This window comes from Microcebus murinus, chromosome 2, assembly GCF_040939455.1.
Source record: "Microcebus murinus isolate Inina chromosome 2, M.murinus_Inina_mat1.0, whole genome shotgun sequence".
Lineage (NCBI taxonomy): Eukaryota > Metazoa > Chordata > Mammalia > Primates > Cheirogaleidae > Microcebus > Microcebus murinus.
Window position 1 is genome coordinate 62,841,630 of NC_134105.1, and position 72,089 is coordinate 62,913,718.

Genomic DNA, 72,089 nt, shown 5'->3' on the forward strand with positions numbered 1-72,089 from the left:
GTTTGTCTATCTCACTTGGTCTCTTTGCTGTTTACTTCTTTGCTTGCTGCTGAATTCTTCACAATACCTTTATCAAATAGTCTTGTCATATATTATGACTCTTGAAGCAGAAATGGAGCACGTGATCACACCTGATCTTTACATGTGAATCACTGTTAGAAAAACAAAGCTAAGGCACAAACATGATGATTGTACCTGAAACACTTCTGCCATGTAGTATTGAAACAGAACTTGTGACCTAGTTATTGATTAAATTCATCTTTTTTTAAAACCAGTTAACTGAGTTTATTTTTGGGGGGACTAATAATAAAAACAATTTATCTTTATACTAAAAACATATCAGATCTCGACATATCCTCAATCAATTCACTGGCTAATGGGTCTATCCTACTTATGCCTGCTTCTAGTTAGTTATAGACACAGTGAAAATTATTTGGGACATTAAATAATTGTTGCAATCCTTGGATAAAAGTATGAGTGTAGTTTGTCAACCAACTACTGTGATAAATATTATCTGAGAGGCCTAAGAAGGTTAAATTATCAACATAAAAAGGCATAATTTATCACTCATATTATTTTATAATCCTCTGGGTTCTGGCAAGGTTGAGTGGTCAGTGGATCTGGCTGGTGGATATCAATGACCCAATTGGAAATTGTTAAATGATGAACACCTAGGTAAGACTTATGTCTTCTCCTGGATGTGATAATTGAACTGAGGTGAATCCCTTGTGTAAAAAGATTAGATAGGTTAGAACTAATAGTGAAGAAAACTCCATCTTCCAGTTTATTCCAACTTAACTCTAGGGACATAAAACTTCGATTTACTGGTTGAGCAAAGGTCATAAGGTGATGTGCAAGCAATGTTACAGTCAGATTTCAAGGTGCCTGGGGTGGATATCATTTATACTACAAAGCTTAGGGTCAGAGTGCAATAATTTAAAGTATCAACAGTAAATTTATACCTGTGCTCCAAATTCAGCATGGAAAAAAAATAATTTTTTTGGTAAGAGGTCTGCCAGTAAGATACATGCATTGGAGACTGACAGAATATCATAACTATGATAACTGAAGCTGATGTCTTCCTTTTTCTTACCCAGGCTAATTGTTATTTTTAAAAACTTATCTGAAATTAAGCACAGTTATTCACAGAGACTTAATTACAAAATTTTCACATTTGTTCATCATTTATTCATTCACTCTTTCATTGAAAATATGTTTATAGTGTTTCAATTATGTAAACCAGAGCTGGAGATACATAAACACAGTAGACACATTCCCAGATCTCTTGATGCTTATACTCAAGAATAGCACATAGACAAAACAATTAATTATATAAATAGTTACTAAATTAAGAATTTGATAGGACGTACCAAGGAGCAATAAAGGGAACTAGGATAGTAACAGGAATCTGATAGAATCTGGGATTAAGAAAGGTTTCCTTGAGATATTGAATTCAATTGATCCCTAACAGATGAAGAAGCATCAGTAAAAGAGGGAGTAGACTTTAATGAAAAGAATGCTGGGGGTCTAGAAAGCAACATGTGCAAATGCCCTGAAGCAGAGGTCTGGAAGAAGGCCAGAGTCTTGGGCGGTGGGGTTAATGGAGATAATAGAACATGATGGGCTGATGAGGAAGTTCTTGCTGTGCTGTGTTTTCTATCAAGATGATAAAATCATGGTCTTTGTTTTAAGAACAATGAGAAGACAGAAAAAGGTTTTAAGCAAGGATTGATATCACTTTATTTTCATTTCAGAAAGATTATTCTAGATGCAATTTGAAGATTATTCTGGATTGAAGAAGGGGAAGAGGGCATAAGAAAGACTAAACATAAAACTATTTCTGTAATTCTAAAAAGATTAGGCCAAGGTAGTGGCAGTAAAGTTGGAGAAATAAACAGAGATGAGAGATATTTTACACATTGACTGCCATACTAGAGAAAAAAAATTTTTTACTTGAGGCCACAGTGTTTTATTATAAAATAGAGTAAAAACTTTGAAGATAAAATGATCCTTTCTAATTTAATGAAAAATTCATTATTTTTTATTGTTTTCTATGCATGAGTTATATGCAATTAAATTGTTAATATTAATTGTAACAATAAGAACATCAACAAGTAAGAATTTCATGAACCAATTGCAGTGGCCAGGGGCCACTCATCACGTAACATGTATGCTGCAGTATGGCAGAGCAAGTTGCCTGCGTACCACACAGCTCCTAAGTTAAAGAGACGTGTGAGTCAGATGTGCTTCATGAGCCCTAGTCTCAGAACTACCATGAGTTAAATATAACTCACATGGCAGTTAATGTGTTAAGAGGTAAAATGGACGAGATCTCATGAGTAATTGAATATGGGGATGGAAGAGGATGGTTTCAAAGACTCCCATATTTGGGGTCTGTGTATTTAGGCACAGTGGTGCCATTTATTGCTAAAAGAAACACTAGACAAGGAGCAATTTACATTCTAACAAAGTAGATGTAGCAAAATAATCCTGTTTTGATAGACTTTTTCTGTCACTCAGACAATGACCACCATGTTTAACATAAATGTTTCTCATTTATGGATAATATAATTGAATACAGCAAATTCTATGAAGAAACAATGGCTTTATTTTTTCTGAAGAAGTCTACTCTACTCATCATTCATTCATTAATTCATTTCCCAATAATTCATCAGGCACATATTGGACAATTTTATACATTACTGGCTTTATCCTGGATGCTGGCAGCATGGCATTAATTGAGGCAGATTCAGATCTTGGCCATATTGGCCTCTCAAACTTTCTAATTTGAAGGAATTTAGAATGTATCAGAAAAAGAAATAGTATAACCCTTCTTTAGGCAATTTAGTAATACGTCATAAACATTTTTAAATGTTAATATTCTGATATAATAATTTCCTTTCTAGAAATGTATTTTAAAAATACCTGGGCTAAGTAAAAAAAAACAAAACTCTATGTTTAAGAATGTTTTTCAGTGCATTTCATAATAGCAAGAAATCAGAAACATTTTAATGACCAATAGTAGTTATTTTCTCAAAATATGATACATTCATCTAATATTCTATCATTAATATTATATTATGAAAAAAATATTTGCAAATATGGAAAAATGTTTCTTCTGTATTGTTTAGTTCAAAAATTATATGTGATTCTTGTTTTTTTAAAAAAAGTAAACTAAAGATAAGGATATACATATGCCTAAGACTAGAAATACATACTTCAAAATACTTTGGAGTAAGGCTATTTTGGTGATTCCTCTTTATGCTATTATTTGTTCTCCGAATTTTCTACAATAACTATGTATTCTTCTATAAACAAAAGGAAATATCAAATCAGAATAAATATTACCCATCACTTTTTTTGTTGTTCTTGCAAACTATTTATAGTACATGTAATTATTGCAGAGTTAAAACCAAAGTATAGGTGTGCGTGAATGGGTGTGTGTTTTTAGAAAGGGAGGCTATAAAATCATCTTGATAAGTTTGAGGCTTATTTCAATTGGGAGGAAATAAAAGTTTATTATAAGTATTTATGTTTTTCCATTCCTTATGGAAATGGTCATTGAGTATATCCATGAAAGCATTCCTACCTCAGAAAATACTCAGAGGAATTAACTGATGAGAATTGATTCTTTTAGTGATGTTTTCATTTGTAAGTTCGATGGTATATTAGCCACAATTAGTGAATGTTGCAAAAAAAAAAAGATGAAAGCCTTATTTCATAATAGACCTATTGTTAAGTCCCTCTACCAGCATGTTTCAACAGATGATTTTGTTTGGAACTCTACAACACTGGTTGTAAAACTCTTAGTTCTAGAAAATCTAGGAGGTTCCTTGCAAGACCCCATTCAGTATTAGGAATCATGGCAACCAGACAACTCTGTAAAGCAAGGAAAGAATCCACAATCTAATGTGAAAAGAGCTGGGTTTGAGTGCTGCCATTGACTTGCTCTGAGACCTTGAAAAAATTTCCAAGTCTGTTTTTTTCCTTATACATTAGAGATTTTTTTTCATTTGACAAATATTTATGGAGCACCAGCTATGTATCAGGCATTAAGGAAGTGGAGCAGAACAATGAATAAATTATGTGTGGTTGGGCAGCAATATGGGCAAAGGGAACAATGTGTTAAGGCTCTGAACTGGTGAATAGTTCGTGGGAGAAAGTGGATGTGCAGGTCCAAGCAGTGAAAGAAATATGTCAAATCACAATATAATTGAGACAACATGATATATATGTTTTTATTCTTATGAAAATATTTGTCTTTTATTGTTACATCTAATGTTTAATAATTACAGTGTCTATTTTAAATTCATCAGTTTTTAGTTTTGTTTTAATAACTTATGAGAAGATTCAATAGAGTATTTAATCGATACAGTTCAAAAATTTTATTGTTGTAATCATCTGGATGTTTTGTTGTTTTTTTTTTAATCCTGGGTGGTCTATACATTATTTGTTGACAAGGTTTCACAAAGGCAATCTCTTCTGTAAAGTGTTCTCTGTTCTTGATGTAAAGAAGATGCATCAGTGTTGGATCAGATAGTGGCAGTGTGATATCTCTTCTTAGGTACTCATTGAAGGGTAAAAGAAAGGCCTGGCTCTTTAGATACTTCTCCTGGAATGACAGGTTGTGGGATCGAGTGAGAATTCAGTCCCAAGCTCCAAAATAATCTACCCAAGAAGACTAATGCAAAGATCAGTAGCAGCCTGGGGATGAGCCATACTGTTGCTGAAGGTGCCACATCCCACTATTTTAAGGGGACACAAGGCAGAAGGAGGAGCTGATATATAAAAAACTGTGAAATGAGATTGAGTCATAGTCCAGGGATACTTAATTGGGACTGGGCTGAGTGCCAAGTGCAGAGGTAAAAAATGTGAGTGGGTCTCGTTTGACAGTGTGCAAATCTGTAGGTGGATAGAAAAAGAGAAGCTGGTAGCCAGGGATCCAAAGGAGTAGGCAATTTCTGGAAGCTAAGTCACTGTCCAGAAAAGCCAAGGAGTGAGAACACCTAAGCGGAACCAATAAGAGTTTATCTAATAAGAATATCTTAGAGAGGGGAACTATTTCAGCATTACACACTGAAGTGCTACCCTTCAATGTCATGGTTTCTTACTTGATCTCCTGTTAAAGGGACAGCGCTCCACAAAAATATTAACAAATGTTTACAGAGAGATAAGGAAACTTTATAAAGCTATAAAGAAAGAAATAAAATAAAGGGATTTACTGAGAATAATAATACTACTCATATACTGCCTTTATATAGCTTTTACAACTTATAAAGCACTTTTGATTTCATTACCCCTTACTTCTGAGATTAGGGTCTACATAGCATATAGGATATATAAATCTATATCTATATCTGTATCTATATCTATATCTATATCTGTGCATGTGTGTATGTGTGTGGGTGTGTGTGGGTGGGTGTATGTGTATATCCGCTCCTGATCAATTGGCGCATTGTACTAGTATCCTTTTTGAAAAATGGCTTGTGCAAATGTGAGTTTAATGCTTAACCTCCAGGGGAACTGAGATAATGGCTGTCTTTGTATCTTCTGCCTTTGGTAATTGAGAGGAGCTAAGTAAATACTGTTAAAGTTGAAAGGATTTTGTTTATTTCGTAAATGAGTAAATTGAAACTCAGGCTGGTAGAGTAGTTTGCCTAAGGTTCCCAGTGTGAAAATGGTATACTCCAGATCCCAGCATGTCCCTTGCTAGTACACAGTAAAAGAGAAAGTCAACTCAAGTATTTGAGGGGAGTGTAAACAATCAGAATTTAAGTAGGTAAGAGAATACTGAGAGGAAGGCCAAAAAGCACAGAGGGTGGGCTGTGGCAAGTTCTTGAATTTCTTTTACCTTTCTCAATCTTGCTGTCAATGGAGGATATTTATCCCTATAAATTTTTAATTAGGTGATTATATAGGTATCAAATTAGATGAAGATAGATGAAACTAGCATTTCTTGAGCACCCACTCTGTGCAAAACAGTATCATTTTTTGGATTATGTACATTGTTTCATTTACTCCTTATCCTGGTAGCAGTAACTACTGTCATTCACATTTTTAAGAAGAATCAGACACTAATAGAATTTATGTAAGTTTTCTAAAGTTTCACAATAAATAGCAAATCTAGTCTTTATAATTCCATGACACTCCAACAAGTAAGTTTCAAGTTCTTACCATGAGGACCTACTACTCAGTATGGAATATAGACCTATAAGGACGCAAAAATTAACACAATTAGTAAACAGTGCTAGGACATTTCCATATGCTAGGAAAACCTTTGAAGAAGTAGCACCTAATGCCATCATGAGGCTTTCGGGAGGAATTATCTGCAAATATACAGAAAGTCTTAAAGTCTTTTCACTGCACTTTCAAAATTAAAAAAGTGGATATCTTCAGTTCAAATTATCTAGATAATTGTCTTAACTGTCCACATCACCTAACTCTCCACTTCATTGCCTACTCATGCAAGTGTGACTTCAAAATTGAAAGTGTTACAAGATCAATGATCTTACCAAATGGCAGAGAACTAAATGTGAATTGATTTTATAATGATATAATTTACCAGCAAATTCTTTCCAGCTTTATTGTGGAATCATCTACATGTAGTGCTCTGTGACACTTTGATCAATAACTCTCCTAGTTTCTCTATATAATACATGTGGCTTTTTCTGTCTTCATTCTTAAAGGTATTGACTTTCATTTTTTATTTCACTCTTCTATGTAACAGGATTTCAGACTCTTTTGTCTTTATTATATGCTTGAATCACATAGACACAAAGTATATAAATTTGCCTCTGTGGTTTCAATTGTCCTAACTTGGTGGATGTGAATATCATTAATGTGCCATCTACATCTTTTCCACCCACATATTTATTTTGAACACCATGTAATAAATGAGGAATACAAAATTCCACTAAGCATCTAAGTAAGTACATTTCTGGCATTGTTTTGTTATCTTCATCTAGCTTTTAATCTCCATGAATGTTAAGTGACTTTAAGTTTTTATAGTGAAGTATTATGGTACATTGCCAGGTACATGACAGTTAAAACACCCACAGACTTTTGGCAGGGAATAAATCAGGGAATGTTCATGTGGGTGAATACTGTCTTAACAAGGGAACCATATGTGTTCCAATGAAAGGTTTTATGAAATTGGCTTGATAAAGGTATTTTCTTTAGCTGTATAAAGAAAAAAAAGCTCATCAAAAACTATTAAGACAACAGTATTTGCCCTTCATGATTTTTACATGTCGCTAACAATTAGCCAGCTCCTTAAGGAGTTGTTTGTATCAGTTATCTTCAGTTCAAGACTAATATGTGACAGTTTCATTGTCCGGAAAAATCTTCCTAAATCTGCTTGAGAAATATTGTTTTCCTTTTTTTCACTTCAAGAAATATCTAGGCATATATGAAGACAAGAACAATATGGATTATAGTAAAGACAAGATAGAAAGGAGTGTGGAAAAATCGAGTGTTTCTGTTCAAAAGTTGTTTTGCTCCATATGGTGCATCAATTTATAAGAAATTTAAGAACTGGCCACATCCCATCCTCTGTGGTTTCTATTTTTTTTTTTTTTTTGCCTTCCTCTCAGTATTTTCCTCAGAATCCTCCCAGTATTTTAATCATATATATATATATATATATGATTGAAAGAGGAAAAACATATGAAGCAATTTCTGCTACCCCAAAACGTGGATTTTTAGATGGTGAAAGCAAGACAACTTGTTTGATAAGGAAAGGAGGGTTTTCTTTCATCTTTCATGGCTTCTATGGGAAAGGCTTTATGTCCACACAAAAACTAGCACATGAATAGCAGCTTTCTCATAATTGTCAAAAAATGAATGTAACAAAGATGTCCTTCAAAGACTTGAGTGTTTGTTACCACAAACAAAATGTGGTGTATCCATATAATGAAATATTATTTTGTGATAATAAAGAAATGAGCTATCAAGTCATGAAAATACATAAATGTACATTGCTAAGTGAAAGAAGCCAGTCTGAAAAGGCTAGATACTATATGATTACTAGTATATGACATTTTGGGGAAGCAAAACTATAGAGATAGTAAGTAGATCAATGGTTTCTAGCAGTGTGGGATGGGAGGTTTGAAGAGACAGGGGATATAATGGAGCTATTAATATATCCATGATTATAGTATACAAGATACTGTAATCATAGATTATATGACACTATATATTTGTCAAAACCCATAATAATTTAGACAGAACAAAGAGAGAAGCTTAACGCATGAAAATTTTAAAAAATAATTTAAGGAGTCATGTTATCTGTGGATAGAATGCAGAATCAAACAAAATAATCTAACCACATGACATATGAATGAAGCAGCCTCAGTAAAAAAGGTGGAAGAAAAAGGTACTGGCATAAATAACTTTAGAAATGTGTGGTATCTGTGAGACATGAAGCAAACAAACAAAACTGTAAATAAGCATTATACTTGAGTTAATAAAATTATTTTCCACTGGTTTATAAGAAATTCTGATGCTATTATACATATGTACTAAAATTGAACAGTTCATTAAATGACAGCAGATGTTGGATATTTCAAATCAGAAAGAGGAGGAGGCTAGAATGACTCATGTGGCAATGGACTAGAATTAAAGACATCCATATGAACTTATAGTTAATATAGATGCAGCTGGTTACATATAGAAAAAATGTATAGATATATGCATATCATGGTTTATATCTATATATAAAACATTTCTTTGTTTCATCAGCTGAAGGAGCCTAGAAGCAAGGATACCCTAGTAGCAATGTGCAGAGATCTTGGTTTCTAATACTACTCTTCAATAAAAGGAAATAGGGATCCTTAGAGAAATGGGTGATTCCAGGAATGGGGTAGAAAATATACAAAATGAGCCCGGAGCATCTTGTAGTGATAAAAAAACGAAGTAATAAAAAAAAAATCCCCTAATTATGAGGATACATCAAAGGGACACAGCAGGCAACTAAAGGGTTCTCAATACCCCAAGCTGAAACAGTTTGAGCAAAAACATATAGATAAAGTAGTATTTGATTGCCACACAAGGTATAAAATAAATATCTATTAGTCCATATTGATATTAATAAAAGACTGAATAAATAAATGGGAGATAAGAGGCAAAACTCTTAATGCAGATACATTCCAAATATTTTATGTAGACAGTTTTCCCTGAAGAAGGTGGAGCAAGACCCTTCACTCCTAGGTATGGGCCATGCACAATGAATCTTTCCAGAAGATACAGGGCCGAAGGGGAAACAAGCATAACTTTATAGTGAAGAAACCTGACAAACACTACTTCTGTCAGATAATCAAGGTCAATATCAACCGTGATAAGTCTGTTGATATTAATAGGATATACCCTTGATACAATATGATGAAATGGTACTTTCCTCTTTGGTTTTCTTCCCCAAAGCATGTTACCCTAGTCTAATCATGAAGAAAACATAGACAAATCCTAACTGAGTGATATTCTATAAAACACCTCAGCAGTATTCCTTTAAATTCCCAAGGGCATCATAACCAAGGAAAGTCTGAGACTCTGCTGCAGATAAGAGGATCCTAAATAGTCATGGCTAATACATGTAATGTGGTATCCCTGATGGAATCTTGTAATAGTAAAAGGACAGTGGGCAAAAACTGAGGAAATCTGAAAAATATGGGCATAAGTTAATAAAGAATTCAATATTGTTTAATTAATGATAACAAATGTACCTTTCCAATGTAACATGTTAATAACAGGAAAAACTAGGTAGAGGTAGATGAGAACTCTCCACAGTAGTTTTGCAACTTCTCTGTAAGTCTAAAACTTCTCTAAAATGAAAAGTTTATTTTGAAAATAATAAAATTTTGTTAAAATTTATTAAAAATGAATTTAAAATATTTAAAATAAGCAAATTTTGGACCTAGAATTTTAGCTACAGAGATTGAGAAGTAAAGGAAGGTTTTCTATCTTTTCTGAGGTCTAACTTTGTAGAGAGATCAAAAAAGAAGGGTAAGGATATTTCTCTCTCTTTCTCTCTTTCTCTGTGTTAATATATATTAATATACACACACATGCATGTGTGTATGTGAATAAAAGATAAAAAATATGTGATAAATATAATCTATATAGCTCCATTCTTTAGGTCCAAACACAAGCCCAATTTGTTCAATCATTGATTCATTGATTCAGTTTTTCACTCAGCATTTATTCATTGCCAACTATATGCTTTGCATTATACTAGGCCTTGTAGGGAAGAAGACAAAATCCTTGCCATCATGGAACTTAAATTATGATGAGGAAAATGGGATAATTAACAAGTCAATACTACTTTAGATTTTATATATGCAATGAGGAAATATGTAGGATAATAGGTTATTTTGCTAGTCAAGGAAAAAGCAAAATCTATGAAAATGAAATGGATACCCTACTCTTGAAACAAATAAAACAAATGACTGAGCCATTGGTAATACTGAGAATGGTTCCAGAAACAAACAAATAAAAAAACTCTCTGAAGACCAGGCCTGCCTGGCAAAAGCAGCAAAAACAGGAGGAGTTTTGCCCTCACCTAAGTTTTGCCTCCTAATTCGCATTGGGAGGACACTGATTGATCAAATCTAAATCTCATTGTAACCCCAGATTCCAGGAAGTCTTTAAAACATAATTTTTAGCTTTAGACTCTCTACATTTAAGAAAGCACATTAGACATAAGGAGGACTGATAGTTTCAAGGTTGGAAAGTCTATCAAATATTGCTGAGTACTCAGAAAAAAATGAGGTTGGAGATATGTTAATTGGATTTGAAAATATAAACATCTTTAGTGCTCTTGACAAATACAGTTTTTTTGTCATAATCATGGGGCCAGAAACTCTATGTACTTGGTTTGTCTTGCAAAGGGATGCACTTGAATGAAACTCTAATAAGCAATCATTAGGTCTTGACAACTATCTCATTGCTGCCCAGCAGACATTTAACGTGAGGTCTATGTCAAGAGCAGTCCAAAGATCAGGAAGTACAGCTGATTGACTGGTAGTAGTTTCTTCTCAAGATATGGATACCAGTGTTTTATTACGTTAAACAAATCCAGAGATATATTAATGTAGTATGTCTTTATTTCCGCAATTGACCAGATCAAAAGTGAAGAGAAGGCAAAACATCAACCTGCACAATAAAGTGCACACTAGATAAACAAATAGTTATTTAGGACTTTTGAAACAAAATGTAATTTGCTTCAAGTGGAGGTCTAGAAAAGTTTCCATAAGGAAGACTATGAACTGACAGTGGGCATATCAGGGCTTCCTTCCTCACCATGTGAATGGTACACGGTGCAGAAATGAGCAGGACTGGGGATATAGGAACCTACGTTTTGGAAAAGAAAATATTAGATGATTAGTGGTATGGTTGAGTAAAAGATTATTTTTTTTATCCATAATCCCTCTCTGGGGTGGGCCAAATGGATCAACAAGGGACCTTAGTTCAACTTTGATATACTAAAGCAGTTATTTGATAGGGCTCTCCTTCTAAGAATTTGTATTTTACCTAATTAGAAAAGAGTGTTCCAAGATGCAACATAACATTCCTTAGTCTTTTAACCCCAAAGTAAATACAAACATGCATACTTTCTGTGAAATTAAAATTGATCCTTCTCTTTCGTAGCATACTGTAAATTTCCAAATTTACATCCTTCAACATATGATTTTTCCCCCCTCACTCGCATAAATTTCCAAATTTACATCCTTCAACATATGATTTTTCCCCCCTCACTCGCAAATCGTCATTTTAACTGTAGAGGTCACTGGGGAGACAGCTGAGGGTAACCTTTACATAACTTTTCTTGGATTTCTAAGAAATTTAATACAAATTACAAGTGGCAAAAATGCATCATATTTTCTACCCACTAGACAGTGCAATCTTTTTCTATTGTTCTTTGCTCTTTTCCTTTTTTCTCTGTTTTGTATCATTTGGCTATTTTGTTCTTTTAATGCCTAATAAGCTTGTGTATCTCTATGAATTTCCTCTTTCCTGCTTTCAATGCAGCCCATATTAGAACACTTTCCTTCTCTTTTCTTTCTTGTAGACTCCAGACAATTTCCTTTTCTTCCCTTTTTACCCACTATACTCCAATGTCTTTCTCTTCTTTACACTTTTGCTCCCAGGAACATTTCCTACATGAAAGTGTTTTAGGATCAATTTCCATTTGGGGTCAAATTTTGTTACCCTCTGCCCTCAAATACTGTCATGGGATTTACTAATGATGAAGATATCATTAATATATATTTGCATAACCAATTTTATTCTTTTGACTTTTATCCTTTTCTAAGTTATATTTCATTTCCCAAACCAAGCTTCAAGCATCTAAGTTATAATGAATTATTTATGAGAGTTTGTTTATCCCTTTAAAATACTAGCATAAGATGCTACCAATTACCTCAATAACTGATTTTGCAGGAGCAGTGAAATAGAGATTTTAAGAATTAGCCAGTATATAAGACTAATAACATGAATACTCTTGATTTTTTTTTCCTTAGAAACATCTAAAAACCTCTTTTCTATAGGTAGTTGAGATATTTTTCATAGTTGATATATTTTCCTGAGAATTGTCAGAATGTTTCTTCCTATTTATTATACTATGTTTACAAGCAGATAGGCATAGTTTTCATTATACAGTGAACATCCTTGGGAGAAAAATCTGTAATTGTCGGAATTAAACATGAGTAAGTTCTCTTTTTCTTTTCTCTAGGTAGCAGCATCTGCAACAGATTCCACTAACATGGCATTTAGGGGACTTCATTATAAAAATATGTTAATATAAAATAAGTTTTTTTAACATAAGAATTCATATATAATTATAAATATAAATCCCTAAACAGCTGTGGCCTGTGGCCCTCAAAATTATGAGACATCATTATACCCACAGATATTAATTGAAAACTTCCCAGGGCATTTTTTCAATTCAATAGAAGAATATATACAAAAGTTACAGTTAACACACCCAGAACTAAAATATTTGGATATCCTTTTGTAGATGGTTTATGAAAGGTTTAGTTACACTGTTAAGGTCACTTGAGCAAGCAATGACAGATCAATTGTTCTTAGCAATATTTACTTTCCTCCAATTTTTGTACTCTTTCTCCTCCAATTTTTGTACTCTTTCTGGATTCAGCTTTGAGAACTGATGGGTATATAATGGTCAAGAATGAGTAAACCAACATGACGAAATGATTTACATTTTGAGTGATGATACTATTATGAATACTGGTGGAAAATTTGTGAATGGCAGAGTCCACTCTGCCCTTCTTTCCTGCAGCTTCCCTCCCACTTCACATGACTTTTATTTCATTTTTTTAATTTCATAATATTGTGGGGGTACAAACATTTTGGTTATATATAATGCTTTTCCTCCCCCAAGCCAGAGTTACAAGTGTGTCCTTCCCCCACACAGTGCACTCTGTACCCATTAGTTGTGAGTTTACCCACCCCCATCAGCCCCTGCTACCTGACCAGCACCTGACGAATATTACTTCCATTTAAGTGCCTTAGTGTTGATCAGTTAATACCTGTGAATATCAGTGAAGTGATGCTTCACTTCGAAGAATGGGCTCCAGCTCTATCCAGGATAATATAAGAGGTGCTAGTTCGCCTTTGTTTTTTATAGATGAGTAGTATTCTATGGTGTACATAACCACATTTATTAATCCACTCATGTATTGATGGGAACTTGGGTTTTTCTTATTACCTATAACCAGCATATTGTGCTAGTGATTCACAGTAGTGGAATCTTGAGAAGATTAAATTTGTCCCCACCCTGCTACTACTCCCCCTCCACCCCAGGTGCTTTAGTTTCTCTCTTTTATCAGGATTGGAGCTCAGGAGCAGAATATTCACACTTTCAGTCATCCTGAGTCATGGCCGGTCATCTTTGCCCTCCCTCATCAAGTTAGATTTTGGAGAGGCTCACCCATGTAACTTTTCACCAAATAAATTGAGCATGAGAACAAAACAATGTCTGCTTTTTATGTTAGAAAGTTTACATGAGTCCATTAAAAAGGGGAGACTGGATTGGCTGACCAACTTGCAATGCCCACAAAGTCAATGAAAACCCCTTTCTCATCATTCCTTGTATGTCACAAATCCTGTTGATCGCTGCTGACATTAGAAAATATTATTTTATTTTTCATTAGCTCCTGATGCAAGTATGAATTTTCAGTTTGGCTGCTGGTTTATTCTATATAGACATTCCTCTAAAAGGTAAATGATAGTGTGTGTGTTTATGTATGTTTTTATGTCTCTGTATTTAGAATAAGCACTGCAAAGTGGATAAAGTCTCAAGGATGCTAATTGCCATCATTTGCAAACATGCACATATAACTAGCGAATGGAAAATAGCATATAATTACATGGAAAACAAGTATGTGATATTATGCAAAATCTCACATGTCAACCAAAAGAAACAATAGACAAATGGTAAACAAAACCCCCAAACTCTAATAACTCACCTTTCTCCCAATAAGAATTGCCTCTCCCTTCTGCATGGTGAGCCTGTGTGCCAAATTAACCACAGAGTTCTGAGCAGAATCGTGTTATACAAAGACTGTGGGGTAGGTGTCAAATGTTCGGGGTTTAATTAAATTTTTGCCACATCTTGATTCTGCAAAAACCTGAGCAAGACACTTGACTCTCTCCAGCCTTGATTTTTCTCATTCATAACAAATGGAGCTGTATTATATGCTCAACCCCCTCTCTAATTTCTTATGAAGTTTAAATTAAACAATGTGAAATGAAATCATTTTGTAAGATGTTAAGTCTATAAGAATGTAACGTTTCTCTCATTTTTAATAAAAGCTTTATCATTGATTAATGATTAATGGGTTTGACTCCCTACAACTTCTACGCAGCCACTCCTCACATGAGGGCAAGAGGGAGAAACAAAATTAACTCCATCCCCAGGTAAAGTGGCTTACTTTTCTGGGCTAGTATTTACTGTAGAGAAGTGGGCTGACTGGTGTTTTATTCAAAGGACATAACCTGGCAGGCACTTGGCTTAACTTACACTTGGAAGTGCTTTAACTTGCCTTCATTAAGCCCACACAGCATTTCAGAGGCAACGAGTAGGCAAACTTATGGTTGCTCACAGTGCAAGAGGCTTCCACCCTATATCCGCACATCAGGCTTGGTGGCACTGGGCCATCTTGACCACATACGCCCTGCAGGCAGTTGAGCTTGTGACCCTCTCTATTTGTCAAATATTTACTGTCTCTCTGAAAAGCCCCAGATACTCTGAGGGACACAAGAACAGAAGCCTATGACTTACTATTTGTCTCCTTGCATCTGACTAATGCTCTGATAGGGAAGTGAAATTAAGTAGACAACAAATTACAATAGACAGCAGCATTTGATAAATTCCACATGTGCTGTTAAGAGAATAAGGGATGTGGGAGCAATCATATCCAGCTAAGGTGTTATGGAATGAGGGGGTAGAACAGAAATATCTTCTACTTGAAAAGTGGGAAAAATTTTAGACAGTTGAGAAGGAAGGGATGGGATCAAGAAAGGATATTGTATTGGGAATGCCAAAAGAGTTTTTGAGAACAGATTTACTTTTTAAATGCCTGAATGTATTTTTGGTAGCATCAGACAACCTCTCTAATTTTGTATTGCAAATCACAAATAAAACACCCTCAGGGATCAATTGATATTAAATGTAGTTGCTATAAATATGACACATACTAAAATATTGGGTCCTATTATTATAGTTCATGCTAAAATGATTAAATATATCTTAAAGCGTATTATTTTAATTAGATTAGGTTAATCAGAGTGGCAATCATCATGGTATTACAGCAAGAGTTATGGTACTCTCAGCTAGTCAATGACCATGACAGATCTGTCAAAAGACTTTCAATTAAAATTTAGTCTCTGGGGAACATAAAAAGTCTGGATGTATAGGGCACTCAGATCATACCTGAACTGAGGGTAACTCCTAGTCTGGTTAAGAGTCAATGAAGAAAAGTAAAAACAATTGTGAAGTAGAAGACCTACATTCAGTTCTCAACCATGCCCTTATCTTACTGGCAGTTTTGAGTCATAATTCCTTGAGACCAATCTTGAATCCTCAGTGATTAAATGAATGGAAAATTAATTTGAGCATTGAAGTGCTGTTTAAAGAAGGGCAGGCTTGGAATCAGAAATTTCTGGAATTTCTGGACCATTTATAAACCTGAAATTGAGCAACCTACCAATATCTACATTGTTTACACTAAAATTCCTTTGCACTCCTATGATGCAAAGTTGAGCAGGCATTGAATTTGTTTGCTGAACATGTTCATCTGACTTACGCTGAAAGGAAGGCATAGAAAAGCACAAAGTGCAGGAGGAACACTATGGACATGTTGGAATCACTAGAGCAGATGTTTCTCATTCTCTGGGAAACTGAAGCTGAAGGTAGCATGAAGAATGGCAAAAACCATCTAGGAATCCTCCATTTGACAACTGTATGGAGCAGGATTTGCCACATGCATGAGAACAGTCTCACTTCTTTACGTGAGAGGTACGAGGTCTGTCCAAAAAGTATCCAGCCACGTAAACTGTTCTCGTTATATTAACATCTTTCCACACTGTAGTCACATTCACAAGATAGGGCCACGCTGCTCCATGAAACCTTAAATGATATTGTGTGACAGCCAGGGTTCTTAATTATAGATGGCAATGTACATTGCAGCTAGTTTAAACATAAATAGATTTATGAAAGAATGGCTTATAGTTTATGGAACACTGGAGAAGGCCAGAGAACCAGATTTGGGTTTCACGGTCAGGAAAACATGCCAACCACACCATGAGACTCTTCTAGTGGAAACAGCAATGAAGTTGCTACCCACACTTAGGAACCTGAAGCTGGCCTGGATGCCGATATTCCACCATGCTGTCCAGAACATCTGATTTCCCTTGCACGAGCTGCCACTTTATGCAGGTGCATTTGATTGGAAGAAACTGATCATAGTCCTGCAGCCTAGCTGGAAGGGAATCAATGGACTGTTATTTTTAGCTTTCCAGCCTATGTAGCAAAGAAAAGGAAACTAGATGGATGTTGAAAAACATGCCAAGTGAGCCAAATGTCAGGTTATGCTACAGGTAACATCACATAGTAAAAATAACAATAGTTATTTTTACATATTACATGTTTTAGTCATCTTTTACATAACACTCATTGTGCAATGTCCTGCTCTCAGCCATTCAGCTATTTCTATTCACTCAATCCTTAAAAACAATCCATGATGAAAGTTCAGTAATCATTTGCCTTTTATAGAAAATGAGGCACAAGAGATTTAGTTAGTTGTCCCAGATCATGTAGCTGCAGAGCCAGGCAATGGGCCTTGGCAATCTGCACAGAGGAAGAGGATTGACAACTAGGGAGGAAAGGGGAGTGACAAAAGCTCACTGATAATCAAAACCAGGTAGCCCAACTTTACTTGCTTTGATAAGAGTGGCCTCTGATCTGGAATTTGGCCCTAACCCGGGATTCAACAATGGCACACAGAGCAAAGCTACCAAGTAGAGGAACTTTTCTCTTCTAGGATACGATGAAGGTTGTGCAGCTTGACTCCTCCGTACAGGAGAACAAGAAGCAATCTTGTTACTTCTATTCCTTCCAGCGCAGCCTTCTGCTTTACTGACGTAAGATAATTTGACTGTTGGCATAGCAGAGGAATATTTTTAGCAAAGGTCAGGGGATATTGTGTTCTGCCTCTTGACATCATCAGGACAATCTCTGGCCTCATTGTAATTGTAGATCTTTATCAACTGCCTGAGAAGAGACAACGAGAATGCAGTTTGATTTCCAAATGCCAGAATGATCCCCTAACATAAAAATTGAGAAAAATCATCTCTGACTTGCAAACTGAGAAAATTTGAAAGGGAAATTATTGAGATAAAACAAATATTGACTCTCAGTATAACGGTTTATAACTACACTTTAAAAATGCATCAGCCAGATTTGCTAGGACAACAATAGCTGCCCTTTCCTATTTGATGTTTTTATTGTCTAATTTTGATGTGAAATTTTTGTCCTTTGATGTCTGGATTGTCAGGACACATATGCCTGTTAATTACTTTATTTAGAAATGCCATTGTTCAGATGCTAACACGGTTCATGTTTGGACTTCCTGGGGACAATAAGGCTCTCTAGGGGGTACTGTGCTTGATGAAAACGTTGTTCCTGAATGATCATTCCTTCCTTGCATAAGTATGCTAATAAATACTACTAATGAGCATATTAAATATGTTTCTTCCTCCATTATGTGCTAGGTCACCCCTATACATATCATAGATTCGTTTTACTTATAAAATGGAGCCATTTATTTATTCTTTAGAGTACTTTACTACTTTAGAGATTTTCTGTTTAAAAACTATTTTATTACTTTTCTCCCTTGTGGAATGATTAAAAATATTAGAGAAATATAAACCTGAGTATCATCAAATTGAATAGAAAAAAAAATTGTATAAGAGGAGAAGATATAAACATTTTGGTAAGATCACAAATATTTTTTTTCTATTCAATAGGTCAGGGAGAATATTTTTTAATACTTTATCCATGTAACATTCTTATAATCTATAATGCATTACCCTCAATAAATACATTTGAGCCAAATCAAACCATATCCTAAGGGAGTATAATTTAAAAAACTTTGTTAGGAAACCCATCAAGACAGTGTAGCTATAGCAAATGTTTATGTGGTGCTAATATATCTGCATTCCAAAAGACTGAAGGAGGAAGTATTATCTTATTTTCAGCAACTACATGAGAACATCCAATAGGCAGTTCAGTTGTTCCAAAGGTGAACATTCCTATTGCTCTAGGCCTTCTTGTTTCCCACAGTACTTTTATTCTATAACCAGACACCATTAACTTATGTACACCAACTTTTTAAAAGCTTAAGTAGTCTTTCTGAGTCAGATTTCTATGCTCTCTGTTCTATTGTATCATATGACATCAGTGCAAATATAATTGATAGTGATGGAGTTGCTTCAGTGAAATCTTTTGGCTGGTTTTCAGGCTTCTTGATGTACATTGGAACATAATGACTTCTTGTTTATGTTCTGTATCTCACAATTGAATACTAGTCCACAAAGAATTACATAATCTCTCATTTATTTCCACCCCTACAAATTGTATGCATAAACTCAAATAGACATTGAGGGTTTTGGTAACATAAGTCACTGCAGAATTTATATCACATGGCAAGTTAAGAAGAGTGATATATAAGGGAACATGAGAAATACATTTTCTGTTTTAGTAAGTGAGTATCTAGAAAGGCTGAGTGCGCCTTATTTGAAAGTTAAGACTGTATTTTACTACCAAGGAAAGTATAAAAAGATAGGAGAAAGTGTTCCTTGGAGTGTTTCATCATTTAACAGATAGTCCTTTGAATGGTAGCCAATAAAAACAGGCTATCACTATTAGCACCTCTCATTACATAGCTAGAAAATATTGATTACTTGGTTTTCAAGAAAATTACATAATAAATTCAGACTTGATCTACCATTTCCTTTCTCTATATTTGTTCTGATTTGCTGTTGAATCCATTTTTTACACATTTAAGTCTGACTCTTTTCCCCATAGAGGAATGTGGGCTACACATAATGAACAGGATCGAATTTGTGTTCAGATTATTAATGGATTGGTAACAACTGTTACTGTGCCATGCTTCTCTCAACAGCTGTTTATATTTTATTTAAAATGTGTAAAAACATTTTCATGTAGTACCTTGATCTGTATAATAATTTCCTTTTGTTCCAAGGCGTTGAAGGTGTCTTTGAACCCACAAGGAACTATTCATCTATTCTTTCAAGATGGGTTCACTTTCATCATAAAAAATGAACATCATGAAAAATGAACTCTGAAATCAAAGTGAGGCAACAAAGGTGAGTGAACTTTACAAGGCAATAGAATAAAAGTCCAGGCAGCTGCTGAAAATGATCAGTCACTATTGTTCTAAATCGCTCCTGATTTGCACCAGGAAGCAGTCTTAGTGTGCTACACCAAATCTTTTCCAGAGTTATCTTTTGTGTTCATTCTCTGCTTATAGCCTCTCTAAAAATTCTGCTCACTATTTGTCACAGTCAGGAACAAGTCTGTTAAGCTCCCCCTAGTTGATAAGTAGGCATTGTTACTTATGGATATCCTGTTGTGCTTGCCTCCCGTAGTCTTGAATTTTCTTATTGTTCAAGCCAGAGTGATCTCAGAACAGCATTCTTTGTAAAATACAATGTCTACTTAAAATTTGTCAATGTGTTTCCCAAAATAACTTGGATATGAGTCCAAATGACCATCCTCTCCACATGTTTCATTGTGATTAAAGTAAAACTAGAAAAAATAATCTTCAGAATGGAGAAAGGAGGCAGAGCATCATCTTAAAAATTACTGTATCACTGCAAAATACCCATGAAAGGGCCCTCCTTTTCAAAGAAAAGGATAGAAGCATGTGAGTCCATAATATGCAAATAGAGAAAAACTAAAATAAAAGGAGAAAAGCTTTTACTGCTGTGTCAATAAGAGATTTGGATAAACTGAGTTGGGTGCGGCAGGGGTGGGGTGTAGGGAAGAAGGGAAAGGCTGAAGAGAGAAGATTAAATAAATACCAGACTTCTGAGAAAACAAGGTGGTTTTGAGCTTGCAAATTTGCAAATGACTTTTCTTTAGTAAAATCCAAAGGTTTTATTATTAATCACTTTATATAGCAATTCCTGTTTTATGGGAAATTCCAGAATGATATTGCAAAGAATTTCTTGAGTTATATTTAACATCGTTTCCCCATAATGTTTTAGATGTAAAGATTCCAGATATTATTAGAAATCAGAGCATGAATTTATGTAACATTTAACGTCTTAATGCCCTCTTTGTACACAAAATACATCTTCTTTGTTGTAGGAAAATGGCAGTTCATCAGTGAAGGAAGGTGAGAAAGACTGGATATGAGGAAAGGCATCTTCAGGCTGCAAAAGGAGATGCATGACTCTACTATCTAAACTAAACCCAGAAAAATAAAAAAAAAAGTTCAAAATAACAATATATTTCAGAGGAGTATGTTTATTTGCAGCCCCAGGAGAGGCAATTTATGTGCCAATAAGTTATGTGGGTTTTATGTGCCTATTAGTTTGCTATTCAATTAAAAAATGTGTACTTACCATGGCAACACCCATTTCTCCTGATACACAGGCTAATTGTGAGTCATACAGAGCACCTTCTTAAAGCAACACACAAACAAGCCACCAGATTCCAATATATGCAAATTTCTTTAAAACATATCATTGGAACAGATGTGCTCCAAATGCTATTTTTATTTTAGAAATGCATTTTCTGTTTCACATGGTAACGACAATTCTGAGTTGTAAAAGGGCTCTTTAAAAATCAAGCTGCAAAATAGTAAGCACTATAAACTAACAAGTGATCTTTAAAACGGAAATATTTCCATTTATCAAAGAGTCAATTTCCTAAATTAATTGCCCTATTAGTTATGAGGTAGATTATCTTCTGTTTACTAAAATATTTGCTTTTATTTTGTCTGCATAATTTTAATCCAAATATATTAATGAGAAGAGATATAAAAAGCAAACAAACAAAATTGCTCCTTTTCATCTGTCTTCCTTTTGATGGACACAAACCTAGTAAATATTCTGGCTATTAAAATGGTCATTATATTGATAAATTGGGCGAGCCCTGTTTAAGGACTTTTGGGTGGCTTTAGAAGAATATGGATGATTTTCTATTTTAAATTAGTCAGTTTGCATACAATTTTTTACAAAATACAAATGTTTTTTATCTTGCAAATATTAAGAATAAACTGTTGCTGAAGTAATTAGGTAACTTATTGGCTAAGAGCAGGGGTTTCACATTCCAACTATTTGTGTTTGATCATAAATTCTACAGTTTAAAAGTTGCAGACATTAAGCAGATTTAGTCTTTCTTTGGGCCTCCTTCTGATTGGTTAGAAAACAGGCATAACTAACCTCATAGGGTTGTTGTGAGGATAATGTGAATTATTAATAGTACATATCTGGCATATAATATGTTTGCCATAAATGTTAGCAATAAAGATTAGGGCTTTATTTATTAGGGCATATTAGATCATAAGCTAATATGATTAGCAGTTTATATAACACTTATTTAAATGAGGGTTTATAAAGGTCATCTTATACTACATAAAGCAGCATATATAGATAACTTCTCTGCAAAATACCATTGGATGACAAAGACGAGTTAATTTTCTACTTCTTCTGTAATAGTTATTAGACAAATTTTCTGAGCCTCAGTTTTTCCTTTATAAAACAAAAATAAAGATAATAATGTCTAACCTTAAAGGATTATTATGAGAAGTCAACACAATGATAAAAATCAAGTTTTGATTCAGAAAAAGGAATATGACATTCATTCAATGAATAATGGTTTCCTTAAACTTATGGCATAATTAATAAATTTCAGGTACTTTCTAAAATAGAAAGCAAGGTCAGTATTTCTAAATAATATTTTAGAAGTATTGGGTGTGTAAAAAAAAGAGCAAATTAAATATATAAAAAGCAATAAAAAAGAAATAAAAATTAGAGCTGAAATCAGTGAAATTGAAAACAGGAAATCAATAGAGAAAAGCAGTAAAACCAAAAGATGGTTCAATCAAAAGATCAATTAAAAAGATGGTTCATTAGTAAGGTAAATAAAGTCCATAAGCCTTCAGGCAGGCTAAGAAATAAAGACAAAAATCACTGATTAATAATTTCAGAAATGAAAGAAGGGATATTACTAAAGATACTATGGACATTAAAAAGAAATTAAAGGAATATTATGAAGCAACTATAAGAGAAGTATAAATTTGTACTTTAATATATTTAGAAGTTTTTCTAACCAACAGACACTTACTCCCATAAAAATCCCTTGAGAATAATCTAGGAGCATCTCAATTTTAATAGATCAATGTACAAGAAATTAAATACTTTTTTGAAAATATGAATATGTTGTTGTGAAGCTATTCCTAAAGAAATGAAGCTTTGATATCAAATCAGCACATGTGAACATGTTTAAGGAAGACAGGAAGAGTCTGTAGATGTGAATATAGAGACAAAGATAGGAACACATTCATGCAGGTTCTTTTCACTTTTTCAGACATTTTGGTATTTTTTATTGAGTGCAATAGGAAGTCATAGGAGAATTTTAATCAAAGAAATCACATGAATAGACGTGTGATTTAAAAAGATTATTCTGGGTATGTAATAAAGAATGTAATAAATGGAAACCACAAAGACATGGTGTCTAATATAGGGGATACATGAGCATTTGGAATGTGCTGAGATTTTAAAAAACCATATGAGATGAAAGGAGGAGATGAAGAGAAAAGAAGAAAAGAAAATTTGTGAGCACAATGAAATCAGCATTAGAAACATTAAAAAAAAATAGTTGCTACTGGGGATGCAATTAATGGCATGGTTAATAAACGTGAAATACTGCCTGACAATACAGAGAGAATGCCCCAAAGTGAATCTGATGAGGGAACAGATGAGAACTATGCATGAAAAATAAATTAAATTTAAGAACTGTAAGTATGACTTAGAAAGAAACAAGGTAATTAAAAGTGAAGCAATAAAGATACAAGCAAAGAACAATTTCCTTAGGAAGATGGAAAATATAAGTATATAAAGTGAAAAGCTATCTGAGTTGCAAAATAAATTGAATCCCGCATATAGATACAATCTCACCAAAGATTTTACTTTCCATGACAGAAGAAAGAAAAATCATATAACCACTTAAGAAAATAGATTACCTGCAAAGGATGTAGACTCCTACTATGGTAAATGCTGGAAGAATATACATCAAAATGTGAAATAAAGAAGTTGTAACCCAATTATTTTATATATAGCTAAGTACTTGAGAGTAATAGAAAAATAATTTTAATATACAAAAAATCAGAATATAAACTATGCATTTCAAATTTTATAAAACAAAACTCAAGAACTACTTTAGTTGACCAAGAATTGACAAATAAATACATATAGTTATACACAGAGACATAAAATAACAGAAAAACACAGAAAATTAGAGCTAAGTATTTTTCCCTTCATAATTTGTATATCAATTAAATAATTTAATATTTGTTAGACAGATTTAGTAAGTTGTAAGTAATCATAATCCTTTCCTCAGCACTTCTTTCTCAACTATTTTCTGAGTTTTAAGAAATTTGTTTATATATTCCATGTTTGAACCCATAGTAAAGTTTTCATATTCACTTTAGACAATAACTAACAATGCACAAATCTAACTGTCATTTTAATGACTAATCTATTTACTTGGGTGGAAAATTGATAAAGAAGAATAACCTACAAATACATTTTTTCTAATGTTCTCAAACCAGAAAAAAATAGAAGTATAGAGTTAAGAATCATAATGGTCATTTTCATTTTCAAGGAACATGAAAAATAACTTTCTGCATCACTAAAACTCATAGCCAACCAAAGAGTATTAGAGAGAAGAGCATCTAGAACTCACACAGGTCTGGAAATAGTGTATTTTCTCTCAGACAGAAGGAAAATGATACCACATGGAGATATGGATCTACCCAAAGAAATAAAAGAACTAGAAATGGTAATTACATGAGTAAATATAGACAGCATGTTCTTTATTATTTAAATCTCTGTAAAAGGTAATATCATTTAAATAAAAATATAGACCATGGGGTTTATAAGATATGCAGAAATGAAACAAATGAAAATGATAGCATGAAAGTCAGTAGCAGAGAAATGGAAGTAAAGTATTGTAAGGCTCTTATTCTCTAGATGAAGTAGTTAAATATCACTTGAAGGCAGACTGTTATGTTAAAAATGTAGTCTGCAAACACTTGAGCACCACAAATATAAAAAAAAAGTTTTAGCTAATAAGGCAACAAATAAAATAATAAAAAATAATTAAAGCAAAGGAAGCAGAATATAGGAAAAAAGGAAATAAGAACTAAAGTCATAGGGTAAAAAGAAAAATAAAGAAAAATAATAGATTTAACCTTAACCCTATACATAAACAATTGATTACAAATGTATAAACATCCAAACTAAATGGCAAAGATTATCATTTTGGATGAAAAGTCCAGAGCCAAATACATGCTGCTGACAACAAACATTGTTTTATTATATAAACATTCAAATAGATTAAAATTAAAAGGTTAGAAGAGAATATACCATGATATCACTAAAGGAAAGTAAGCTTTTTGCCACATTGTATCAGATGAAGGAGATATTTGAAAAAAGAACCTTACTGGGGACAAAGAAGGTCATTTCAAATGATAAAAAGTCAGTTCAAAATGAGTATACAACAATCCTAAATGTTTATGTACCTAAAAACATAGCTTGCAAATATATGAAGCAAATCCAGCTATAACTTCAAGGAGAAATGGAAAAATCCACAATTATAGGTGAGAATTTTAATACCATTGGTAGAACCAATAATTTTATTTAATAGATCAGAAATAATACAATAGAACTTAAACAACATAATAAACCATCTTCACCAAACTGACATTTATTCAACATTCTATCTAACACCAGCAGAATACACTTTCTTTCCAAGTTCATCTAGAATATTTACCAAAACAGAGCATATTCTGAATCATAAAGAAATTAATAAACTCAAATGGATTGAATATCATATATATCATATATACTTTCAGTATATCATATATACTTTCAGGCCACAATGAGATTAAATTTGAAATGAATGATTCCAATTTAAATCTAAAATTTTCAGAAAGATCTCTGGCAAATCCCTCAGAATTTAGAAAACAAAAAGTCTTCTAAATAATCCATGTTGAACAAATATAAAAATGCAAGCTGTTACCATGTATTGAAAATAAAAAAAAAGATACCACATTTGGGGGGATGATATTAAAGAATTAATTCAGAGGGAATGCTACTGCACTAAATGTTTATACTAAAAAGAAAAATCGAGTCAAGTGAATGACTTTGGCTTGCACTTAAGAAACTGGAAAAATAGATAAAAGAAACGTAAAGTAAGTTTAAGAAAGAAAATAATAAAAACTTAGCTTAAATCAATAAAATACAAAACAGAAAAGCAATAAAAAAGCCAATAAAACCAAAATCCATTCATTGAGACCATTAATAGAATTGATAAACCCCTAGGAAGATGGATTAGGATAAAAAGAAAGATGGCAGAAATCATCAATGTTCAGAATGATAAGCAACATCACCAGAGTCTACACTTATTAAAAGAATATTAAAGGAACATTATGGACAAGTCTATGCCAATAAAATTAATAACTTAGATGAAATAACAAAACTCCTTGAAGAACACAAACTACCAAAATTCATTCAAGAAGATATCAATAACCTGAATAATGTTAAATCTTTTAAAAATTTCAACTGGTGGCTAAAAGATTGCCACAAAGAACACTTCAGGCCCAAATGACTTTGCAAGTGAATTCTACCAAAGATTTAAGGAGGAAATAGTACAGATTCTACACAAATTCCTTCAGAAAATTGCTAAAAGGGAAATACTTCCCAACTCGTTCTGAGGTCAACATTACTTTGTTGGTGTTTCCCAAGACCACTCTCAGGCTTGATAACTCACTATACGGACTCAGAGAATTTTGAAACTTTTATATCCATGGTTACAGTTTATCATAATAAGAAGATACCTATTAAAATTAGCAAAGGGGAAGGCATATGGGGCAATGTCCAGGAGAACCAGGCACAAACTTCCAGGTTTCCCTTCACAGTTGAGTCTTACAGGGACATGCTTATTTCTCCCCTCAATGATGTCTGACAACACCTGCAATGTTGTGCCAATCAGGGAAGCGCATCTAATTCTTGATGTCAAGGGTTTTTATGGGGGGGTCAGTCACACAGGCATTAGGCACCTGTGTCACTGACTTCAACAAATCAGACTTTTCCCCCTCATTTCTTTCTCACACCCTGCCAAGCAAAAGCATGCATTCATCATAAATCATATTGTTAGCGTAAATTATTTGCTCAAACTGGTATTAAAAGGCCTAAGTTCTCAAGTATACAAAAACACACTTACAGGCAAAATGTTCCAATGGCTCAGACCTCATCTCCCAGGCATTGATCAAGTCTAACAACTCGCACAAACTAAGGCTTGCTTAGTTAATTATCTACTGTGCAGTTACCCTGATACTTAAGCCGGACAAAAATATTACAAAAATGAAAATTATAGCCCATCTTCCCTCATAAAGATAAATACAAAAATTCTAAACAAAACTATAGCAAATTTCATCCAACCATATATAAGAACAAATATTATATTGAAACTCAGGAAGTTACAGCCCAGAAATGCAAGTTTGGTTTAACATTTAAAAATTAATCAATTTAATTCACCAAATTAACAATCTAAATAATCAGAAGTAAACAAACATATGGTCATCTCTATAGACACAGGAGAAAACATTTGACAAAATCTGGCATCTAATCCTGATTTTAAAAATACTCAGCAAACTGTGAATAAAAGGGAACTTTCTCACTGTGATGTAGAGGACCTCACATCATTTTGGTAGTTTAAGAATAAATATTTTCCCTCTAAAATCAGGATCATGGCAAAGATGTCTGATCTTATCCCTATTTAGAATTCTACTGAAGATTTTAGCTAATGATATAGGGCAGGGGATAAAAGGAACAAAAATTCCCAAGTTATAAATGAAGTACAACTATCTTTATTCAGTGACAACATGATCCTTTATATAGAAAATCCTGTGGAAACTACAAAAAACTACTAGAACTAATGATTTAAATTATCAAGGTTGAAGGATAGAAGAAGGGAATCAGTTATGTTTTTATAAAATAGCAAAAAAATCACTGAAATGTATGAATATTATTTGCAATAAAATATAAAATATATTTTACATAAAATATAAAATAATTGGGTGTAGAGCTGGAAGATAGGCAAAATCTATACAAACACCGCTGAGAGAAATTAAAGACCTATAACAATGGAGGGATGCATTGTGTTCATGTGTTAGAATACTCACTATTGTTACCCATTCTCCTCAAATTAGTCTACAACTTTAATGCAGAAGGATTTTCGTAAACATTCACAAGCTGATTCCAAAATTGATAGGAAAATAAAAACAGTTAAAATAGCAAAAACTAAAAAAAAAATTAAAGAATGAACTTGAGCTAACACTGCCTGCTTACTACACTACTTTATTAAAAGCTAGGGTGGTATTTGCATTAAAACAGGCATTGGCATCAAGTTATATAGATAAATAAATAGATCATAAGAGAAGGGCAGATATAAGCTGTAGATTTACAAATACCTTATTTTACAGGGGTACAAAGGCAATTCAATGAATATAGTATAATATTTTTGACAAATGATGATGGAAAACTTCCATATCACATGAAAACACAAAATCTTTGATCCATATCTCATACTATATTCAAAAATTAATTCATATTATATAATAGACCTAAATGTAAAAGGTAAACTATAAAATTTATAGCTATAACCCTAGTATCAATTGTAACCCTAAACCTAACCTTAACTGAAAACTACCCAAATGCTCAACAGTAGAATAAATAAATGGATTATGATATAGTCATACAGTGAAATATTTTATAGCAATGGAAATGAGCTATAATTTAAGAAACAAAGTGATGAATTTCACAAATTTTATATTAAAGAAGGCAGACATAAAAAAGTACTTATTATACAATTTCATTTACATAATGATATGTGAGTAAAACCAATATATACTGTTAGAAGTCAGTAGAGTGATTAAACATGGGGGATGGGTGTGGTGCTTGCTATGAAGGCCATATGAAGGGTTGTAAGCTACTGTGATTTTCTGTTTGATCTTTGGATTAGTTATAAGGTATGCTCAGTATGAGAAAAATCATGTTGCTTACTCTGAGCTATTTTTCTGAATATGTGTTTTATTTCAATAAACAGTTAAGACATATAAGATCATGTTTCTCTCCCATAATATAATCATCAGAAAATTACAGGTTCTCAGATTTGCAGTTTTAGACCTTCATTACTATTACTCAGAGATTTTTAATTAGATAATGCAAGATGAAATTGATGCCTATTGCTTTTTAAAATTTTCATTAAGGTAAATTTTACCTTATATAAAATTAGCCATTTTAAAGTGAACAATTCCATGGCATTTAGTACATTTAGTAAAATGTGTAATCACCATCTCTGCCAAATTACAAAACATTTCTGTCAATCCAACATAAAACCCCATGCCCATGTGGCAGTTTCTCTGCATTCCCCTCTATCCTCAGCCCTGACAACCCCATCAATCTGTACTGTCTCTATGGATTTTCCCATCCTGGATATTTCATGTAAATAAAACATACAATATGTGACCTTTTGTGTCTGAATTCCTTCGCTGAATTCTTTCAAGGTATATCCACATTCACTATGTATTAGTACATTGCTTCTTTTTCTGGTTGAATAATATTCCATTTTATGTATATACCACAATATATACGGACTGTTTTTTGGCTATTGTAAATAGCACTGCTATTAACATGTATGTAAATGTGTTTGTTTGACTGTGTTCAATTATTTCGAACATACCTTTAGGAATTGATTACTGGGTCATATGATAATTCTATGATTAATTTTTTGAGAAACCACAAAACTGCTTTCATAGCAGATGAAATATTTTGCATTCCAACCAGCAATGTACAGGAGTCCTAAGGCATATAACTTTTTGATATTTTATGTTTTTTATTGAGGCAAAATTATATTTAGGCAAAATTCACAAGTAGGAAAATGCAAGGATATTAACAGAACATCTTAATGAGTTTGGACAAATACATACAATCACACAACCAACATTCTAGTCAATATACAGAATATTTCCATCAACACAGAATGTTACCTCATAATCCTCATATCAACAATTGTTTTCATTTCTATGGTTGGTCCAAGTTCATGAGTTTTTATTGGTACAAAATATTCTGCATGAGTATATAACTTGCTTATGTATTGTCCAGTTGATGGAAATTTAAAACTTTTAGTTTAGGGTTTATTATGAATGAAGCCAAGATAAACAAGTGGGGTTTTTTGTGTGTGTGAGTAGAGATGTTTTCATGTCTTCAGGGTAAATACCTAAGAGTAGAATTCGTGGACCAAAGGTAGTTGTATGATTGACTTTATAAGACATCATCAGCTTTCCAGAGTGTTTGCAATATTTTACACTGCACCAGCAATGTTTGAGAGTTTCAACTTTTCCTCATGCTGACATTTGCTGCTGACAGTTTAAATTTTAGTTATTCTAGTACATGTAAAGTATTATGTCACTGTAGTTTTGATTTGCTTTTCCCTGATAACAGATAATGTTGAGCAATTTTTTATATTCATATTAGTCATTTGCTTATTAGGCTTTTTTGTATAGTGTCTGCTCAAGTATTTGCTCATGCTTTTATTAATTTATTTGTCATTTTATTATAGTCATGTAAGAATCTTTTAAATATATTCTGTATACAAATTTTTTGTCAGGTATATATGTGTTATGAATATTTTCTGCCAGTCTGCAGCTTGCCTTTTCATTTTCTTATTGATGACCCTTAGGGAGAAGTCCATTTAATAGAACCTAATTTATAAATAATTTATCCGATGGGTTTTCTATTCTGTGTGCTAAAAAACACTATAACCAGGAGATACTCTCCTATCTTTCCTCCTAAACTTTATAATTTCCTCTTTTACATTTAGGTATCAGTCTCAAATTATTTTTGTGTGTGGTTTGAGAAAAGAATTGTGTTTTATTATTCCATATGTTTATCCACTTGTTTCACCATCATTTTTTGGAAGACTTTCAATTTCCCATTGAATTGTCTTAGACCTTTTATCAATCAACCATGTAAGTGTGGTTCTACTTTTGGATTCTTTTTTCCCCATTGATCTGTTAGTCTATGTAGGTAAGAAATGCAGAAGGCATCTTCAACAATATCAGGAACAAAACAAGGATTTCACCATCACCATCACTACTGAATGCATATTGGAGATGTGGTGTAAATTGAAAGCTGTTCACTAAATCATTCTGCTTAACTAGAAAATACTCCCTCCCCAGAAATCAAAAGCAACCACTGTTCTAATATTTTCTCATCATAGAATAATTCGTCTGCTGTAGAATTTCATATAAATGGAAGAATGCAATGCATACTCTTTTACACATACTTTTGTAATGAGAAAGACAAGCATATTTAAAAGTAATTGGGATGACCCAGTGAGATTAAGGATGTTCATATGTGTGTGTGTGTGTGTGTGTGTGTGTGTGTGTGTGTGTGTGTATACTCATGTGATGAAATAATGCGACCATGAGTGCGGGTAGATTATGACATATAACAGACCTATATAGTGTTTTCTTTTTTGGGGGGGGCAGGGTCATTGTTATCTATTTTTATTTATATTTTTAATCTGAACTGATGTTAACATTGATGTGTTTTGCTCTTGTACCTCCCTCTACCTGATCTTCTCTTCCACTGTTTTTCACATGGCAAGAAATTTCCTATCTTTTAGAGTTAAAATTTTATCCATAAAGTTTTTTCTATTCCCAATTGCATGCAACTAATGACTCACTGTTGTGTTCCTATTGACTCTGGTATAAGACTATCTGCGATAGCTTTTTACTCATTATTAACATGCATGTCTATTTGCTTTGAGTTTTCTGAGACCAATAGCTGTGTCTTCTGTGTCTAACATATAATATGTGCTCAGTAAATAAATGGGGTGACTGTAATTTTCATCTAAGCATAAGTAAGGCTCTAAACATGCAATTAAATCATGCAGTGATTCATTCATTTTGTCATCTACTTAGAGTGGCCATGCCTTGTGACTGCAGGCTCTGAAGTCACTACTCAGGATGGACTTCTGGCTTTGCAACTTGTTCCCAGGATCAGTTCAACAAGTTGTTTAATTGTCTTGTGTCTCAGTTTCCTCATCTGAAAGTGGCAATGATAATAGTTCCTAACTCATAGAATCATTTTGATGAGTAAATGAGTAATGAATATAAGTTGTTCCAAATACCATCTGACATAGTAAATGCTCAAAACACTATATTAACAGCTGTGTTAATTATTATTCAAATAACCTGCTGCGGGTTTTTACTATGTGCCAGACACTGAGCTATCATACAAGGCATTTTAAGCTTTCAAGGAACTCACGGTCTATGAGGTAGATCAATAAGTGTGATAAATAATAAATCGATGAATGGAATGCTGTGGGAGCACAGAAGGAAAATAGTCAATATTCTGGCTAATTAGGAAAGGTATTATTTGAGCAGACATTTGGCAGATGGATGGGTGAATGCCAGGCTGAGAATTGGAAGACAGGGCAATGCAAACAGAGGGAGCAGAATGTGCAAAGACACAGCAGTGTGAGGGGGTCTCAGATATATTTGGGAAGGTTGAGAAATGAAAGGCAGAAAAAAATGAGTCTAAGTCATAAGACAAAAATATTGTCATATGTAATATTGGTAGAAACAGCTGCTGACTCAAAGTTAGGTAAGTCATTTGCAAATGGCAGCTTTTTTTTTTTTTTTTTTTTTTTGAGACAGAGTCTCGCTTTCTTGCCTAGGCTAGAGTGAGTGCCGTGGCGTCAGCCTAGCTCACAGCAACCTCAAACTCCTGGGCTCAAGCGATCCTCCTGCCTCAGCCTCCCGAGTAGCTGGGACTACAGGCACGAGCCACCATGCCCGGCTGATTTTTATATACATATATATATTAGTTGGCCAATTAATTTCTTTCTATTTTTATGGTAGAGACGGGGTCTCCCTCAGGCTGGTTTTGAACTCCTGACCTTGAGCAATCCGCCCGCCTCGGCCTCCCAGAGTGCTAGGATTACAGGCGTGAGCCACCGCGCCCGGCCTCAAATGGCAGCTTTGTATGTAACCGAATATAAGACTAGAAAGCAGAGATCCCTTTATTAAACTCAAGTAATGCTTCTTGGAGCATGCCTAGGCATAGGTTGGTATAAGGGGCATGGGTCCAAATAAACTGTTTTTGACATAGGTGAACAGAGAAAGAGCAAAAATTGGATAGGTTACATCAAAAATAAATCACATTTCTATTAGAGGTGCTAATTTTCTGCCCCAGTCAAAAGATTCCGTTTAAAACTAATGAAGTAGCAGCAAAATGGGCTGATTTAAATTTCACCTTCTCTCACTTCATATCTAACCCCTATTAGAAGTGCTAATATCCATAGGACCATAAAATGGCCTGAAGACCTCTTGTTGGAGGGATAAAGTGAGGATAATGAGGGTAAATTGAATAAATTGCATCTGGAAAATCAGGAGTTATTTAAGAATTCAATAGAACTTTTCAGGTTTCCTATATTTGAAACACCTTTTATATTTTAACTATCATTTTAGTGTAAGTTTTCTATGTAAAATAAATGAACCAGAAATTATTCCAAGTTGGGATTGAGTGTAAATGGTGAGTTAGAGAAATTTAGCCGTAATGTGAAATCCATTTTCAGGCATAGCTAAATTCCGACATCTAGGTTTTCACATAGTTATATTTTATAGTAAGAAAATATAAATATGATTTGCTATACACAGACTTTTATAATGCCATGATGGTACAGGTAGAATTTTTATAGACACTCAATTTTTTTCTTTTATTGGTTTAGTCAAATTATAATTATATACAAATTATAATTGAACAAATACTAATAATCAAGATTGATGTTATAAAATTGGAATTTTAGATAGTTGGCACTCTTCTTTTTGTTGCTGAAGATTATTACCCTTCCAGCCATAAGAACATTCTTTAAACAATGCCATATTCCCTGCTTCCCACAGGAAGTAACTTTGCATCACAGAAGCACAAGACACCATACTGATTTTTATTGATTAAGAACATGAACTCTGGGCTATTGCCCAGTTTTTCCACTTGCTAGGTAAGTGCACATTAGTCAATTTACTTAATTTTTCTGTACTTCATTTTCCTTATTTGTAAATTGGGGATGATATTAGTATATACCTAATGAGGTTATTACAAATATTTAATATAATAGTTATAAAGCACTTAGAACAGGGCTTGGCACAAAGTTTATGTTCAATATATACTTCCTTTTAGCTACATTTATTTGTCCAGCTCTTTAGAGAGCAGATTCATCAGTGTCCAAAGCAATATCCCTATCTCTACTGTTGCATTAACTGCAGTCCTCTACCCCAGGCTGTCCAAGCCTACTCCAGATCTTATAGGTCTTTGAAAGCTCAAGTTTGGCTTAGATCCATTTCTTTAATGAAGAGTTCCTTGACTCCCAATTACTCTTCCATCCAGTATATTTTGTCTTTTAACCCTTTTCTCCATATTTGTAGACAGTTACCTAATTCAGCACTTGATGATTCTAGATCAGATAATTTTTTCCTCTCCCATTGCTCTATAGAATTTGAGTATATGTGATTGTTAGCATAAATCAAGTCATTCATATCTGCCAGGCATGGTGCTAAATGCTTAACATATATAATCTCAGTTATACTCCCCCAAGAACAATTGATATAGGTACTACTATTATCTTCATTTTGTAGACAAAGACACTAAGGTTCAAAAAGTTAAATAAATTACCCAATTTCTATAATTTACAAGGAATATGCATTCATGTTTGCTCTCAGGCTCAGATATCCAAAGCCTCAGATCCATGGCTTCTGCTACTCTATTAATTTGAGCCATGTGAAACAGATAATATTCAAGCATTTTGGAACTAAAAAAATATAAACTTCATATACAAATAATATTATTCTGTCACACACAATGTAGCTGCTCAGTAAATGCCTGGTGTATGTTTTTTAATTTTTAATTGTTATTATGGATACATCTGGGATATTTTAATGATATACACTCAAACCTTCAAATAAGATTTCCTCTCAGTAGTATATGGAATAGTCTTCTTCTCCACCATTTCTTGTTCTTCCTCCATCTTATTCCTTCTCTATTGTGACTGTTGTGGAAATCTACCATGATATGAACCCGTCTAATATAATATAACCAAGGCCAATTAAAATGTTAGTTCTTTTCTATCAATCAGTATTGTTCTTTTTAAGTAATGGGAATTTCCCATTGTCGATTTACAGAAATTTGTATAATCAACAACAGGAACAAGTTAATTTGCACAAACAATAATTAAAACGGAAGCATTCACCAACCTTGCCCTAGTTAAGTGTTACTATTTTTCTCCTCTATGTCTATCCTTTTAATATAGAGCCACTCCCTGTTTTCCTTTACCATTCCTCAATTGCTGAGAAATGACAGCAAAATATAATTGGATGCATCACTGCTTTTCAGTACACACGAGAGACAGTAAAATCCAGATAGGTACTCAAAGAATTATATATCTTTACACAAAGTTGCTCCAACCACTTATGAACAGTCCATGTAGAAACTGTGGAAAATTCAAAAGAGAAGAGTTCTAATCCAGGATCTATATAATTTACAAGGTATAGGATCTGGGGCAAGAAATTTACTCTCTTTTAACTTGAGCTTATTTATGTGTCCAATGGGAACCATGTCTCTGGGTCAAAGAGAGATTGTGTAAGACTGGATTATTAATTTTGGTATAAACTATCAAACTCTATGCAAGGTAATATTTCTCCCCCAACTCGCAATTTATGTCCTGCTATTTCAGTTTTCTGACTTGTGCCAAACTTATCATTGATATAACATTAAGATCCAGGAATTACCACCAGGTGGTTATGATGATTGCTCTAATTGAAATGGCAGGTATTTGCATTCCAGCCATTCCCAAGTCTTTCACTTAAGCCTACCCTTGACTTTATCATGGTAGAAACATCTAAAGATTTGAAGAACTAAATGAAATTCACTCACAATTGATTTCTGAGGATGCTTTCATCTTTCGGAAGAATTAGTTCATCTTTAAGCTAGTCTAGCTTGAATAAAATTTTAAGAATAAAATCTTTAGAGTTTGGATTAAATTTATCATACTTAGAGACTAATATATCCCCTATGAGTTCTTTCAGCCTACACTTATTATTTTCTTCTAAGAAAAACAACTCCTTTGTAATAGGTGAGATATAAATGATTTTATAAATACAAAAAATTGTGTTTTTCAAGAAACTATATTCTTGTGTCAGTGTTGAAACTGCTAGAGTATAACACGGATATAATTCCCTCCTTCTTTACCCAAGGGAAGAAGAATTTTGGATCCCTTTGTCATATGATGGATGTGAGTGATTTTCCTGAACAAGCATGACTTTTCTTTCCAGAAGAAGAACATAGTTAAGCATATCAACTTTGCTACAGCTCCTTTAACAATTTCAAATTGGGTACTGCCACTTTAATAACCCACACCTGGTTAAGATTCCTGGTCCATTGAATTCACACTGCTGTAATGAGCCCTGAACATCAGGCAGAGAACGTAATAAGAACAATGCAATTAATCACCAAATTGTGCTCTATAACATGAAAATTTCTTATATTTTTTTACCCTAGAAAAAATATTTCATGTAATTGAAAAGATAAAGTTTCAGTGATGAACCAAAAAAAGTCCTTATATTGAAAAAAAAAGCTAATAGCAGGCCACATGAAGGTGAGTGCATAAATCAAATACCTGTACCATCTGTTATAGAAAATTAACAGGAATTAAGTGACACGCATTTCTAAAAATACATTTTTTTCGCAGCATGTAGGAGCACATCTCAAGAATTAAATGTCTTAGAATATAAGAATTTACTATCAATTAGGAAAGGCTATCTTATTAAAGAAAAACAATTTTACAGTCAAATTTCTTACCAGGTGAATGTTTTAACTATCAAACAAAACAAAAACAAAACCCAAACAAACAAAACACTGAGCTGGACGTCCAGAGAGCTGGGTGTATCCGAGTCACTAATTATTTGTGTGATGTAGGAAAAACTACTCAATTACTCTAGGTCTGTCTCCTCACCTGTAAAAAACAAAGCAGTGGGACAGTAAGTAAAGCAGAATTTAACAGTTTAATTCTATGCCTCAAGGATTCTACATAGCTGAAGGGTAGAAATTGTGATACATATTAATTTATCTTATTCACCTGTTTTTTTAAGAATTTTTAGCAAGAAGAAGGGAACAACAAAAAAGACACAATTATAAAGATTTTTTTCTAAACTGGCTATATTTCCTTGCTGCTGTTAAATCCTGACAAACCACTTGCAAATATTTAAGAAGTATGAGGGAGATCTGATCCTTGTACTATAGTATTTGAATTGATCATGGGTAGTTGTCTTGCGATTGATACAAGGCCTACATGTTTACGACTGTACATATTTCTGAAAAAGACAATTCATTAAAGACTATCATTTGAAAAACAGGTGCAATGATCCCACCTGCAAAATTAGTTTACATGCACATTTCTTGTAATAATAAAAATAAATTGGGCATTTAGTTACTATCTATGCATTTTTTATACTCTTCTATTTTGTGATAGCAAAAAAAAAGAAAGAGAGAAGAAAAGAAAACCTTTTGCATGCATAATTTAGCATCCATATATGGTGTAAACTCTGTTCTTTCCACTTACTTTGGGAAGAGTGAGACCACAATCCATTATAGAGTGAACAATTTTTTGAAATGAAAAATGACAATGTATTTCATGCAATTTGCAGACCACTTTACATCATTGCATTCTGATTTTAATTTAACAGGTCTTGAATGGTTACTTTTCCAAGTTTGACCAAGGTATCTGGGCAAGAAATCCAAATAAATAAAAGTAGTGATTGATGCAGAGGATTGCTTTTGAGATATTTGAAATACACCTTAGAGTCTGAATTTGATGTTATAAACTAATTTCAGGCTATCTTGAACAGAATGTTTTATTGTGCTGGGCCACAAAATGACGTTCTGGTCAATGGTGGACTGCATATATGATGGTGGTTCCATAACATTATAATACTGTATTTTTACTGTACCTTTTCTATGTTTAGATATGTTTGATAAACAAATGTGTAACACTGCGTTACAATTACTGACAGTATCCAATGCTGTAACCTGCTGTACAGGTTTGTAGCCTACAAGCAGTAGGGTATTCCATATAGTCTAGGGGTGTAGTAGGCTATCCCATCTGAGTTTTTGTCAGTGCACTCTATGATATGAGCACTACAATGAAATCAGGTGATGACTCATTTCTCCAAACACATCCCTGCCATTAAGTAACCTATGGCTTTATTTTGTTTGGTTTAAGCAAATAGCATGTGCAAGTGTTTTTTAAATGTAAAAACTGAAAAAAAAACCCACTAGCATTTGATTGAACACTAGACATGATATATCATGTACTCTACTAAATAGCAATGCCATGATTCCTGGAAAGTGGGGATAGTATAATCTTTTGAGCAGACATTATAGCAGGGTTACATGCAATAGTCATCACCTCGTGCCTATGGGAAGATCTTGTTATCACCATTTTACAAATGAGAAAATTAAATATCAGAGAGGTGAAGTCATTTGCCTAAAGATACACAGCTGATAAACCTGGTATTGGGATTCAGACCTGGGCAAGATGTTGACAATGCTTTTCCATTCAGCAAAATGTTAGATTTCCAAATATTTGGCAAATTACATACCTCTGTGGAATTGTTTCAGTATTTTCTAAACTATCTAACTTGTGGACTATTTCATTCATGAATAAAATTAGAGATTTAATGAACAAAATAATTTCAATATTTCTAGATCTTTCCATATTTAGTGCATGAAGTGGGGAAGGGGGCTCTAAGATAAGCATCAAATCTTCCTCTAGTTGAGGAACAGACACATCTGCTGTTAAAGATGTTGTAGAAATATGTTGTAGAGGAATTGAAAGTCATTTTGGAGGTTTGATAGTTTTGATGGCATAACTTACTTATTAACATGTGTCACTTCCCACCAATTCCAAATACAGTTGAACAAGAAGAAATGAGTTGGAAGAAACGAATGCTTTTTCATAGACATAATAGCAGTGATATAGGAAAAATGCTTCCAGTGTTCCAATTTTGAAATTAGTCATGCTTTCTGGAGTAACGACTCTAATCACATCCACCTCAATTTTACTTTAAAAGAAAGAACAATAATACTTTAGTGCTAATATAACATCAATACTATTCATTTCTTTTTCTCTAGAAATGATTCTATTAGCACTGTGATGATATTCAAAACTTTGATGAAATCCAGAAAATGCCTTTATTTAGAAGTTTGCCAGTACTACCCATGATTTTTTTTAAATGCCCTTAACATGGTCCCATTTTTTTATTCTTATGTTCGGCTTCATGTGACAAGCCACAGGCAGATTATGATGTAATACAGTGCAGCAAATGTTATTAAGCTGACAAAATAAAATTCAGAGTGTGAATCACAGTCATGGGTGCTTTATATGTTTTTGCAGGTGTAAGTCTCTGTCAGGAATTTCCTTAAGTTTAGTTAATGTTTTTATGAATTATTAATAAATGTTTCAATATTCATTAAAATAGTAATATGAACTATTTTAGAGGTCCATTTCGTCACTTTCCTCTCCAAGGAGAGTAAGCACTGGGAATATCAGGTAACTAGGTCTCTCAGCTAAGATAATGGGGTCAACCTTATAAACAGATCTTAAAGTACTAGAACATTTCTTGTAATATCTGGTATTTATCCATCATTTCATTCCTAAGAAGCTTATAAACTTTATGGAAATGACCTCATTAACCAATTTACCATTTCTCTGAAGTAGGTACAGAGTAAAGTATTTCAACTACTGCTGAGACCAACTTCTGGAATGTTTTTCCTTCTGAACTCCGACTTCCAGCCCTGGTTTATTTAAACAGCGCAACGTTGAGTTCCAGGTTGTGATAAGTGCATGTTAGGCTTTGGATGGAATGCAAAGTAAATGATTGACTTTTGAAAATGGTTCGTTAGAACTTGTGAAGGCTCTTGCTGATAGATCTTGGAGCGATCATTGCCTATATATTCTTCTATTACTTTGCAACACCACACCTGAGCTATCCCATAAATATAATAACCTGTCTTGAAAAAGAAATCTGTTAAAGTTTGCAATACACTCTAGGTTGCAAAATCTATGTTGGTCTTGGTCACCACTGAATGCCACAGTGTGCAACCTATTAATGTTTGTGGAATATGTGAATTAATGGATAAATAATGGTAGTTAAGATGTATTGACCATATACTGTGTTTCCGGAACTATTCTACGAACATAGTGCACACACATTGATTGAAGTATTTTATTATGTAATTAATAATAATAATTAATTGAAAGAAAAATACATAAATGAATTTTTCCTGTGGTAACAGACAAATTAAATGGTCAACAATTTTGGTAGGAAATTTTTCTTCTACCTGAGATAAACCCTTTATGTTCTCTTCATCCTCTTGCTCTTTCAAGAATGGAAATTTAGAAGTATTAGGGTCAAAATACATTAAATATTTCATGACTATAAGAAAAAAGGAAGAATGATATTTTGGAAATTGAATATAAACATGATTTCTGTAAAAATATAAAGAAAATTTAAAGATAAAAATGTGAGAATTACTTGTTACTTTAACATAAAATACTTTGCACGTATTATAGATGATATAAATTTTAGATGCATCTCCTTTAAATAGTTTCATTTGTAAAAGATTAATAGTTTTAGGGCATGTAGTAGATATTATAAGATTATTGAAAAAATAAGATTTATATACATAATAAAAATGCAAATTCTAAGACTATATGAAAAGAACTACCATATAAATAATTGGGTAGAATAGTTAAAGATATTCTGATATTCCATGGCTTATACAAAGCACTTAAAATTTCTCTTTTTCTCTCTAAATTATATTATTTTCAAAATCACAAAATTTTGCATAAAATAGTTCAACTATGTGTGGCATATGCTTTTTTCTTCTTAGTGTGTGGTACATTCGGTATCTTGCAAATTGTTAATTATGGAGCTCTTTTTAAAAAGTCAGTGTCTCAAAACATGTTTCCTCCCTCATTCTGTATTTGCCTTTGAGGGATGGGTAATAAACAAGCTATTTTAAGGGTGGGGGAGAAAAAACCAACTTTTGGCTAATGAATGTCCTTTTGAAATTCACTGACATTCTCATGCACTGCCATTTTATCCACTTATCCACTACTGACATTCAGAACCTGTTTCCATCCCTTGACCCCACTCCCGTCTTTCTGTCACTTCTGTCACATAGTGCCAATGTAATGGTGATCTGAATTACAAACAGAGGCATACTTCTTGCATGTTTTCTCTCGGTGTGGATGTATTTAAAGAATATTTTTGGTAATTATTCAGAGACTATCACAGTTTTTTCAGTATTAGCCACTGCATTTACCTTTTAATGTAGAGTTTATCTGACCAGCATCATAGTTTTCTTGAAGGAAGTATGGTCATAGCTCTGGAGAAGACACTGATGATAGTGACAAATTTAGAAAACCCAAAATTTAACTTTAAAGATGGGAAATAACGTATGCATATGAAGGAATCAACACTTAGAGACTTACATTGTGTTCATTTATAGAAGATGAAGGACAATATGTTCACCAGAAGAGATTGTGTACTTGTCCCTGAATTGTTGACAGTCTAGTGTAATGAAAATTATGTATATTTTGTTGTCATAATATTATTTTTCAAAGTCCTTCAGCATTAGGTGGATTTTTCTTTTGGCATCTTGCAGCACTGAAACACCATTCTGTAAAACACTGGCTACAGGATCTTTAAAAAGACAAAGGTATCAGATATCAATGATTCCAAACTATTTGAACAACAAAGCTCATGTCATAAACAATGTATATGCCTTCCCTTTCTAATAAAACCAAAGATGCTCAGCACACTATCTTTGTCCCAAGAAATGTGTCATTTGAGAGGTAAAAGAATAGAAAGAACAATTGCTTTAGCTTTTTCTTGTACCGTAAGACAGAAGTATCTTCACTACCCATGCAAAATGGGTGCTATAACTCTGAAGTATGGAAATACAAATGAAAATACCATTTTGAGATAAAGTTTTATGTTTATAGCTACATTCTGCCAATTAATTAGAGTTGATAAGACAATACTTAATGTTTACTTTAGTAGCCTTGATGAAAAAAATAGCAATGTTTTAAAAAGTTTCTTTCTATTTCTTTCTCTCCACACCCATACTCCCACACTTTCCTGTGAGTTTAAAAATTTGCAGTTACAATGTTGAAATGGGAGTCTTATTCTTTTGAGACTTTAAGGCATCCACTCTGATGGTTTGGTAAGTATTTGTAATATTGTCCTATTTTGTTTCAAGGAGTTGTTTTGTACAGGCTTAAAGAATTGAGGTCATGCTGAGCAATTTAAAAAATTTGTAATCCTGTTGTTAATGTTCAGTGTTTGTTCAAAAATTACATTTATATATAATATTCAAATCAGAATTTTAATAGATACAATTTATGTGGTTTTAAAATAATCTCTAAATATTCTCTCCTGTATATTACCCACAAAAAAGTTCAGCATCTATAATTCAGTTGATGAAATAATCATTGACACATTCATAAATATATATTTCTAGGCTGAATTTCTAAACTTAAAGGTTAGGTCTTTGAAATCGTTTTTCAATTACTATCTATGCTGTTATTGTTGTAGTGACGGCTTTCTGAGTGTTATTACTAGCTCTTTCCAAGAGAGAGCAGTAGTGAATTGCTTTATTTGTGCTGGCTATGTAGTTTTACTCAAAAGTACTGATTTTGATTTTCAACTTTATAACCTTTCAACCTATTGACCATGAAAAATGCTCTGACACAACGTGACACATATAAATGTTTAAAGTCCAAAGGGTAATTATCTATATTCATAGTTAAAACTGTGCCTTGATTTCACAATAGAAACCATATGTTCACTCAAAACACTTTCAATAGGTTAAATAACACCCAGATTAACCCTGAGTTAGTTTACTGGTTAAAATAATAGCAGCATCTTCTTCCAATTCAGTAGTTCATTTATCATCTCTGATCAAGGCACTAGACATGAACTTTCAAGATTTAAAAGCTTAAGTTTAAAAAGAAAAAAGAAGCGAGAAAAAAGCCTACAGATGTTTAAATATCCTCTTTCTTGACCTTATCCTGGTCTTATCTGTTCGGGTACTTAATATCAGCTTTGAGAGTTAGTATTGAAAACTATATTTGATTTTGTCTAACATTTAATAAAATAAAATACTTTCTCTCTCAAGTCATGAAGACAATAACTTGTTGATTTTTCCGTAGCACAGTACCATATGGAGAGCAATTTTGAATAATTATTAAATTTTTTTAATGCAAATTGCCTTGGGCCTGGATCAAACCAGTGAAGTGGACCAAAATGAGGAAGGCAGAGTTCTGTCAAGGCCAGGCCATATCACCTTGCTTTTGTTTCACCTTGCTTTTGTAGACTGAGGCATTTCATGGGACTGAATTTGTGAAGTGAAACTTCATGTAACTTTCAAATAAACCAGCTGAAATCCACACACACACACACACACACACACACACACACACACACACACACACCCCTTACCTTACCATCCTTACAATAATTGATTATTCTGAAACTTTGAAATCACTGTAGCAGAAAATTACAAACAGAAAACAAAATTGTATATTGTAGATGTAATGACAGGCCAAAGGAAAAAGACACTGCAAGGGGAAAAAAGAAAGACAAACAAACAAATGACTTTTCAGCATGTGCCAGCTCTGTGTACTCTAAGCTGGTTGCAAGCCCCTCTTTGCCCTGCTTTGTAATGTCACAGTTCCTTGCCAAGCTGAGGAGGAGATCACATCCAGTGAACAGATGATATATAAGCAGCTTCATAAAAAGGGAATTTCTGTTTCTGAAGAAGTGACACTTTTTCCTGAATATTCTACTCAAGCCCCACTGGGAGTAGAGTAAAAGCACACTACAGAAAGAACTAGGAAGCCTGTAGATGCCTGGTTGATATACTTGTTCTGATCACAGTATTATTATTTTTGTGACTATTTACACAATTGTTGGAACTATCATTCCTCTATACAAAAATAGTACAAAGGCTGTGGGAATTGGGAAGGACACTACTCCCTTTGAACTTAGCTGAATTTCATCTTCATAGGCAAAAACATGAACCCTAGAGAGGGTTTTAACTAAGTGTTCCTTCCCTGGAAATAGAAAAAGGATGCCCTTCTACATGTAAAAACCAGAAGCTGTGTGTTAGAGAACAGCCTCTTCCTTTTCATGGAAGCAAATAGCATTCTAAACCACTGCAGTTTAGCATCCATCACAGGCCATTGTGCTCTAAACAAGTGAGCAGAACCGTTTACCCTTAGAAAAGCTGGCACTCACCCAATTTATGCCCTATATGTGAGTTTTCATATATTCTCCTTATACACCTTTACCATCATTTATGCATCACTTACCATAAAGATAGGACTTGCTAATAAATCTCTTCTATAGAATGCGGTAAGGAAATTCGAAAGGGCTTTCATATTCAATATCTCAATGACTCTGCAGCCTTCATTCTGGCACAGTGTAGATTATTTTGGATTCGGCTTGCTTGAGCCCTAGTCGTATTTATCAACAAGACTGTGTGTGTGACTATAAAGAAAAATTCTTAGCATCTGCATTTGAAGAATATGCAAGACTCCTGTCTCAGTTCCAGTTATTGAAAGTTAACACCAAGGCAGCAAGGCTTTTAAAGCTACCTACACTCACATTAAGTTCTCAGCAGTGGCTGCTAAAGCCCACAGATCCAGAGGTGGTAAAAAACATTTATGTTGCATTATTGGCTCAAAGTGACAAAAGGCAGGTAGCAGTGCCAGGGTAAGTGTTTCATTATATTTTCCAGTCAGTGAGTTAGCACTTCGAAAAAAGAAGTGATACATGGTTAATGTTAATATGTGCAAGGTTATGGTCTGCAGATATAATACATCCCAGATAGAAGCAGTATTTAAACTGATGGAAAGACCAGTTGGAAAGGAGAAGTCTGGGAAATTGTGTCTATTTGTATGTTTAAAGCAGTTGAAATACCTGGGGAATGTGGACTGGAGAGGAGTTGCTATTTCATTAGGTTTATGGTGCTAATTTTGTTTCATGGAATTGAAAGAAATTAGAATTATCTTACCCAGAAAATGAGAAGCTCAGTGATAGCTTACAAAAAACAAAACAAAACAAAAAATGGAAAAGTCCAAACATCTATTATCCTTTAGCAGATTTGTGTTCATTATTGACACCTATCATGGTCAAAAAATTCAGCTAAGCAAGAGTAAAGTGTAGCATTTTTAGACCTAATTCAGTATTCTTTAGACAACATTCTTTAAAGGGTGCTGATTACTTAGTTTTTTTCTTTCTGAATAATCAGAAACTTAATTATGATACTGCCATAATCTCCTCTCTGCCCTGTTTTTATATCCCAGGGTCCTACTGCTCTGGACTTAATACAAACACTAAAGAAATTTTTAATGAGAATCATGCATTGTCATGCATATGTAATATTATTTAAGCATAAATATATGTAATAGCTTAAAATATATCCCATGAATTTCTGATATTGACTTTTATTTTCTCCTCCCTGAGCATCCAGTGACAACTCCCAATCAACGTGGCTGAAACTCTGCTCTCTGACCCCTCTTGCATTGTTCTGCTGATTGTTTCTTCTGCTTTTCCTGACCTCATTCCTATGTGCCATTTGGTTTTGAGTTCTTTGTCTCTGCAATGCAAATGCTCAAAGTTAACTTTAAATTCAGTCAGTAAGGAAATCTTGTTCCTTTCCCAAATGCTCAGAAGAATGCTGGCTGCCTGCTTCACTTGTCAAATGAAAAGCTGGTTTTTGTCTCTGGGTTGGCCCTGCTGCTCTCTCCTGCCTGCTCTGTTTTGTCTGTGTTCCTTCTCCCACACTGAGGTGAGGGGAAGAAGTGATCTAATCCCCAGGGTGGAAGAAACACTTCCTTGTTGAAGACAAATGAAAACACATCTCCAGTTGAGTGGTGCCTTGTCTTTTCTTACATAACAACATTAAACTTGCTTCTGAGGAAAGGGGTTTGAGATGTTTATGTTTAACCACTTCATAATCTAAATCATCTGGGACACAGAGTCAGTGTCTAGGGCACACAGAGAAAGGAAAAGTGCTGAAATTAAAATGAAGTTGTGCAGGGACATCATAAACTACTTCCTTTTTAAAAATTAATTTACTCAATATTTACTGAGCAACAACTTTCTGTATGTAATATGATGAGTTCTGCAGAAAATTAAAGGTGAATTAGACCTAAAATCTGTCTTCAGGGAACTAGCAGTCTAAAATGGGAGGAAAAAAAATCAAGTGCATGAATAACTTTGGGACTAAGTAGAAAGACAGAGTCATTAGTGAGCAACTGGTTGGTGTCGACTGAGGTGAGGAGTAATAAAAGAGGACTTCCTGGAAGAGGTGGCCTTTGATTTGGTCTCTAAAGGTAAGAACCTTAGTGTGCAGAGAGAGGAGTTTGAGGCTAAAAGTTTAGTGCTAAAATGGTCTCACACACACAATAATATGTGGTTCCATTTGTTTAGTGTATGTTGTATGGAAAGAAATGAGTAGAGAATAAGTTTTTCAAGGTAAGTTTTAGGTATATTGTATAAGGCTTTGAATGTCTGGGAAAGGAATTTAAACTATTTTCTAGACCAAGCTTTCTTAATTTTGAATTCTTTCTATCAGAATCTGCTGGAAAGCTTCTTAAACAATCACATTGATATTCATAAGCCTTAAACTGCATATCCCAATAACAAAAACAGTAACACAGGGGTTGATATTCTGAATTCTCAATTTTTAACATATAAAAGTTATTATTATGTCTGATGAGTATTAAGAACTACTGATATAAGGAGCATCGTTCATTCAACAAACAGAGTGCTAACTATATGCCAACCATATGCTGGGGATGCAGTGATAAATAAGACAAAGACCACTCTCATGAACGAATAAAAACCTACAGACTGCTACAAATGATAAAACTAAAGAAATAATTGCAGTTCACTGGAACTAGTTATAATAATCAGTTAAGCTTTCTGTGCTTCATGTGCTGTGTGTATGCTAGCTGCTATTGTGGAAAACCTCATGAACTTAGTGAAGCACAATACTACAAGTTGCAGCTAATAAATGGTATAGAAATTCAAACAAGGGAAATATTAATGATATTAGAATGAGTTGATGAAGGTCTCTGGGCTGTTAGGATTTAAGCTGAGCCTTGAAATATGGGTAGATTCCTAGCAAGAACGATAATACGGTCCCTATCTTCTCCCAGTGAAAACACAATCATTTCTTGAGACTCTCTAGCATTACACTCATGAGGGAATAATCATGTGGACTCTCCTAAAAGTGACATGCAATATAATAGACAACATCCTTGATGGTTTGACCAAAAGTCAGTAATGGTTTTTAGTGTGGCTATTCTCTATTTCGACTTTCAATGAAAATCAAGGCAAAACATTAAATCATAACACAATCAAGACATCATTAGGTGAAATAAAACTAATAGATTTCAGGGATGTTGTCTTCTAGTAACCTTATTTAGAGGACTTGAGACAAAAGTCCATGTTAAACAATCAAAATATAGATATTTGGTATTATTGTTTACAGAAGTTTATCTCCCTAATAAATTAAAACATAAGACAGCAACATCGACATTCCCTGTTCACACAAGGATCCTGATGTGCACACTCATGGGAGGAGGGTTCCAACTCAGCATTGGAATCCACAGTGCTTTTCTTAAGAAAAAGCTTGGACAATAATTCAATGAGCATACAGTTCTGGGCACAGGATACTGTATTTGTACCTAAAGTATTTTGAGAGCATAAGATGTCTTCTCCATAAGAGAAAATAGGTTGGAATTTTTCCTGATTTTGAGTGATACTACAATTGATTGGTCCACCAGGATGAGTCGGGTACAAAGCATACTCCTAAGCAATACCTACAAACTTATGCCAATTTTAAATTCAGTGGTATGATGTTAAGCTATTCTGTTCTACAGTAATTAGACAAATTATTTTATTGTTTCTTAAGGTTGCTCCTAGTTCCTGGTATAAAACCACGTCATCCCTATAGGAGAGGATGCTTTTCTTCCTTTCTGCTATGTCCAATGGGACTATATTCAACCTATCTAGAAACAGAATCAAGATGTTTAAATGTAAGTTAAAGAGAAGAGGGGCTGCAACATAGTGCTTTTTAAAAACTATTTAGAATTAGAATGAGATCAATCCGGAGACTCTTTCTTCTCACTCTGCTTCTGGCAATAAGATTGTAACACAGAAATGGCAGAAGTATAAATACTCAAGGGTCTATGCTGAGATCAACATTTTGGCCTCAAGGCAGTTTCTGCTTGCTTCCTGTCTGTTGTAGAAGAAACTGACACTCAGGAAGATGACAAGATTGTAGATATGGATGTTACTATTCCAAGCTTCTGTGATCATGAGCCAACAGCAATTGTCCATGACTTTGACAAGCATCTGTGAAGTCAAATGCTAATGAGAGACCGAGACCACTGAAGGTTCTGAAGAATCTTGCATTGTTGTTAACTTGGTGAGATAAAAGAGTTTAGAATGATTAGTAGTGTGAAAATTTTTTTATGTAACGTACAGGTTCTAAGACATAAGGCTGAGACATAGCCCAGTTGAGAAGATACCTAAAAAACTAGTGAGTCTATATTTGAGGAGAAAGTTAAGATTTCCATGTTGAAGTTGGGGTCAGCTGCTGCTATGGTCTGAATGTTTGTGTCCCTCCAAAATTCATGTTGAAATCTAATTCTCATTGTGTGATTTTAAGAGATAGGCCCTTTAGGAGATGACTAGATCATCAGGGCTCAGTGATCATAATGGGAATTAGTGCCCTTATAAAAGAGGCTTGATGGAGTCTGTGCTCCTTTGGCCAAGTGAGGACACAGTAAGAAAGCACCATCTATAAAGCAGAGAGTGAGCCCTGATCAGATATTGAATTTGCTGGCATCTTGGTCTTAAGACTTCTCAGCCTCCAGAACTGTGAGCAATAAACTTCTGTTGTTTACAAATTACCCAATCTAACGTATTCTTTTATAGCAGCCTAAATATGGGAAGTAGACATGAAGAATTAATTATAGCAAATAGTCTGTGAAGGATTAGAGCCTTCTGCTCAAGACAAAGTCTAAAGCACTGGCAATTAAAATTTTTCTCATGATGGTTTTTAAACCTAAACTGACTAACCAAATGTTTTATAGTAGATAGAATTTCTATATCTAAGAAGACAATAAATCTGAGCTCTAAAAATAAGAATAAATGCTAGATAGAAGAAAATAATGGTTTTCTTACATGGTTATTAATAATAATTGAGATTTTTCTAATTTTTTTCATGTTATGAATGGCCATGCCAAAATATACACTTATTGTTTGCCTGATAGTCTCAAAACTTTCCACTTAGATCAAATAACAATTATCAAAAGTAATTTTATTAGGCAGTTTCAATTAAAAATATGTGACTTCCTTTAAATTATAATTAATATTTTATTTTATTACCTTTATAATGTTGTTTAACTTCTGGGCAAATTTTTTGACCCTAAAGATAAACTGATCAATTCACTTCCCATAGGTGTGGAACTATCACCTTTCTGTAGAGAATGGAGAAACAAATTTAACCAGAGTCCAGGGGCAATTTTTATCCTTATATTTTTATTTATAGAATCCTTGAAACCTTTGCTTCATTTTTATCTTCATATAGAGATAACAGTATTGAGAAGCTTACAATATTTAAATGGAAATGCTCACATTTTATCCTGCCTAAAATAGCGATAAGAAGACAGATGACAGTGATTACTAATCATTAGATAAAACTGGTACCTTAACAAGATAGCTATGGAAATGCCCACTCCTTATTACTTAAACTTTCACTTGTTAATTGGCTGCCATTTAATAAAATGAATTTATAATTATAAGCAGATTCGGCTAGCATTTTTTCCTTTGATTAACCCTGAAGATAGATAGAATAATCCATACTGAAGTAATCGTTCAACTGCAAGTTTTCTATCGGTAAGAATTTGGTAGAATTGTTGCCAACAATATAGAATTCTATATTACCAATTCTGTATTGTTGGCAATAATTATTATAATTGAAGGTAAAAGGTAATAAAATTTATTAATCTATTAAGTTATAACTGAGCATTACAGGATTCTAAGTGAATCTTAGCTGAAGGAAATAAGACATGATAATGGCCATCAAGAGATATTGGCCATTGGTCATCAAAACATGATATTGGCTATCAAGAGTTAGGTCATCCAACAGCCAATGAACCTATTATGAGATGTTCAACAAATGCAGATTGTATAAGGCCATCCCACATGTATCCAAAAGTCAACAATTAAAACATCTGCTACCACCAGTGGTGATGATGTGGGGCAATGTAAACCTGAGAGAAGTTTAGTGAGTCAAGTAATTTGCATTAACTTACCCACCATTTTTGAGATGTTTGTAGAGAATTTAATTTTAATCCTAGGAAGGTATATCCCCAAATTTCCTAAAGGGTAAGATGGAGAGTTGGGAATATCTTTTGTTCTTTGGAGATTGGCATTACTTATTCCCTTGACAATGTGTTTGTTTTTAGTGCTCATCTAGTGCTCTATTAGTTGTTGAATGAATAGGCTTCTTTGGGAAGCCACTCAGTAGGGTGTAAGTAAGCTCTGAGAAAAGGTGTTAGCCTGTGGCTGGTCCAAGTAGGATTGGAGTAGTAAGCCCACAGCTTCAGTCAAAGGTATGTTTGGGGGCTATCAGGTTATGCAGTCTTTCATATTTACTGTACTTTGCCATATTTTAAAGTATTGTCCCTCAGCTTCAAATCTATCCTTCCATATTCTACTTTGTGATATTGAAATTTTGCAAACCATATTTCTGTTTTGCCAGCAGGCTCTCTGTTAGACTCTGCCAATAAGAGGTGCTGGAAAAAGTTAGCAGAGTTTGAAGAGGAAAAGGTTCCTTTGCCTGTTTCTACTTCCTGTTCTTGTTAGTGTCACCCCAGCAATAATTCTATTCACCTCAGTAATAACAGCAGTTGATTTCAGTTTACAATTTTTTCAAATACTCAGAGAACCTGTTCTGCCATCCCTGAGAGATGCCAGCAACAGCTGACAGTGCCCCTCAGAAGTCTAGGTTCTAGCTCCTTGGGCCCTCAACTCAAGCAAAGACATCAGCCCCAGCTGAACCTTGCCTCCTTCTTAGAGATTCATGTGTCCATGCTATGGGACCCTTTCTCCTAGATTCTTTGTCTTAATCATTCCAGTTCCTCTGTTATCTCAGCCCTAGAAATGATATCTACTTCCTGAAATTGCTACTTCAGGGATAACTTGGTGTTCTTTTTGGCTTTTTCATTTTTCAATACTTAACAATTCTTTATATTGAATTATCTTTGTTAAAACAAAGATGCTGTTGTGGTGATGTTTTTGTTCTGTGACTGGATCCTAGAACTGATACATGCACAATCTATTGATCAAAGTGGCTTTCCTTTCAGAGGATTTTCTCATTTAAGAGCAAACAATGAACAAAATTAACAAAATAAATATTACTACAAAGAAAAATAAAATTATAAAATCATCTTGTTTCTTAGAAAATCATGTATAGACGCTGGACAAAGAGATACAAACTGAATAGATTTTGATGTAAATATAAATATGGATGTAATGAAAATTTACATAAAATATGGATATATGGGCAGTGTTATGAGTTAAATTGTGTTTTCCCAAAATGTATACGTTGAATTCCTAACCTTTAGTACCTAAGAATGGTACCTTATTTGGAAACAAGGTTGTGGTAGATAGTTAAAATGAGATCATACTCGAGTAGGGTAGCCCCCTAGTCTATTATGCCTTGCATCCCTACAAAAAGAAGAAATTTGGACACAGACATGAGCACAGGGAGAATGCAACATATACATGAAGACAGAGATCAGGCTGATGTATCTGTAAGACACAGAACACCAAAGATTGCCAGAAAACCACTAGAAGATGGCATAGAACAGATTCTCCCTTACAGCCAACCGAAGGAACCAACATCACCAACAATTTGATCTGGGATATTTAGCCACCAGAACTGAGACAATATATTTCTATTGCTTAAACCATCCAATTTGTGGCTTTTTTGTTTGTTTGTTTACAGCAGCCTTAGCAAACTAAAACAGAGAATTAAACACACACACACACACACACACGCACATGCATGTGAACATGCACACACACCCTGATGGAAAAATAATAGCATGCTTCAAAATAAGGTGGAAAAGCAGCCAGGCAGCACATCTGTAATGATTTGACATAGGTTCTTCTCCGTGTATATTGATATAACAGAACTGAAAACTGGTCCTGATTCCAATAGCATTCTCCAATTAAGCATCCATGTTGTCTGTACATATGAGATGTAGAATCAGCTAGACTCCCAGCTGAATAAATTCTTGAAACATAAGTAATTTCTATTAGGATAGCTGTGCTCCTGAACCCAGAAAACAAAGGCTGAGAACTAATCTCTTTCTACTTCTTCACTTTTCCTTCCTTGGGATGGATCGATTCATTATTTCATATAATAATCCTATTTTCCTTCTTAGAAAGATCATTTTATTTCTGAATTCTCATCTCCTTGCAATTCTGGATTCCTTTTTTCTTTAACCTCCTGATCCTAACCCATCCAGTGCTCTAGTTCTCTCATAGTCAGTATCTTTATTTCTCCTACACTATGCATCCGCCTATTCTAGAGTGTCTTTTCCTTTTCCAATTTCCTGGTTAAGAGGAGGTTATGGGACTGGACAAGTTAAAGAACAAGTCATAGAATAATGGAAAAAAGATAATTTTTCCATTTCATCCCCATAAAGAGAATGAAAAATAATTTCCTCTCAGACCTTTATTGCATAAACAAGTAGATCAAGTAAGACAGACATCCAGCCAAAGAGGTTTTCTTTTGTTGTTTTGTTGTTTTTATACCATTCTTTGAAAAATCTCAAATTTGCCTCTGAGGCAAACCTACAAGCTATTCTATCAATTGACAAAAGGAGTAAAAGTAATGCAAGAAGAGCCACAAAGGAAATAGAAGTTTGAATGTTGAACTAGATATTACTTATTTTTCAAAACATTTTATTAAACAAATGTTTATTGACTAGAATACATAAGGTGTCATGCTATTTACATTATATGTAGTATCTCATTTAACTCTCACTGCAGCTCTGTGATTTAAGTATTATTATTATTTCCATTCTAAATATAAAGACACAGATGCTTAACTTATGTAAATTGCCTATGGTCACACAGCTTATAAATTTGTGAACAAAGACTTGAATTTCATTCTATCTAGGTTCAAAGTTTACGCTCTCCTTAACCATTACAACCATCTACCTGGCACCAGATATAATTATTTTCTTCTGTGAGTCTATGTGCAGAGGGGGTAGGAGTAGGAGGGAATGTGGGCAGTTTGTGGTAAGGCATGAGAAAAACTGCATATTTCTTTCCAGTAGGAAGAATGAACTTACTATGAGCCATCCTTAAATGTATCTCAGAAACGCTTATTTTTTTATGACTCGACAAAGTTTAGAATTCAGTCTTTACCTGTGAAAGACAGTCCCATTCCAAATGGGAATAACATTTATAACCATGTTCTCATTAGCACCTTCCCAATTAAGTTCACTATCTAAAAAGAGTGAGAAATATTCCTAAAAAGCAAAAAATATTTTAATTCAAGTCATAAAAAAGGAAGATATTCAGAGAGTGGCAAAATGCTTATTGATGTTGCTAAATCTTCAACTATCAAAGGGGAGAGTCTCTGAAGTACTAAGAACAAGACAAGAAGTAACATTGATATCCTACCGGCTTTCACAGGTTGACCACCACAAAGATGGCACACATCATCAACGTAATGCTATGAACTTAAAAAAAAGTAGAATCAGGTTTATATTGTAAAATTTCCAGGCTTTTTCTTTCTATATTGAAAGCTGTTGGAATGCCAAACATTTTTCAAGGCCAATGTTACCTACTTCAGGAAAAGAAAATAAATGTATAGCCCCAAAATATATTTTGTTGAACATATTCTGTAAGGAAATCTGAGCGATCTAGCTCTCCCAGAATTGCCTTGTTCCTCCAAGGAAGAAAAAATCCTCGTTGGACATCCTGTTTGCACAAGAACTACACTTTCCTTAGGAACTTGCCATTAAATATTCCTGCGGCTTTGGCAAGTTTGACAGTAATCTCTTTAAACCATAGTTTCCTCATCTGTAACACGAGGAGGTGGGATTAAATTGGTTTTATTACTTTGTCCAGGTCTAAGGTTTCATAATAAACACAACACCCTGGCAATAGAATTGACACCTTAACTCATATAAGACTCACACCATGTCACTGGATTTTTCAGATTCCATTGGTGCTGAGTGTAGAAGAGGAAGGTCATTTTGAAATACAGACCACTTGTCTTTAGGATGAAAGACAGATTGGATTTCCAAAGTTTCCATCTGCCCGTCCCTGTTTCCCAATGTAAGAGGAAGGCTTGAAGATGATGTCACTGAATATTTTTTGGCTGATCAACAGTATAAGCCCTTTGTAGTTTAAATCATCAACCAAATCTGTAAGTGCCCCTTTCATCAGAGAGGCAGTAGAATATGCTCATTCTACCCCACCTGAACTACACCTTAACTCAGAATTTTTGCATGACTCTTCTCTGCATGGAATGAATCTTGTCTTTTCAATCTGGAATACAGAATTTATTTCTTTGGCAATAAAAAACACTATTCAAAAATTGTGAGAATAATGTATGCATTTGTCAGGAGTCACTCAAAGAAGGAAAAGCACTAAGATATACATCCCCACCACATACATTGTCTATATACATGTGAGTCTTTTATTGGATTTTCAATTGTTTTTCATTTGTCTATATATGGTCTGGGGACATATGTCTTAACTAATATTACTTTATAAGTTTTGGGTTGTGGTAAGGCTGATCTTGTTTTCCTGTCATCCTGTTTGTTTGTTTTGTTGTCATCTTATTTTCATCTTCAAGTTGTCTTGGCAGTACTTAGTCGTTTGTTTTTCCATATGATTTTCAGGATCAGCTTATTGAGTTGGACATACACACACATGCACATACAGGGAGAGAGTTAGAAAAACTGACTCTGACTTCTTCATATTGTGTCAATTTATAGACAAATTCTATGACATTGGACAGCTTTACAACATTGTGTTAATTTTTAAAAAAACAAGTAATATTTTTCTATTTGTTATAATTTTATCTATTATCTGATATTATATCATTGTCTACATAAAAATGTTTATATCTTTTATTATATTTATTCCTAGATATATATGATTGCTACTTAAATGGTATGTCCATATATTAACATAGACAAATGTAATATATTTTAAATTACATTTTCTATTTTTTAGCAATATATAGAAATTCAAATGACTTTTGTATATTGATCATTATATTGTGTGATCTTGTTAATTTTTGTCATTAATGCTCATAATGTATCTGTACTTTTGGCTTTCTACATAGACCAAAGAATTTTCATCAAGAAATAAAATAGTTTTATTTCTCCTTTTCTATCCTTCAATCCTATATTTTTTTATCATGTTGATCCAACTAGAATCTTCAGGTTCATGGTGAATTGAAATGATTTTAACAATGTTTTCACGATCTTAAAGATTTTAAATATTTTAACAGTAATAATAATGTTGATTATAATTTTTTTGCAACTATCATTTATAGCTTTAAGAAAGCGTCTTCATACTACTAATTAGCTGACAGTTTTGTCATGATTGAATGCTTATTTTATTGGATACGATTTGTACAACTATTGAGACGACATGCCCATAATAATTTTTCAGCATGATAAATTATATTTATCAATTTTTGCTGCAAAGTCATATTTAATTTTGAAATAAACCCATATTGTTCATGATGTGTGTGTGTGTGTGTGTGTTAATACTTTGTTAAATTTGGTTTGCAACCATTTAGAACTTTTCCAGACCACAAAGTTTCCATGAATTTCAAACACAAAACCACAAGAGGCCTGAATTTCGGTTATACATTCTCAGAGTAGATTATTTTTTCCTTCTAATAAAGGTCAATTGTTCTGAAATTTTCTTCTGAATGAGAGAGCTATTTCTTGTTTACATTGAGAGTGTATCCCTTTAGGTTCTAGATTTATGAGGTGGTCTCCAACAGGAACCTTACCTTCAGTGGGCCCTAGGCTTCATCTTCTGTCTCAGTAACCCCAAAACTGTCAAAGTGGAGTCTTAAATCATCTAGGTCTGCAGTTCCCAACCCCAGGGGTGCAGTCTGGTACCTGGTTCATGGCCTGTTAGGAATAGGGTGCACAGAAGGAGGTGAGCGGCAGGCAAGCCAGCAAAGCTTCATCTGTATTTACAGCCGCTCCTCATGGCTTGCATCACCACCTGAGCTCTGCTTCCTGTCAGATCATCCACAGCATTAGATTCTCAAAGAAGAATGAACCCTACTGTAAACTGTATATGCGAGGGATCTGGGTTGCATGTTCCTTATGAGAATCTAATGCCTGATGATCTGACATGGAGCTGAGGCGGTCATGCTAGTGCTGGGGAACGGCTGCAAATACAGATTATCATTAGCAGAGAAGTTTGACTGCACAGAGATCATAATAAATCAATTTCTTGCAGACTCATCAAAACCCTATAGTGAGTGGCAAGTGACAATGTAATAATAGTAGAAATAAAGTGCACAATAAATGTAATGTGCCTGGATCATCCTGAAATCATTCCCCCTACCCCACCCTACTCCATGGGAAAAAAGCCTGGAGCCAAAGGCATGAACTTGTCCCTGATGCCAAAAAGGTTGGGGACCACTGATCTGGGGTTCATTTGAAATCCTCAAGTTTCCTATTTTCACATTAATTCTGATATATATACAGTTTCTTTTTCCCATGCTACTTTTATTCTCCATAAGGAGAATCATTTAGGGTAGTCTACCATAATGCTAGAAAAAGTATGATCTACACATTCTACTCAAATTCCTATTTGTATCTCTCAGTGATTTAAATTCAAAAGACGCTTGATAATGTAATTCTGAAGTGCTAAATATATTTCCCATAATTTTAATTAAATTAAAGACACTAATAGATTTTGGTTATAATGGCAACTTCCTAATCATATAAAATGCTTTATTTACAAATGATAGCACACTTTCCATCAGGCCAACACCAGTTAATTAATATAATTCCTTGTGTTAACATTGTTTCTATCACCTGCTCTACTTTGTTTGAACCTCATCATTTCCAGATCTCACCACTGAGTCTATTCTCCTAATTCATTGAATTTAAAAGCATCTCTTTTTTATGTTTCAAATCCTTTTACCCTTGATATCCTAACTGTGACACAGTGGCTTTTGGAAAGAATTCTTAATCAAAATGTAAAAAGCCTGCAGTTTATTTTTATGTTGCATGTATACAACATGGAAAAAAATGACATTACCACCTCACAGCCTTACTTTACCTTTATTAAATAAGACTAATTGCATAAACTCCTTCCCAATTGCTAAGGCTCAAACATTGCATAAAAAGCTAGATATGAGTCAAATTGGTGTATTGCCACAGAATACTATTCTCAGGTAGCTGCAAAAGAATGAGATAATAGATAAATGAATTGCACATATTGTTTGCTTAGTACCCCTCTGCAGAATGACATCACCTGAGAAATTATGTCAGCTTTGCATATTGATCAGCCTATAATCATATCTGTGGGTTCTAAAGATTCTGTATTGTCCTCACCCTCATCCTGTTTCTTTCCTCCTAACTGTATTGACTAACTATTGTTCTCCTTTTCACTGAGTTGAGAGGACAATTGTATCTGCCACCAACAAATATTTGCAAAATTCCTTTTGTACTTACAAATTGAAGGTAGAATGGGGAAATCTCCAAATTTAATTAATTATCTTGGCTGATTTTTATTAGGTTTTCTTTCTTTTTGGAAAGTGTTATCTGAATACAATTTATTAAGTGGACTATTGACTATTATCATGGCTGGTCGTAGAGTATTATATTAATGCCATGCTCAGTTTTCTTGATCCTAGATAATAAGGGAGAAGAAAGATCACTCATTGGTCTAAGGTTAAGGCAGGGTATGTTGCTAAATTTTATGCAGGGTATTTTTACATTTGAGAAATCACTTAACCTCTGCTTTGATTTTTCTAGCTGTAAAGTGGGGTGTTGAAGAGGTTATACAATTAATATTTCTAAAGTACTCTTAAAATGAAAAATGCTGTGAAGGTGTAATTATCTTGTCATGTTATTATTAATAATAATTTATGTAATACATTTTAGAAAACAGCCATCATACTATGTTTTTTCTTTTTTTTTTTTTTTTTTTTCCTTTTTGCAGCCTGGCTGATTGTTTTCCCAAAACAGTATGCATGTTAGTATAATATAGATTTCAAAGTTCATAAAACATGTCTTTTGTAATCTCTAGAGGTAATCATCTCTAAAAAAGTTGTAAGTTTACATTATGCTAAAAGGAAAAAGAAAACAGCGAAACAGATAATAAAACAGGTAGACCAGTAATATGAGGACACACAAATGGTTGTGTGTATGTATGCACATATGTTTGCTATGCCAACTAAAAGAGAGAAAGGCTGAAGGGATATTATCTTAATGCAACAAGTAGGTCAGCAATTCTTAGTTTATTTTGACAAACTCAGCTTTCTTCTGTCAATTCTCTTCCCCAGGGGCCTAACAGGAAAAGACCTTCAAATGGCTTTACTAGTTTGTGCAAGCACTAAAGATCACATGCATGAAGGTAGTACCACAGGGTACTGACAGCTCATGAATCAAGTAAAGGAATAGCTCCCATGACTTTGTTGAGGCCACAAAAACACATTAAAAGCAACAACAGTGGGAGGGATGTCATGTATTTTCTATGCCATCTGAGAAGAAGAAATGTTCCTTAATCTAAGAAGAAATCCCCTTTACTAAAATTCTTAAAGACATGGAGCAGGTAGGCTGTGTGAGTGATCTTGAAAAGTTCACCAGACAGCTGTTATGAGAAGGGGTCTCATTTGTGTAGCTCAAGATACTTCTGTAATATCGCCAGAGGCTAATGTGGAACCTAATACTCTTGTTTCAGCTTGTGCTTATATTAATTTCTGTCCTCTCTGCCCTCCAGAGGACAGAGGACAGAAATTTAGATAAACGACATTTATCTAAAACACAAACTTTGATTCCTAAAATTCTACTGTACATGGGAAATCACTGTGTTTGTCTTAATGGAAAAATCAAAGGTGGTAAGATGGTGGACCCTTGTCACAAGTACCTTACTGTCTGGAAGAGGAGATGAGGTAGGTACGTAAATAATTCCATGCCTTAGAAGTTTATTTTTGCAAACTACCATATCAAGTAGATTTTTGTGTGTAATAAATTGCCCCCAAACCTAGTGCTTTAAAACAATAATCAGTTATTTATCTCGCAATTCTGGGAACTGACAATTTTGGGCTTGGTTCAGCTGATCTAGATCTGGGATTACTCATGTGTCTGTTGTTTCCATTAGCCTGGGTACCTCAGAGCTCCTGGACAAGATGTCTTGTCCTCTAGTTGTCTAGCCCAGGTTTTTGCATATGCTATAGAGTTCCACAACACTAAGAGGGAGAAAACCCCAGTGCTCAAGCACTTTTTTAGCCTCTGCTTGTATCATATTAGTTAATGTCTTATTGGCTAACACTTGTTAAATAGTCAACCAGATTTATCTCTGGATGAGAGGAACAGCAATGAAACATTACAAGGGCATCGATGTAAGTTAGGAAAAAACTGGGGGCTGTTTTTATAATGTACCACCAGTGAGGGGCAAAAATGGACTCTTGATAGGACATCAGATGCTACTCTCAAGTACCTTGCCAATAAAGCACATATCTGCATATATAAATATAAAGTCCAATTCCTGTTCCTCTGATCCCTTTTCCCTTGAGATTCTAAGAACTTTCCAGGATGTCTTATCATGTCCCAAGGGCCATTTCTTGGTGTTCTCGCCAACGTCTCTGCTGGATATAGAAATAAGGTCTACTGCCTTGAGGTTAGAGCATCTCCACAATTTCTTTTTTTTTCCAAACAAGCTATCTCCTTCAACAGTGAACACCTGTAGTTTTGCTACAGCTTCCATGCACAAAGAATTTCTTTGCTTTTTCTGTTAACTGTTGGACTATGCCATTGCAAAGTAGATGGAATTGAAGTATGATGGGGCTCAGGGCACATTACCCCCAAATATGGCACCTTGGCATACTGAATAATTTAAGCTGAAGGAATCTGAGGACAGATTGGTTCAGGAAGGACTCTTACCTTCCCATGGAACTGGTCACAAGTCCCTCAGATGAGAAGTGCCTCCCTTATACCTAGAAGAAAGGAAAATCTTTATCTCCAAAGATGGAGGGAAACTATAAAGAATCTGAACAAATAGGCTTTGCTAACTGTCCTCCAGTTTACTACACTTAGTTTATACCCTTTCATTTTATCAAAATTTTTCATGACTTTCTACTCTTTATCAAACCTAGTATAAGAATGCTCAGGTTTAACCATTTCCTTGTGTCTCCATCTCCTTTTGAAGGTTCCCATGTCATATAAAACTTATATCAAATAAATTCAAATGCTTTCTTTTGCTAATCTGCCTTTTGTTACAGAGATACAGCCAGGAACCTAGAAAGGTGGAAGAAGAAAGATATTTTCCCTCCCCTACAGCTAGCTGTTCTGGTTGCTGCCTCTGTCTTTGCTGCAGAACTTCTTCAAGGTACAAGGGAAGAAGAAATCACTGTCTATGTTACCTCAAAGGATGCTTAAACCTAAATATCCAAACTGATGCCTCTACTTCCAATATTATATCTTTTCATATTCACTTACATATTTACATTACCAGAAAGCGATCACGCCCTCTCGCAGTGTCAGAATTGCCATGCCCTTTTCACCAGCCTAACTTTTAGGTAAAGTTTAGTGATGGGTTTATTTTAAGGGTTCTATTGCCCTTACCTGTCTTTAGACCTAATTTAGGGTCATCCTCAGCCATCCCCCAAATTTTTAATAACATTAAATTCAGAAAAGAATATGTGGTCTTGATTATTCCTTGCCAGAGCTCCCCGGGGATTCCACAGCCTACTTTTCTGGGTGCCCTCTCAATAGCTTTCATTTATCAATGTCTCGCTCCCTATACCTCTTCCAGCCACAAAAGCAGTTAATAACTAAATACCCATGTCTTTGGCCACACCAAACCACAAAAATGGAATGGATTAAATTATAGAAGAGAGAACTATTCATGGTAAAGATAGATTATTTACAACTAGAGGAATCAAGGAAGATTTTGTGAAAATTATTTCATTTTTTCCTTGACTTGAAGAATGTATAATCTTTGGTTATTAAGAAAAAGGGGGGAAAAGCATTTTTATAATGGGTAAGTAGAACAAATACACAATTACTAGAAGCTTAAGCAGTTTTGGCAAAAGAGATTACTGGAATAGCATATAGAATTTTAAAGGGAAGAAACAGGTGATAATTATAAGAAGGGTATAGAAATAGATCCTGCAGGACCTTGAATGATTAGGGTAAGGGGTTTAAAATTTTTTCACAGGTAATAATGAGAGTGACAAGACCAGAGAAATGTTTCTGAAATATAAAGTTGAAAATAGGTTGAGGAATAAAACAAAGGTCATGGGTGACATGGAAATGAGCTTTTGAAAGGCTGTCATGATAGGCCAGGAGAAAAGCTTTTCAGTTCTCTGATCTGTTTAATGGGTATAATAGCTTTTACTTACCTTGAGGATTGAAAAAAGTATTTCATTTGTAGCACCCAACACAGTGCTTAGGACTTAAAAGGAGGGCTGTGATAATGGTAAATTGCTGCTGCAGTCTTCAAATTACCCTAATTAGAATGTATATCTGGTTTCCAATACAGCGATCATAAACTTAAGGTGAAACTCTTCCTATGGCCTTAATGAGCCTTTTTTGCCTTTATATTTGACAGAGTTTAAGTTCCCAGAAAATACTCATTAAATAAAATGAGCACCCATATATTACACAATTGTTTTAAGGTAGAAATACCTATAACGTGACACAAATTTCAATTATTCAAATTATGAAGACCACACATTTTAAATGTTTTAATCTTATCAGCTTCCTGTGTGCTACAAGTGGATTTTCTAAACTCTCTCATATTATTGAACTTGTCTCACAAATTAGGAAGTTTTTTGTCATCTGGTAAATAAAGCCAGAGGGGGCTTTGTCACTGCTTCATTCTAGTGCCAAACCAAATTTCAGGTTCCAGTTCAGTCCATTTCATCCCAGGCCTTTTGCATAGATTCAGCCTGCCTGCCAGTTACCTGCAGCAGGTCAAAATCTAGCCCCACAGTCTTCTGTAAACATGTGGGACTGGTCTAGCCTTGTTGCTTTCTTTTATCCTGACTTTTTTTTTTCACTCTACAGAAATAATTTTATTTCTCATGAAGATAAACAAGTTTTTTTTTATATCTTCTGTGATTTGAATTGGTGTAGTTCATGACTGATATTATGAAATTTAGATAAGAAAAAGGGGCCTTTATTTTATTTCTCTGATATGTTCCCAGGGAGGCAACTCTATATGTGCTTGACCTTTTCAAGGTTCTGCAGTTTGATTGGAGTGCTGCCTCTGTTATCACCTTTTACAACCTCTCTTTCATGTGAGAAATCGGGGTGGATTGGAGAGCCAATCAAATACAGAATATTGAAAACGGAACAATGGAAATGAGCTATCTTGATTTTTGAGAATTTAGTGGCTTTTTCAGATTTACCATCTTTCTATATCCCTGTGTGCACATGCTTGTGTGACTTTGCCCTTCCTTGCTTCACTTGGATTCCATTTGTTATTTCGTCTCTTTCTTTGTGCGTCACATCTATGATTCTCACTTCTAACTGGTGCCCCAGAACCACAGGATCCTTACTGACTGGAAAAACCCTGCTGACATTCTGAGGTAGGGGGATCAGAAACTGTTAAAGACTTGGTTTTGTGTTAAGCCAAGAAATGTTAGCAGTGCTAGAATTAAAAGTCAAGGCTATGTAGGCTACTGTAATTTCCAGGGTCACTTCTAATGGGCAACAATGAGCACTGCTTAGGTGGCATCCAGCAAAGTGTGCTGTTTATTGGGTTTGCATGCTTTGGGCTCTGGATTGTTGATTGTGATGGTAATTCAGACCCTACCTAATCCAAATATGGCTTTCTTAGGTTTGTGTATATAGTTCAAATACATTTAGTGACTCATTTGCCTACAAAATCCATCCAGTTATCATTAATGAGTAAGACCATTAGTGTCAGAGAGAAAATAGAAAGCAGAGAAGACTATGATGAACCAAAAGGATAACCCCATAGATAGCTGCCAGCCACTACTCAGTTCTAGCTAATTATTCCATGAAGAGATACAAGCCTGAATATACATAGTTTTCTGATTTTTTATAAAAAGATATAAATTTGCAGTTTATATGGCTTAATTACATCTAAGATACTGTAGGCCCAGCATTTTGTAACTGTAACCTCTTTTTATAATAATAATAGAATGGAGTGAAATTGTATAAAGATGATACTCTATTCAATTTGGGATATCAAAATTAAACTATATAGAATTTAATCAGCATCATAAACATGCAAATATTTACAAAAGTGAATATTATACAGTGGAATTTGGTTTGTATTGCCAATTCTTTTATTCAACAATGGGATATTATTAACCTGATTTGTTCTTTATTTCTCCTAAATAATTTTCCCCTATAAGTCTTCTCTTAAGGGAAAGTCAAGAGGCTTAACTCTTGGAAAAAAGGGATATACCAATTAGAGCAATAAAATCATTACTAGATTTTGACTGTCAAATTAGTCATTAAAGTCACTAAGAATTTCTGAGTCTTTTGTGAGACAATATTCTGGAAAGCTAGGCATTACTGAGCTAAAAGAGGATTTGCTAATTCCTTAAGCTCCATTAAGATATCAAGAGCCAGCTCTATAGAGTGAAGCTTGAATAATCAGTTTTATTCCAAGCCAGGTAGAGACCTGAGGTTATGATGTAATAGAAATCCCACCTGCCAAAGTAGAATGCAGAAACTTGTATGAGTGGGAAGCAAGAGAAATTCTGGGACAGAAAATTTTAATGAAAGAAAGTGGGTGCCAGTTTAACATTTCTCCCTCAAAGAAAATCATCAAGGTAGTATGTGAAATAAACATCTAGATTAAAACAAGGGAACCTCAGAAAAGCCCAAATCCTCTCTCAATAACTTTACATTGTTTGGGCATCATAGCCAGCATGGCAAAGCATTTGCAAATGCATATGCACTTGAGGCAAATGATCAAAAAACCACGTTTGTATTTCCCCATAGTCTGTACATGCAGGGTTTCTATTTAGAAGATGTGAGAATATCCAAAGATTCACACTTTGCGGTCCAGATGAAGAACCCATGGTATATGAAGGCTCATGAACAAAGGCTAATGGCCATGATCTTGAACTTTCCACAGCTGGTGGATACATGACATCTTTTAGCTGCCTGGCATCCTGCATACATTGGAGTAGGGTTGGTAAAATTTCTGAAAAACTAACCTTTTATTTCCCCCAAAATGGAGTTTACTCAAAGAAATTGATTTAAACCTGAAGAATCAGAGCTATCTTCACTTGACAATTTTAAGTCCTTCTCTCTCCATTACTACCCAGTAGGTTAGGACCGTAAGAGCCAGATTACATCAAGTATAAATAAAGTAGATATTTTCTTTCTCACCTTAGAAGTGATTTGTTAAGTATTGACCTTACCACATCTCTAAGAAATTAAAGAACTTCTTATATAGGCCAAACTCATTGTCTCCACTGGGAAGTTACATTAATTTTTATTTTGTTTTAGTTCCTGGTTGTCTTATGCTTTGCTATTATGTCCAAACTGGCCTCCCGTATGCTTGTCTGCCATAAGATGCCCCGTTTTAAAATCAAGGCATTTATCACCAAACGAGGAATAATTCAGCCTACAACAGATCATATTTCAGATTTTAATTATTGAATCTTGAACATATTTTATAGCTCCAATTGTTCTAGTTCTTTACTGTAATAAACTTAAGAATATTTTATTTCTTCAAATATATATTCCTCAACTAGTTATTATGTAAGGCCTCACTTTTATGTCCTCTTTTTCTCTAATTTGCCTGCAAATAACTATATGATGAGAGGGTCAAGGGAGCAAAAATTTTTTATTGGGCATGTGGAGAATAACTTCACATATAAGATCGATTTACGAGTCCCTGTTTAGCATTTCCCTTCACTATGAACTCAAAAAAAAAAAAAAGCCTTGTTTCAAAAATATGGACTTTATGATACTTGCATAGTGCCAAGATAAAAGGCTTGTTTAATAGTAATAACAGATTAGGAAATGTCTATGTTGTCATTTCCTGACCATATTATATGCCAACATGACTTGTGACTAACTTGAATGTGGGGGTTGGATAGGAACAGTAAGATATTAAAGATGTTTGGGAGAAGCAGCTCTTCAGAGCTAGGAAACTGTCATGGTAGAGGAAAATATAAGTGAAAAAAAACAATAAGCCAAATGGGCTAAATTTAAAAATAGGAAATTTACAGAAAAGGAAACCAGAATGAGCAAAGAAGGTAAAAAAGAGAAATTCCTAAACACCGTTGGTACTATAGCTGGTACAACAATCACTCTGAAGAGTGATTTTGTGTAAAATAAGAGTTTGAATATATGTATACTCTATGACACAAAATTTCCACTGCTAATTATAGTACTTACCCCAGAGATGTTCACACATATGAGCAGGAAAATATGTACAGAATTTTTCATAAATTGTTTCTAGTAATAGTGGATTAAACTTAAAAATAATAAAATTATGTAATGGAAAAACTAAAGATTTAAAAATTCACAATAGATAAATTACTCTTTCAAGATATAGACATGTATCTGTATATGTATTTATATGTATAATATAAATACATGAACATTAACATGAATAACAGCTTTCAGAATGGTATGTAGGGTATATTATGTGATAGCATTTGTAAGAACACATAAAATAATAAATATAATAGACATCATCCACACATACATATTAGGTATATGTAAATCTATGAAAACATGTAACAGAGGTCAAAATCACAGTAGCGCTTGCCTCTGTAAAAATATACAGGAAGATATGACTAGGAGTGTAAGTAATATAGCATTCAACTTTATCTGTATCCTTTTCTTAAAATAATACTTGAAGGAAATTTGACAATATGGTAACAACTGCTTTTTTTTGAATCATTGGAACATAGATGTTAGTTATACAATTTCCTTTAACATTTATATTTTTAAAATTTCTAAAAATGATTGGTGGAATCAGAAATCCCTCATATTTTCCAGCTTTGAAAGAAAGAATAAGTCTAGATTACATACCCCAGACCAATGTCTTTTGCAAGACCAACTTTTTTGCAAGATGGCCCATAGTCGTAAGAATTCTGTTCCTTTTCTCCCTCCCTCAAGGAAATAGGTTCCCAATTCCTTAAAAAGTATGATGAAGAAATTAATGTGGGGCTTTTGTCCCTATGCTTTATTGAAATCTGGAGTAGCTCATTGGCATTCTCAATGTTCAATAATTAGTTAAGGCAGCTCCTACAAAACAAGGCAGGTACAATCAAGTGACTGTGGCTCTGAGTGTACCTGTCCTGACCCATTACCACTGAATAGCTTGCATAAAATTCTTTCCTCTAATACTATTTTAAAAAAAAAGAAAGAAAGAAAGGCTTTTGCTCTTACTTTCATGATCTCTGAAAACTCATTCAGAATTCAGAACACAAAAAATAACACATGCAAATGGCTTTAGACAACACAAATTTTTATAATTGTGTTCATGTGTCTATGCACTTTACATAGCTTTGTAAAATATTTTGAAAATGAATGGAAGCACTGTAGTTCACTTTCTAAGACCCATGGAGTTGAGAACAGAATGAGGCATCTAGTAGGAACTTACTAAATCTTTGTGGAGAGAAGGAGGGAAAAAGGTAAGGAATTTGTTGTGAATAAACATGGAGGCCAAAGTTAATTGTAGTACAATGACAAGAAAATGACCTACACTGTAGTTATAAACAGTAACACTTAGCCCAGAGAACTGCCTTGTAAAATTCATATAAAGTTGCTCTCAAGGTGTGGACCTACATACCTTGTTTGAAGCAGAAGTTGTTGGAAGAGATGCAAAAGAAAAAACAGAAGACCTTATATCTAAGTGACATACCCTTTTGGGGGTCTGAATTTTTGATTCTTCTCATGAAGTTTGATATTCTTTGGATGGGAACCTGGAAAAGCCAAATATGAAGGAGGGTATGTAGGGTGTGGGGGACACATTATGTTTTACATTGTATAGAATGGCATCAGTCTAAGCAAAAAGAGTTCTGGTGACTCACACAATATTGGGCCCAGATTACAAGGACCAAGGATTCCACATAGAGATTTGAGGCTAAAAATGTAAATGAACTTTATTTGCTGTTCCTCTGCAAATATCCTTGGCAAGATAAAACTCATAAATGCACTTCTTTAAAAGTGAAATTATGTATTTTCCCATTGCATTGCTCTATAAACATGGTATAAGATCAACCGCCTAAAGAGATCTGAACATCCACAAAGTCAAATTTCAGAACTCTGTTAATTTCTTCATTTTCACATTTTAATCAACATTACACTTAGGGGAAAAATACAGTTACCATTATCCATCTGAATATCACTTTATTTTCTCTTTTATGATAATTTCTTAGTTAGTCCCTAACCTGTCATTAAAGTGAATTGAAATAACACATGAATATAAAATAACAGGAAATCCGAGTGTAAAAACATGGTTTTAAACTTTATTTCTCAGAAATAAGAATATTTTAATATTGGTGTTTTCTTATAGCATTTTTTTCCTTTTCTGCTTGTCTGTTAAGTTAGTGGGCAGGCTATTGAACAATGAGATTTTTCCATCTGAAATGCAGGAATACTCTGAGATTTCCAGAGTAAATGGAAAGGTTTTGCCTGCAACACTGTGTAAGCTTTAAAGAGTAACTTACCTTGCTGGTGCCTGTTCCATATTAAATTTTATGTATAACAATTAAATTCCCCTCTGAGACATCTGGTTTATTGGTTGTTTAAATTTAAATTTTTCAACTTGTTCTCCCAATTTACCCATAGTGGGACCAGATTTTCTCAGTTCTTTTTTCATAAATTCCCTGCATGTAGCCAGTCCAGTAAACTCCCTGCTGATGTGGCTATAATGTGGCTCATGCCTTTAAAGTTATATATCCCTTCATTAGACCTCACAAGGAAACGTGTGTATCTCTAGTTCTGTTCACTCAAGTAAATTGGGACACAATACATTTTCAGAAAAATTACCTTGCTGGGAACTGAGTTGACTTTGAAATTAATCCCTTCTTTTCTTTTGTTATAAATATAGTCTAGTAAGAATTCTGTTTTATAGGTTATGGAGGTTCTTCATTTATACTTTAAATTGGAAGATGACTGGTTTTCTTCTATTTATTAATCAAAAAATTATTTAAAAATAAATGAAAACAAAAAAATCCACATTTTCTCCAAGATTTCATTTCAGACAATTGTTTAGATTATCAAATTGAAGGAAAATATGCAGATTCAAAAAACTGCTTTTTGCTAAAATTTAAATAATTTCATGTGCTTCATACACTTAAGCTACATAATAGACTATGTAGCCTAACATTCAATTAATTCAGTAAAACAGAAAATTAGCTGCACTTTCATGTTAGTAAAACCTGGTTGGGATTTTAATACTTATTAAAATATTTTCAGATATTTATTTTTATACCATGTAACTAACTTAAGTACCAACAATAGAAAATCGATCCCATTTTACATAATTTATAGTCTTCAAATGTGTTATGTTTAATTGTTTTATCAACAATTTTTAAAAGAAAAAAATCATTTACATACATAGGCTATCCAAAATTAATAATTTTAAATTCCGTGTATTATTTTTTCTATGCTTTTAGTAAAGCATCTTATATTATGTGTGTGTGTATACATGTATATGCACTCTATCTATATATAACATACATGAATATAAAATATCTATGTATATGTGAGATATATGTGTGTGAAAGTTCTTCAAGAAGTAACTACTAAACACCGGAAGTGCCAGGCCCTGTTTTAGGTGCTAAGGTTACATTGGTGAATAATATAGACAACAATCTTTTCCTTCTTGGAACTTTATTCTTGGGAGGAGAGAATAAGAAAATAAGCAACAAGCATAATCAATACATAAATTATATGGTATTCTAGAAAGATATAAATTCTATCATATAGAAACAGATGAGAGAGGCATAGATTGTCCTGGTGGGAGTAGGTTTACTGTTTTAAAAGGGGTGGAGGAATCATAGTAGGCTCATGAGGCAAGGGTCATGTAAATAAGTGGGGAAGAATGTTCCAGGCAGAGCAAAGAGCCAGTAAAAGGGCCTCAAGGTGGGAGTATTCTGAGACTGGAAAGGACAATGTGTCTAGAATACAGTTTCCCAGCAATGGAGGAGACATAGTGAATAAAAATAGAGGATGACAGAGCGGCTCAGGTCATGCAAAGTCTTCTAGATCTTTGTAAGCAGTTTGAGTTTTCCTCTTGACAGAATGAAGTAATTTGATTTTACTTAGATGTTAACAATAACCCTCATGCTTTTTCTTCCTGTCCCTACCTCTTTCCTGAGGCAATCTTACTAATTTTTAGTTGAACATATTTGTCTTCCCCATTTGTATTATTTTACTATTAATATTTTAAAATGTTTGTAAACAGCTTTATTGGTGCAAAATTGACAAATAGGCCACATGTACCTAAAGTGTACAATTTGATAACTTTTGACATGTGAGTCTGCCATGAACCCTTGAATGCAATCAAGATAATGACATTTCTTCCTGCTCCAGAAGTTTGCTCTTGACTCATTGTAATCTGTCACTCCCTTCACTCTGTTGACAGACAACCCTGGAGCTGTTTTTTTGTCAATATAAATTAGTTTGCATATTCTAGAGTTTTATTATACACAAATGAAATTATATATTAAATAGTATGTACTTTATTTTTGATCTGCTTCTTTCTTTCAGGAAATAATCAACACATTTTGAGATTCATTCTGGTTGTATCATGTATCATTAGTTTATTCCTTTTTATTGCTGAGCAGTATCCCATGGTTTTTCACATTTTTGTTACCTATTCATCTGTCGATAGACATTTGGATTATTTCCACCATTGGCTATTACAAATAAAGCTTCTCTGAACATCAGTGTATAAGTCTGCATGAACATATGCTTTCATTTTTCTTGAGCAGATATCTAGAGATGGAATAGCCAGATCATTTGTTAGTTGTCTGTTTAGCATTTTTCGATTCTTTCAAACTATTTTCCAAAGTATAGGTACCATTTTACATTCACACTAGCAGTGTGTGAAAGCTCTCATTGCTCCCCATCTTTTCCAGCATGTAATATGTCAGTTTTCTATTTATGTATTTATTTATTGTAGCTTTATTGATGTATAATTGTCAAAAATTGTATATTTACAACATGATGTTTTGATACAAGTATACATTGTGAAATGATTACCGCAATCTAGCCAATTTACATGTCCATCATTTCAAACAGTTACCATTTTGTGTATGTGTGTGATGAGAAAATTTGAGATCTACTCTCTTCACAAATTTAAAGTATACAAAACAATATTAACATAGTCACCATGCCATATACATTTCCAGAACTTATTCCTCTTGCATAACTGAAACGTTTTACCATTTGACTATATCTCTCCATTTCTCTCATGCCAGCACCATCCCCAGCCCCAGCCCCTAGAAACTATCATTCTTCTCACTGCCTTTATGAGTTCAAAATTTTTAGATTCCGCGTATGACTGAGATCATGCAGTATTTGTCTTATTGTGCCTGGCTTATTTCGCCTTAACATAATGTCCTCCAGAACCATCCATATTTTCTCAAATGGAAGGATTTTTTCTTTTTAAAGGCTGAATAATATTCCATTGTATATAGACATCACATTTTCTTTATTAATTCATACATTGATGAATATTTAGATTGATTCTATATCTTGGCTATTGTGAATAATGGTGCAATGAACATGAAGTGTATATATTTCTTTAACATACTGATTTTATTTCCTTTGAGTATATACCGAGAAGTAGGATTGCTGGATTATATGGAAAGTCTAATCTTAATTTTTCTGTTTTTTCATAATGGCTGTACCAATTTACATTTCCATCAACAGTGTACAAGTGTTCCCTTATCTTCAAATTCCCACCAACACTTGTTATCACTTGTCTTTTTGATGATAGCCATTCTAACAGGTGTGGAATGATATATCTCATTGTAATTTTGATTTACATTTTCCTGATGATTAGTTATGTTGAGCATTTTTTTTCATACACCTGTTGGCCATCTGCATGTTTCCATTGATAAATTTCAATTTAGATCCTTTGCTCATTTATTAATGGAGCTGTTTTCTTGCTATTCGGTTGAGTTTCTTACATATTTTGGATTTTAATTCCTTATTAGATGTATGGCTTATAAATATTTTCTTCTATTCATAAGTTGTGTCTTCTCTCTGTTGATTATTACTTTGGTATGCAGGAGATTTTGGGTTTGATGTACCCTCATTTATTTACTTTTGCTTTTGTTGCCCATTCTTTTGGGGTCACATCCAAAAAATTAGTTTGGCCAGATCAATGTTAAAAAATTTTTTTCCTTATGTTTTCTTGTGGTAGTTTTATAGTTTCAGGTCTTATATTTAAGACCTTTATACATTTTAAGTTGATTTTTTATATGGTATGAGATAAGGGTCCAATGTCATGCTTCTATATATGGATATTAAGTTTTTCCAGCATCATTTATTAAAGAGATTATCATGTCCCCTGTTGTATGTTCTTGGCAACTCTGTGGGAAATCAATTGACTGTAAATACATGGATTTCTTTCTGGACTCTATTATGCTCCATTGGTCTGTATGTCTGCTTTTATGCCAGTACTATACTGTTTTGATTAGTATAGCTTTGTTCTTCTTGCTCAAGATTGCTTGCCTCTGCCAAGTTTTTTGTGGTTTCATATGAATTTTAGGATTGCTTTTACTATTTCCTTCCAAAATGTTATTGGGGTTTTGGTAGGGATTGTTTTGAATATGTACATCACGTT